The sequence below is a fragment of the Dreissena polymorpha genome, chromosome 4, assembly GCF_020536995.1.
Source record: "Dreissena polymorpha isolate Duluth1 chromosome 4, UMN_Dpol_1.0, whole genome shotgun sequence".
Classification (NCBI taxonomy): Eukaryota; Metazoa; Mollusca; class Bivalvia; order Myida; family Dreissenidae; genus Dreissena; species Dreissena polymorpha.
In genome coordinates, this window is record NC_068358.1 from 46,280,213 (window position 1) to 46,352,301 (window position 72,089).

General features: G+C 36.0%; 2 protein-coding genes across 3 annotated transcripts in view; one reads left to right on the forward strand and one right to left on the reverse strand.

The window, feature by feature from the left end:
* The first annotated feature begins 14,136 nt into the window (after positions 1-14,136).
* LOC127879813 (glycine receptor subunit alpha-1-like) lies at positions 14,137-32,767 on the forward strand. The gene is made up of 9 exons (XM_052426869.1): positions 14,137-14,550; positions 15,662-15,726; positions 17,320-17,387; positions 18,372-18,607; positions 20,297-20,379; positions 24,582-24,728; positions 29,596-29,832; positions 30,823-30,974; positions 31,665-32,767. The coding sequence occupies exons 1-9, from the start codon at positions 14,480-14,482 to the stop codon at positions 31,836-31,838; spliced, it is 1,233 nt and encodes a 410-aa protein (XP_052282829.1). The 5' UTR covers positions 14,137-14,479; the 3' UTR covers positions 31,839-32,767.
* A 3,219-nt stretch (positions 32,768-35,986) lies between these two features.
* LOC127879808 (enolase 4-like) overlaps positions 35,987-72,089 on the reverse strand; it is a 41,130-nt gene continuing 5,027 nt past the window's right edge. The window contains exons 3-14 of one of the 2 annotated variants that reach the window (XM_052426859.1): positions 65,128-65,321; positions 63,575-63,718; positions 58,848-59,022; positions 58,306-58,434; positions 56,733-56,795; positions 56,123-56,146; positions 53,632-53,712; positions 50,553-50,636; positions 44,926-45,051; positions 39,294-39,489; positions 38,307-38,374; positions 35,987-37,389 (exon numbers count right to left, since the gene is read on the reverse strand). In XM_052426859.1, coding sequence (XP_052282819.1) covers positions 37,159-37,389; positions 38,307-38,374; positions 39,294-39,489; positions 44,926-45,051; positions 50,553-50,636; positions 53,632-53,712; positions 56,123-56,146; positions 56,733-56,795; positions 58,306-58,434; positions 58,848-59,022; positions 63,575-63,718; positions 65,128-65,321 — 1,515 coding nt within the window. In that variant the 3' untranslated portion in view covers positions 35,987-37,158. The remainder of the gene's footprint in view (positions 37,390-38,306; positions 38,375-39,293; positions 39,490-44,925; positions 45,052-50,552; positions 50,637-53,631; positions 53,713-56,122; positions 56,147-56,732; positions 56,796-58,305; positions 58,435-58,847; positions 59,023-63,574; positions 63,719-65,127; positions 65,322-72,089) is intronic. The other variant, XM_052426860.1, reaches the window with a different exon arrangement.

A 72,089-nucleotide genomic window follows, 5' to 3' on the forward strand; every position in this document is an offset into this window, starting at 1 on the left:
TAAATTTAAAAGCGTAGTTATGCGAGTGAAACACAATACTGAATGCGCATGCGTGTTACGTCATCACGAGAGCATTGTTTTTAATGCAAGCAATATCATAAATATGATAGATGCCAGCAGACGCTCGATATGATGGAACCAAACGATATGTTTTCTAACAGGTTTAGCTCAATTTTTGAAAAAAAAGAATAACTTTAATAAGGATGAAAAATTTCAGAACGTGTCCTGTAAAATAAAGCGTGTATGTTATCGTTTGCGTAAGTAACGTGGTCGGTTAATTTAACAGCAGCAAAAACAACACAATACAAACAACGAAACGTACCTTACCGCTGAAATGAAAATGAAGCGATCGAAACAGTATAATGAGACGTATAAAGTTCATAGCTCGTAAAATTTCATACAACATTTATAATGTGTACATGTTCAAAGGGGATTGGAACTAAAGACAATATCTTAAAGTATTCTCCTCCCTCTGTATACATACGGTTGCATGTTGTTGGACGGAAATAATTGAAATGATAAGCTAAACCAATAAAAATATAATGACGAAATAAAACATCAAATTAAAAGTACAAGTAATTGGTTGATATTTTTGTAAAGTGTTTAAGATATAGTGGCAATTAAAATAGAAGCTTGGGATGATGTCAAAAGAAGCCTTTGAAAACATGTTTGAGTCAAAAGAAACAGCGTTAAAGAGTCGATCATATTTACGGTTTTTAGCATTGGTTAAGAAGTCACGAGTGTCGTCTCGCAATAGGATAGTTCCAACGCAGAGGACGAAACAGTTGGATATTGCGGAGTTCGCCGCGCATATTTACGTACTGACTTAATTCGATAAACGTCATGTATACTCGTTTCTTGAATGCCACTGTAACATGTTGCATTTGTCGGGGACATTATTATGCTGCGTCTGAAGAACTGTTAATTAATGAGCTACACTTTTCTCTTAGGCCACGACTTTTATATTTCTTGGTTTACAAAACCGCCGACCCTAATTTTTGGAAAATGGGAAAAAAATATAATCGGAAAATCGTCTTTTTTATATATATTTTATTCCCGACCGCACTGCAAAACGAGCGAAACGAGAAAAAAAACATCCAGTTTGAATACGGTTGCGAATAAAATCAAGTAAGTACTATCAACGATTGTTCACATATATTGCAGAGATCTGGATATTTTTCAATGTGACACATTATGTACATGTACCAATCCTTTTATGGGCACTTCTCAAAATTTATTTCGGGTAAAAATTACAGACAATAAGAAAATCAGCGTCAGTAAAATGTCGACCCCATCAAAATTTATTTCCGTGTCTGTGACGCAACTATATTGTTTAACATGTTAATTATATTTAACAAACCCAATATTATAGTAGATAAAAAAAGTATAACCTTGCAATTTGATAATTAGTATAAATAATCCAATAAAACACTGCCATTATTTACGATGTATGTGTTTAGGAATTTTGTAAACACGTCCGCCATAGTTAAATGGAACTGTACAGAAAGTTTGGAAATCGGAACAAATCGGTATATCTCGGAAAATCATTGATAAATGTATTTGATGCTTAGGGCCGAGTTATTTCTGCAAATCGGAACACAAGTTGCGTTAAACACTAGCTCAAATTAACCGTTAAACACTGCCTCCGTTCTCTGCAAAAGATTCGGTGGCGGAGCTATGCACGTGCTATTATTAAATTGGAGGATTGCAATTGAGAAACAAACACACGATTGGTTCGGCATGTTGATGGCTAGACAAAGGAAGCCAATTTTGTTGGCGCAAAATTTGTCGCTTTATTGCTTCAGACAGAAAGCGGCTTTCCTTTGATGACGTCAAACTGTCAATTCACACAGACTGCACATTTTCAGAAGCTTTTAACTGACTCCTTGTTTACAATTCCAGTAAAAAAGTACACTTGCTAACATTAAACTTTGGATTAAATTATTAAAATGAAGCAAAAGCGAAGTTGACAAATATGATTAAATTAATTCGCGTCAGTTAAAATAAGACGTTTTGCGTTGTAAATCAACGAGTTTTCATGACAACAACTTCAACAATCATTACCGCGATAACGCGTGGCTCGATCTACCTCGTTTTTTTTCATGGACGATCTCATAAGTCGAGTTAGAGCAAACACATAATTTGCATGTGAGTAGTTTATCTTATAATTTATAAGATTTATGCAACAGGCATCGCATTGCGTAATGGTGCGCATCGAAGTACGGAAATGAAGCGCAATCGTTTTAATGGGAGAAGAACGCATGTCATGTAATCAGTGATTTTTTTTGATTTGATAATTAGTATAAATAATCCAATAAAACACTGCCATTATTTACGATGTATGTGTTTAGGAATTTTGTAAACACGTCCGCCATAGTTAAATGGAACTGTACAGAAAGTTTGGAAATCGGAACAAATCGGTATATCTCGGAAAATCATTGATAAATGTATTTGATGCTTAGGGCCGAGTTATTTCTGCAAATCGGAACACAAGTTGCGTTAAACACTAGCTCAAATTAACCGTTAAACACTGCCTCCGTTCTCTGCAAAAGATTCGATGGCGGAGCTATGCACGTGCTATTATTAAATTGGAGGATTGCAATTGAGAAACAAACACACGATTGGTTCGGCATGTTGATGGCTAGACAAAGGAAGCCAATTTTGTTGGCGCAAAATTTGTCGCTTTATTGCTTCAGACAGAAAGCGGCTTTCCTTTGATGACGTCAAACTGTCAATTCACACAGACTGCACATTTTCAGAAGCTTTTAACTGACTCCTTGTTTACAATTCCAGTAAAAAAGTACACTTGCTAACATTAAACTTTGGATTAAATTATTAAAATGAAGCAAAAGCGAAGTTGACAAATATGATTAAATTAATTCGCGTCAGTTAAATTAAGACGTTTTGCGTTGTAAATCAACGAGTTTTCATGACAACAACTTCAACAAACATTACCGCGATGACGCGTGGATCGATCTACCTCGTTTTTTTTCATGGACGATCTCATAAGTCGAGTTAGAGCAAACACATAATTTGCATGTGAGTAGTTTATCTTATAATTTATAAGATTTATGCAACAGGCATCGCATTGCGTAATGGTGCGCATCGAAGTACGGAAATGAAGCGCAATCGTTTTAATGGGAGAAGAACGCATGTCATGTAATCAGTGATTTTTTTTGCTCAAATTTACAGCCGAATTTCGGCTGCTTCCCAATCGCAAAAATACACGTTTTTTCCCTAAATTCTGACAAAAATTTCCCCAAAAAAAGCCCAACTTCCAAAAAATAAAAATAAAAAAAAATAAAAAAATATTATTTTTTTTTTTTTTTTTTTTTTTTAGAAACAAGTCTCATATAACTTAATTATGATTTCTTAAATCTAGGTCTCAACTTTATTTTTTAAACATCTTACAAAATATATAACTTGAATTTAGTCATTTTTGTCCATAATTCATTCCCAAACTTGCCACTTTTATTGATTAAAAAAAACAACAATTTGACCAGACTACTTTTCTAGAAAACTCCCTGAACATGCACTTAAAAACAATATCAATTCTGTTACTTATAATCCTATTTATAATGCTTCATTTTTCCCAATTTCATGGTTTATCGCGCTATTTTTCCCAATTTCACGGTTAATCGCGCTAATTTTCCCAATTCAAAAGGCACAGGCTGTAACAAATTAAAGCAAAAAAAATCACTGGTAATGGAGTGTTTAAAATTGCCTGATGTTACAAAAGGTGCTTTTAGGACTCATCTCATTTGAAATTATAGATGTGTTTCATTGCATAATTTGATTTTTTGTCTCTGTGTTAAGGTTATAAAAGATATGTTGTCTTTGTTCTGATGTTATTAGTATTAACTTTTTTTCCAAAGATTTTTTTCGACCGCCCGATGGACCATTTTCAAAATAATTTTTGAAAACCAATAAAAAAAAGTCGTGGCCTTAAGCGCGCATGTTACATTTTAAAGCGTCATTTCTCATATGAAATAAAGCATTCGGAATCGGTCTTTGAGAACAAGCCTTTTGACGGAATGGATTGATTCTGCTTTTTTTTTTGCGCCACCTAGAAGATTTTATTCAGAAACAGCATACGTAAAAACAAATTTGAATAAAATGGCATTCGTCCTATAATTGATTGAAGATAATACGAAATTCTAAATATGAACCAAATGGCAAAAGGGAGTATAAGTAGTTTTTTATTTTGCAAAAGTTTATTATTATAAAGTAATAGTTATTTTTTATGCTTGCTCGTTGACTTATATATTCATATCCTATTGTTATTTGCGCGGCTACAGTTTGGATGTTTTCTAGTTCGTATTTTTCTGAATTTGTAAATTTTAGAAAATCAGCGTCGGGATGTACAAGCTTTAGTTTTGTTAACCGAAAATACAAATGTATATATAATTGAGATTATTCCTATCAAGCATAATTTTTTATCGAGACATGAACTGACCTCGCGTCAACCCCCTTTCCTTCATGAAAAATGCAATGTATATGTGCATCTATATATCATACGTTTACCTAAAATAAAGACTTGAAGGACACCGGCGAGAAAATTAACAGGAGTTGAATGCATTGCAGGTAAGATTACGTTTGTTTACGACTAGAAAGATAACTAGTCAAACAAAGATAATAGATTGCCCTCGAATGCCTGCGTGTTTAACAATGTGTCCGATACTTATCAAAAGCTTTACTTTTATAAAAATAAATACGACTTTGACATCAAAGCCTTTGATTAGGGTTCTTAAAGATGTAATATTAACAGTCCGAATATCAAGAAACACGCCACATTGAGACAGAGAAAAACATCAATCTGCACAAACATAAATATAACATTATTAAACGTTAATGTTGAATAACCCGTTTTGAAAATCGGGAACACATTTGCAATGTTCCTTTAAGGAGGCACTTGATTTGTATATAGAAACGAGTTAAACAACTTAAAACTTGACAGCTTAATTAATGCAATGCCTCTTTGAGGATTCAATAATCTATTCCGTCAGGAAGGATGCTTTTCCTACCTTGAGACATATTCTTGAGTCGATAACGTCCTTCTGTTTTAGATTAAAAGGCTAAAGACTGTTAGCGTTAGCATTGTGCATAGATGGAATAGCGTGATTGTTTCGTCAAGTATACAATATCTTCCAAATATATGTTTAGAATATCAACTGTAAACCTGTTTAGATTTTCAACTGTGCACGTGTATTCCACTACAAAAGTGTGTGTGTGTGTGTGTGTGTGCGTGCGTGCGTGCGTGCGTGCGTGCGTGCGTGTGTGTGTGTGTGTGATCATCATACATAGGTTTAATTTAGTTATTTGTGTAAATATGAATTAATGTTTAAAGTGTTCTCCACTAGTTTTTATCGAAAAGGTCAGACGACTTTATTTGAAATATTTTCAAAATATTTGTTGAAATACGTACAAGTAATACAATCGGATTATCGACATGACGACTATCTGAACAGTGAATTCCAATATTTAGGTCTTTAACTTTTTGTTATGTATGGAAGATCGTGAAAACGTATACGCACATTTCTGTGCATGTAAATGGTAATATTTTCGGCCTAAATTAAAAAAAATTCTCGCATTTAAGTACATCACAACGAGTATCTTTCGTCGAAGTTTTGAATAATCCCAAATGTTTTTAGGTCAGATATGTCTATAACACGTTGTGCATATTGGCTTTGTAAATGTTAGTGTAACCAAACAGATGTTCGCCTGTTCCCGAAATTATAAGTATTATTAAGTCAGTAATTTATCTTCGATTGTTCATTATAATCTGTTGGACCGTGAGTACGTTGCGTGGAGTCGAATTTCAGACATATTAATAAATTGTTCGATGCGACGTTTCGGCAAAAATATTCAAATAAAAATCAGTTGTAACAGTGAGATAATGCATTAGTGTTTCTCTTGCTGGCTCTATATAATTTTTTAGAGGAATGCATATATCAAATATACGCTCAGGTAGGCCTATAAACACCCCCCCGCCAAAAAAATAAAAAATAAATAGATTTATGTTTCCATACTACATGTTAATTACAGAGGCAATATAAAGAGAATATGTTTACTATATGATAAAAAAAACTCGCTGAGCATCGTTACATACTAGAAACTCTAACAATAATGCAAGAGGTGCGCAGCATAGAAACATATAGTATTTCGTTTTTATTGTACATTGTTTAGTAACAGAACATCAAAGTGTCTTTCTCTTCTCTGCATAGGAACTCTCCAAAAGTGTTGTTTTATTTCAAACAGAAAATACGAGCAATATTAAATTCCAAAATACTGTTAACAATACATATAACAGCTTACAATTAATTTTCAAATTAATCGGCAAGCACAAATAGTACCTTCGCTGAATTTGATTTACTGCTCAGCTACGAAGTACATTGTATTGTGTTTTCAAATTGGGTTCGGTGATCAACAAGGCGATCGGAATAACCAACAGTCATACAAACGTGTATACATTTTAAACTAAGTTGCGGATGTGTTGCACGTTGCGATCGATCAATGTTTTAATTTAAACATTGTATTCAAACAAATATCATGTTCACATTCATTTTCGCATTCTTATATAACAAACAAACATTAAAAGCACACTGTATGCACTTTTGACATCAACATGAAACAAACCAAATACTATTTAAACCATAACACGCATAAACTTATATTATTAAACAGTGTAGATAAATCATAAGATTTCAAATATATAATAATTATAAATAAGACGAAAGTTTGCAACAGCTGCATTATGCATACATCCACACTTAGCCAGTCACAACATACTGAAACATTAACGTAATCGTTTATAAATAAAGAAAATAAGATCCAACAAACATTCGATAAAACATTGAAGTGAATATCTTCAACCCTTTTCAAATAAATCATTTGTTTTTCATATGAACGGAACCAAGTCAAAAACTTGTACCGTATACATGTATGTGGCATAAAATGTCATAATAATTTAAAAACAACAAAAACAATAGAAACGAAGCAAAACATTCGTAAAACAGGGAGGAACAGTGAGTCATCTAGTTATGTTGTCAATACATCCTGTAGATGCATACAAACTTTTTGGCATACATGTTTGAAACGTTTATAAAACCATAAAAAAATGTTCTGCACACTCTTTTTTCTTTATTATATTAATTCATTTTTATGTTAATGTGGGACCTTTTTACGTTTTGGTAAATTGACAAAATTAACAAAAAGTTGTTTCAGATTCGCAAATTTTCGTTTTATTTAATTTTTGTGAGGAAACAGTAATACTGAACATTTACCGTGCCTACAAATAGCTATTATATGCATCTTTTGACGATTAAAAAAAACTGAAAATAATAAAGCGCTGCAACGCGAAACGAATGAATAATTTAACAAGGTCTGTTGTTGTCATTATATTTTTTTAAACTCCGATGATTGCGTATTTAAAGTATAAAATACACCACTCAATGTATGAGCACGGATGGCCGAGTGGCCTCAGTGGTAGACTTTTACTCCAGGACTCCAGGGGTCAGTGGTTTGAGCACAGTTGAGGATAACTCTTTTTCTTCTTTTTAAAATTTTATTCTTGATTTTGTTACTGGAGCTTTATAGATCCAATGTTTACATTTATCAACATAAAGCATTTAATGACACACTTCAATACATGCCAAAATCTTTGAAAAGGCCCCTTTAAAGACCCCGCCATACCTTGTCCACGTCAAATATACATCTTGCGGAATCAATCGATTTACCGCGAATATAAATATAAAGTGAAACGTTTAAATGTCATAACAAAACAAAAACGTGCATTTTTTCGAGCTCACCATTATAGGATTTTATCATACCTACGCATTGATATCTGCCTGATATAACGTTGCCTGATATACAGAGAATAACATGTTACTGCCTGATCGTTTTGTAATATATCAGGCGAGGCTTAGAATAAAATAACGGCGAGGCTTGCCGAGCCGTTATTTTATTCGTGCCGAGCCTGATATATTACAAAACGATCAGGCAGTAACCTGTTTTTCTGTTTATTATACCACTGACACCACTCACCCCGTTTTTCAAGAAATAATGAAAAATAATTGCTACGCCTTGGAGCCGCTGCATTCGTTTATCGCGTATGAATCTTTCTAAAAATAGCATTGTTCCTCAACACGAAAAGTAGCGTCATTTAATGTAATTTAATAACGCTGTTTCTTTCTCTTTCTTCTTTAATTCTGCAACAAAACTTTAAGCAGCAATACTTTATTACACAAAATGAAAGCATATATTATATATTTTAAAGGCAAAACTTGATAACCGTTGTAACATGTCAAGGCCAGTGCAGTCGCTCACGTCTTCGCAGTGTGTCAACACGTGTAAAGAATTGAATGATGTTTTTATTAGAATTTGGAATATATACTGCGCGTTTGGTTTACTGTGGTGGTTGTTCGTAGATATTGAGGTTCTGCACGTTAAGTACAGCTCCAAAAAACATGTCATGTATTGGATTTTGGCCAGGAAACTGTGCTTGTGAAACTGCCGGGTGGGTGGGGAGAGAAATGTTCATTTCGGAAGTGTAGCTAAAGAAACTTCAGCGTACAGTTTATATAGTATTGACATACCTGGGCGCTGAAGCCAACCCCGTATCGAAAGTCAACCAGAGTCGTAACATATTGATGTCACACTATAAATCAAAGAATGCTCATTTTCTTGGATACATTTATATATATATATTGGTGAATGAATATAAATTACTGCATCGAGGAATATGTTAAGGTTCAAATGTTTCAAATGCATCTTACACTAGAGGAAAATAACTCTCATCAGTCTGAAATTCCCAATTTTGACGCCATTGTCGCTTTGTCACGTGACGAGTTTTCATTTGAATACTTTCGGATCGACCTTGACATTTTATGCTGAAATGGTAAACATTACTTTCGTTTTCTAAATCTATTATTAGTGATAAAACAGTGATTAAAAATACATTTTCCTTGTGTGTTTTTTAATAGATTTTTCTGCTTTGCTTTCACGCAGTTACGTGTGAGGGAAAAACTGGACCACTGCTCCGGAAGATAGAGTATGGGTACTTTGCTCTTTGAAGTTTCCGTCAATGCTTCCCACGATGCTACGCAATGTGACAGGCTCGTATTCATCATCATCATTCTTGCGAATGGAGAGCAGATATGTGGCAAGATATTCATCTAGATGGTCGACTGATAAATTGTGGATTGCCTTCGTTTCGCCTTTCTTGGCAAGATATTTTTGAAATCGACTGACATCTGCCAGTGTTTTCCGGATAGAGTTTTTGTTATCTTCGGCTTCAATTAATTTTTGTACATCTTTGGTTGTTATTTCTATGGCGTCTGATATGTTTTCACTGTTCTCAGTTTTTGATTTTGTTTCAGTAAGGGATTCTAAATAACTTTTATTTAAATTGACATTTGCATTCGCGATTTCATCAAATGGTTTATTAAACACACTCGGATTTATTCCAAACTGATTGGCAAAGTCTTCCTCAGACATAACAACTTCCTCCATTAAACCGTCCCAAACAATGTCAAACTTACTTCCATCAACAAAGTCTTACATGGTAATGTATATTTAATATTTATATATGTTTTTATGTTTAAGTCCTTATTTTCAAAAGAAATTAGCTTATCAAACACAATTCATGTGGCAAAATTGGCAAACTGTAGAAGACGACAAATGTAACCTTAATAATAATTTATGATTTAAAATTATTTCATTATTTAATATATTTCCTCAGACATAACAACTTCCTCCATTAAACCGTCCCAAACAATGTCAAACTTACCTCCATCCACAAAGTCTGACATGGTAATGTTTTATTATTGTATTTATCAAACACAATTCATGTGGCAAAATTGGCAAACTGTAGAAGACGACAAATGTAACCTTAATAATAATTTATGATTTAAAATTATTTCATTATTTAATGCATATTACATTGGGTTTCATTGTGAAGTGTGTTACTATTTTATTTTTTACTATTTTTACTGCTTTTTATTGTTTGTTTTATTTGTTTGGTCTGTTTATATTAAGTGCTGAACTTTTGACATTACCTTTGACCTTTGATGTTTGCATATATATATATATATATATATATATATCGAACTATTAAGTATACACAAAACACTTTAATAACTTACTGTAATAATGGATCAACGGAATTAAAATTAAAATACATACTTTTTTAACTTTGCAGTCATAGTAGATATGTAAGCTCTCTTTCCAGATGTAGCCATATTTTCTTCCCTGGAGACTGCGTCATTCACTAAGCTGATGAAGTTCTGTTGTTTAACCTATTAATATATTCCAAACAATAGTTAAGAATAGGCAGAAATTAACATTTCTAAGGCATACACAATAATTCATCAACAGAAAACAATTGTTTTTCAAATAAGTTAATTAACAAGATAATAAAAGGTGAAAAAATGTCCGCTTACTAGTATCTATCCGAGTACAACTCAAGTTTTGGAAAAAAATTATATTAGCACCCATCTTATTTAATAAACAAGACAGTGAAGATTTCAGATAAGGGTTTCGAATTTTCACGAACACTACTTATGCATATATTCAAACGGATTTTAGTAAATATCTGTGATGAATAACATCAATGACATTGCAGACAAATTTCCTTGTGATGATGTTTGAAAAAAATGTTTTATTTATTAAAACCTTTAAGCATATCATGCTGTTATGATTCAAACAATAAATAAACATGTAAAATACTTACCAAATTAGATGTACATGGAAATGAAAACTGTGAAAATAACAAAAAAAGTTTGACATTGATGTCTGCTAATTTTAACTTGTGTGGAAAATTTTTATTTCAAAGGGGAGTAACTCAACACATGTTTAGTAACTAAAATCAACTAATTCTTTATATTATTATAGTTGCCATAGCTTTCAGAGTTTAAAGTTGACTCAGTTGATAAAAATGGTATATAATTTCATTAAAATGAATAACGTATTAGTGGTATAAAATTATTATTTAAGTTTTAGTCTATGAATTAACACACTGTATAAAATGAAAGTACAGTTACAATCACTCCATCAATTAAACTATTATTTAATGATATCGGGATTTATTCTTGACCATAAAAGTTTAATTTTTCGTTTGTTTTAAAGGATATTAATATACTTATTGATTGTACCTGATTTTAAATATATTTTAATCAAAAACTCGATAGTTATACATTAAGATATTAGACTTTGCCCCCAAAATTGGAGCATTTTTTGCTGATTTTCAGTAAAATATGCACAAAAATGCATTCCACTACATGGTAATAGGTCAGTAAAGCATTTAAGATGCACCACCCTTTCATTTAATGTTGATTAAGAAGGTAGATAGCAATTTTCCCCACATAAAATGGAAGTTGTAATGTATACCGTGAGTACGACCATTTTGGCGGCCATCTTGGACGCCATCTTGGATTTTGAAGCCCTCCAGCACTTTTCGGAAAAATGAAATCTCATACCATAATCTACAGACCCAGACGAACATTTGCATATATAAAACTCTTTGTGTATGATCAGTGGTCAGTTACTCCCCTAAATAAGCGACTTATGTGTGCCTGTTTGCAGCACTATATGAAGGCGTGTCAAAAAAAAGAGTCCGTTTGTTACATGACGTCATCAGCATGTACTTATTCATTCTTAATATTTGTAAAATACCTTTTTCTGTTTTTGTTGTTGTTGGTGAATTAAATGTAATACATATTGGTATCAAATTGTTTGTTTTGATAAATCTAATTCAGTTTTACAATAAAACAAAACATTGTACTTAAGTCTTAGTAGCCTCCACACATGACTGATATATGAACTTCCTGTTGACCGTGGTATAAAAAAAAGATATCAGGCAACAGGATATCAAGCAGATATCAATGTGGTGGTATGATAAAATAATTTATTATGTCGGACGCTTTGCAATATTATGTATGCAATTTTGCTCTGCGGTTTGTTTATAGTTAGCTTACCCTTAAAAAAATGTACATTTTGTTCATCAATATTTGCTTCAAAGTTTTAACCTATTGTTTCAAATAAAAATATTCCCATTTCTAGTCTTACAAGCGATTCATTTCTTTTTATGTCGACAGTACATATTGTTGGGCCCCCAAAAAAGTGTTACTGTATGTGTTTGTGTATGCCTAGTCAGCGTGATAGACCATTTACTCAATTCTCCATTTCTTATGCAATTTAAGATATAGATTTATGTGCATTACGTTTGTACAAAAAGTGAATTTCATCAACGTCATGGTTGTATCAGCGTGAATGCCTTCTTATGTACTTCCCTGATTAATGTGTGCTATGTAATATGTTTTACAAACACGCGCATTTTAGAGGTGTATCGGTATATGGTATGTGCGACCTCGTCGCTTGTTTACTATACAATTATCTATTTTATGAGCAGTTTAGACATATCATACAGAAAAATGTCCTAAAACATGTTAATTATTTGTAATCTAACACTATATTATTGTTTAAAATCAAATGCAGAGGAAATGCATAGCTTATTAAATGTATTAGTATAAACCATATTTAAGCGCGTTTCGCATAATTGTTTACTATACGCATACAGTTATTGAGCTTTACGCGGCCCTTAATCTACCAGATAAACACGTTTGTTCAGGTTTTTACATATGGTATATTTATTTTAATTGTTTGCAAATATGAAATTTGAAATAAATAGAATATGCAAAAAATATATGGTCGTTGTGATTATATGCATTTATGCTGTGTATGTTCGGTTTGATTATCATGCGTGTTTGCGTTTGTTGCAATTTTTAGAACAAAATGCATTAACATCCGTACACTTATACATGTATTAAGTTTCACACGTAAACTCAAACTCAAGTCTTGCTCAACTCTGTAACATGTATACGCTCATTTGCCTTTATTGCGTACATTTAAAAACAAGAAATATGCTTTTTAAAGTAAGTTCGCTTACAGTTAACGTATAGTTAAGATGTATGTTGAATATACATCAGAACTACATTGAAATACGTTTTTTGCAGCCCCCCCCCCCTCAATGTCGTTCTAATGGTTACTGTTAGCTGCTGTTAAATGAGCGTGTGCGCGCTTGCGCGTGTGTGTTCGTATTTCGAAAGTGATGAGGTCATTTCGCGCATGAGGGTGAATTTCGTGAGGACCGGTAGTATTTTCCAGCTTTTTTACCTAATAAACTTGACTACAGCTACGCAAGTTATGATTAACTTTTAACTACAGCTGCAATTTCCAGCTATTTAGTTTTACTGGAAGATATTCAATGTTGCTGTGGAGGGGGGAAACCGAACCTGTTCGTTATGGCGACACCTTACCAGGCTCGAAAGCACGGGATCGGGCATTAAATCGGTTTGCCTGAGTGGGAAGCGCGTTTATCAACCACTGTGCTAACAGTTTGCTTTTTAATGATTACGTTATAAACTGTACACATGTAGCTACATGGGTCATTATATATTTAATCATGGCTCATCTATGCTCATCGATCTTCGGACGTTTTGGTGCTAAATACTTTGAGATAAACAAGGGATGTTTGTAAAACATGCATGCCCCCCATATGGGCTGTCAGTTGTAGTGGCAGCAATTGTGTGAATACGTTTTTTGTCACTGTGACCTTGACCTTTGACCTAGTGACCTGAAAATCAATAGGGGTAATCTGCCAGTCATGATCTATGTACCTATAAAGTTTCATGATCATAGGCGTAAGCATTCTTGAATTATCATCCAGAAACCATTTTAGTGTTTCAAGTCACTGTGACCTTGACCTTTGACCTAGTGACCTGAAAATCAATAGGGATCATCTGCCAGTTGTTATCAATGTACCTATGAAGTTTCGTGATCCTAGGCGTAAGCATTCTTGAGATATCATTCCGAAACCATTTTACTGTTTCGAGTCACTGGGACCTTGACCTTTAACCTAGTGACCTGAAAATCAATAGGGATCATCTGCCAGTCACGATCAATGTTCATGTGAAGTTTCATGATCTTAGGCCTAAGCGTTCTTGAGCTACATCCGGAAACCATCTGGTGGGCGGACCGACCGACGGACGGACCGAAATGTGCAAAACAATATACCCCCTCTTCTTCGAAGGGGGACATAATAATTGTATCGTTATTACTTAAGTTTCATCTATCTAGTCATTCATTTCTCTGCAACGGACTTGTTTTAAAGTAAGGCCAGGCAAATGTTTGGATGGTAAATACATTCGAATCTATGGATCAGTTACCGACACACACCGAAATGTAGATAAAGACACATTACAATCGATAACATCATTTCATATTCTCAGATAACCTGTGTTTTCACTCAATCTGCCAGCTAATATCATGTTCAATATTCCGCAGTTAGTTCGGGAGAAAAATTCGGCGCTTTTTAGCGCTACAGCAAACAACGATTTACCGGAATGTTGAACGCTTTCTCAGCAGACATTTTAGGCGTTGGCCAGCAGACGATTCACTGAATGGAAAATCACGTCTAGTGAAAATGCAGACGTTCGTGGTGTTTTATTGTTTAACTGGAATGGCTATTGAGGTTTTCGGACAAGACAAGAGCAGGTCAGTCTCACTAAAAGTATATACGAATTTTTTTTATTTTCATTACGTGGTGCGAAATTTCGTAGAAAACATATATTAGAAATGGCCGCTGCAGTACAATCTGTAACTATTTTATGTGCTAATAGATTCAACACATGAAATTTTATAGCGAAGAAAAGCGCTTTGATTTTAAAAGAATGGTATTTCTAGACTTTCAACGAGAAGTATGGTGCTTATATTCCGCCCCCAGCAATGTGGTAAAAGATGCAATTAACGGATTCTCTACATTGGTTTGCTGAATTAAAAGTCGTTTCGTCTGCGATGTATCAAAACTATTTTTCTATCCACTTTGATTACGCCTAGGTTACTAGTTAAATGGAAATGATTCACATAGAACATGGCATTACACAAACCAGTTAACGACCAAGCAAATCCGAGTGCTATGATTGCTATATAGAGTCGCGTTCTGAGAAAACTGGGCATAATACATGTGCATAAAGTGTCGTCCCAGATTAGCCTGTGCAGTCCGCAAATGCTAACCTGTGCAGTCCGCACATGCTAACCAGGGACGACACTTTCCGCCTTAACTTGATTTTTGGTAAGGAGGGACGTTCTTGAAACTAAAAATAAAATAAAAGCGGAAAGTGTCGTCCTTGATATATATATATATATATATATATATATATATATATATATATATATATATATATATATGCAGCTTTATATCAGGCAGATATCAATGTAGCGGTATGATAAAACAATTTCTTGATGACGTCATATTAAAACATATGAGGCAGCGTTATATTAGCCAGATATCAATGTAGTGGTATGATAAGATCTGATAACATTTTTTTAAATACGGCACCCTTATTAAAAGAGATCACCTATGTGTCATATCGTTCCTGTAGAGAATGTATGATATTTTGATTTACTGTTTTAGCACTTGATGATAAACTCAGTAAAAAAAAGTCAAAACTTCAGACAAGTTTTGTGTTTCTTTTGATACATCAGTACTGCCGTCAACGTGGTAAAAAGGGGCCCAGTTAAGTAACACACTGTCGGTTAGTCTAAATTATATTATTTACAACGATTATGCTTGCAATAAACGGTATATCCGTTGACATGATTACAGGACGGACTTCCTGCAGCTCCTAAACGACATTCCGCCCGTACGGACCCCTCCAAACTACGACATGGGTAAGTAAAGTCGCAAAAGAAACTGATATGTATAGTCACCATAGCAACCAATATGTAAGCAGGAACAGTTTAACCCTTTTATACCCCCCCCCCCCCAAATTTATATATATATTTATATATATAAGTACTAGTATGTCAACTGGAATACCGCGTGAAGAGAGGATAAACTTGTAATTTTCCCTTAAAGTCGTGATAACAACTGATAGATTTATGTGCGAAAGCTGCTACTAAATATGAACTCCGTCAACCAAGACCAACATTTATAACACCAGTACAACAATGCATATACCCGTTGCCATATGATATTTTAAGTCAATATTTTAAAACTGTTATATATAAGTTTATTAGGTGATTTAATTTCTAAAAAATGTGAAAAGTGTGCACACTTTAAGTGCATAAATAACTTGCTGTTGGTTCAGCGAGAACTCCAACAGAAATGTGTATGATCATGTTTGCGAGTTTGCGAAAAATCTGACATAATCAGGTTTTGTAGGAATCGAGTTATCGACTTGTCGGCTGTTGATGTAGGATTCATATATCATTCCCGGTCCACATTCACGCACGTACGCATTCGAAATCATTTTATATTTCCAATAGTCCGCTGATAAATATGGCGTTCGAATCAATTTGTAGAATTTGTAGAATGCTTGCTATATGATTTGTCTGCCAGATTTATACCGTGTATGCCGTTGCTTTTTGGTGAAAAGGCCCCTTTAAGTAAACCGTTACTCTGATTGCATCATTGCATGATGTATCATTTACCACAGTACGTAAGAAGATAACATTTGTTAAATAAATGCAACACATTATATACATATATTTATGCCCCCCTTCGAAGAAGAGGACGTATATTGTTTTGCACATGTCGGTCGGTCGGTCTGTCGGTCCGTCGGTCCGTCCACCAGATGGTTTCCGGATGATTACTCAAGAACGCTTATGCCTAGGATCATGAAACTTCATAGGTACATTGATCATAACTGGCAGATGACCCCTATTGATTTTCAGGTCACTAGGTCAAAGGTCAAGGTCACAGTGACTCGAAATAGTAAAATGTTGTCCGGATGATAACTCAAGAATGCTTATGCCTAGGATCATGAAACTTCATAGGTACATTGATAATGACTGGCAGATGACCCCTATTGATTTTCAGGTCACTAGGTCAAAGGTCAAGGTCACAGTGACTCGAAATAGTAAAATGGTTTCCGGATGATAACTCAAGAATGCTTACACCTAGGATCATGAAACTCCATAGGTACATTGATCATGACTGGCAGATGACCTGTATTAATTTTCAGGTCACTAGGTCAAAGGTCAATGTCACAGTGACTCAAAACAGTGGTTTCCTGATGATAACTCAAGAATAATGAGGCCTATGATCATGAAACTTCATAGGTACATTGATCATGACTGGCAGATGACCCCTATTGATTTTTAGGTCACTATGTCAAAGGTCAAGGTCACAGTGACAAAAAACGCATTCACACAATGGCTGCCACTACAACTGACAGCCCATATGGGGGGCATGCATGTTTTACAAACAGCCCTTGTTAAAACACATATCATGCTGCGTATCCGATTGTAATTCATTTACAGATGTGCCAACCGAAATTGAATGCAACTTACACATCAACAACGTGGACACGATCCGGGAAGCGGACATGGTAAGTAGGAAAACTGAGGCCGGTATTTCGAGGTCATCTTCGTATTATGCCAGTTTTTTTTTAATGTACCTGCAGCCAAACACAGGCTACCAATCCCCACAAATGTTCTTGAAATGTGCGCAGCGTTCTCTCAAAATGAAACACACACCTGGAAATCTCGGTATGGGTAACAGCACACGAAATGACCACCAACTTCGGTTTTACTCGCTATTTTCAGACAATATTTGAGGGCTAGGCCCTCTTCCTTCGAGCGACGGTAATACTATGCTCCTTAATTTAAAATTTTCGAATTGATGTATAGTTAAACTTAAATATACTTATAAAATATCATTCCAGGATGTCAGCCGCGACCACTGCTTTACTTGTCACATTCTGTTCTATGCCTAGTAGTTCACAAATGAAAATCCGCGTCCGGTCAAGGGGTTTAAAGTCTCAATAATATATCTTTTGAATATTCCTTCGATTGTCTTATTTCCGAATTTTGTGTTCCAAATACGTCTCTAACGACTGCACACTTTGTTCATCTTGGAGTTCTTTTATTTCTCTTTTTCTATGCGTAGACATTTTAACATACGTTTTAAATCATTTTGATTGCACATTGTACTTATGATTTCAATCACGTGCCCATTGTATTATCTTCTTCACATAAGACCGTCCTCCTTTAAAATACCACGGATTACTGTTAATTCATATATTTTTAATTTAAGATGTTTTAACATACCCCACGTGTTTAGCGTCTAGAAAAAAAAGGCCTTGGCAAACAGCGTAGATCCAGATGAGACGCCGCATGATGCTGTGTCTCATTAGGGTCTGCGCTGTTTGCTTAAAGGAATTTCTGTAAGAAATATTCTAAACATAGAAATAGATCTACTAGACATCCCTAATTTTGGAAATAAATTGATCCAATTTAGAAGGATGGGAGAGTCCACTAGGCATAAATGGGTTAACCACGTGTTTAGCCGCTGGTTTGTAACACGCATATAGGAGTTCACGATGGACATTGTCCTCCATCTGTCGTGGAAGAATGTGGAGATCATCGCTAAGCTGCAGAGTCTCAAGGTCGCTTTCGAGTACCTGGACTTCGACTCCCAGAATATGGACAAGGTCTGGGTACCGGACATCTACTTCCCCAACGAGAAGAAAGCCGCCATTCACAACATCATGATGGACAACAGGATGTTACGTCTGTACAGGGACGGCACCATTAAATACATGGTCAGGTAGGTGGGAATGAGTTGCTGGGGTTCAAGAAAAGCGTGGCTGTATGAAACGCATGTAGAAGGACAGCGCCCGCGACATATATACTGAGATAAGGCGTGATAGGATTCGCATTTGCAAGGGGACCCAAATGGGCCATAGGGTATACGTATTTATTGTTATAGTAGTAGTTGCTGTTTTTGTGTGTTTTTTATCCGGTGAAAACAGCATCAGGAAATGCGATGTATGATAGATCAGAGTAAGTGTGAGTTTGGTACATGTGGCTGTTATGATGTATTGTTAAGACGTGAACTGTGAAAAAACATGGTAAGGGCATTCGTGGGTGTGAGTTCGTTCCAAGTAATATGGGAGGTTGTGGGTATTTCTGTTATTTCACGGAATGCATTCAAAATGCACCGCTAAGTATAATGTCAGCTCCATGATTCATGATAGAGTGTCAAACTCTGATTCTAATAATGGACATGTTTACAGAAATGTTATAACAGCAAATCAATAAACACGAAAACTGTCTTTTATTTGCCTCGCTTAACTTTAAAGATAATCACAATTCACGTTCCGACACTGAACCCGTGTGTATAGCTGACGCGAATGTAATGACACAATCAGCGACATTGTCGGCTGTTGTCGTCCGTACACTAAACGAATATGCTTTAGGCTGACTATCCTGGGGCAAATATAACAGTAAAACGACGTATACGGCGTATACGAATAAACTCGCTGATTCTTTCTGGCAATCCACATGTATTTATGGATTCAAGCAAAACGTTTTTATTAAGTAGACTCATAACTGGTCGATTTAGAAATGATAACGAACGAATTTCTGAACTAGTATTTCCATTTAGATGCAGAGAGGGAGGTGGTAGCCACATGAGCTGCGTTCTGAGAAAACTGGTCATAATGCATGTGCGTAAAGTGTCGTCCCAGATTAGCCTGTGCAGTCCGCACAGGCTAATCATGGACGACACTTTCCGCCTAAATTGGATTTTTGCTAAGAAGATACTTCATTTAAACGAAAAATGTCATAAAAGCGGAAAGTGTCGTCCCTGATTAGCCTGTGCGGACTGCACAGGCTAATCTGGGACGACACTTTACGCACATGCATTATGCCCAGTTTTCTCAGAACACGACTCAGATATTCAATAGTGGTGCAGTGAATAATTGAACCATGTTAATTGAATGTCTTTTGTTCATGTGTATTTTGTTTATACATTGTTGGAATGTTTTCATCATGGAATCAAATTACATTAGACCTAATCTTGCAAAACAATTGTAGAATGTACGTAATTTTTGGCATTATTTTGACGAATATACGTGCTCAATATGTATTTTGTTAAACTATGTTTCATTTACATTACTTTGACAAATTTTTGAGTTTCTATACAACACATGGTTCTATAAGACTTTGTGCTCGCCAATTGAGTCGCGTTCTGAGAAAACCGGGCATAATGCATGTGCGTAAAGTGTCGTCCCAGATTAGCCTGTGCAGTCCACACATGCTAATCAAAGACGACACTTTCCGCCTAATTTGGGTTTTTGCTAAGACGAGACTTCATTTAAACGAAAAATGTCATAAAAACGGAAATTGTCGTCCATGATTAGCCTGTGCGGACTGCACAGGCTAATTTGGGACGACACTTTACGCACATGCATTATGCCCAGTTTTCTCAGAACGCGACTCAATTCTAATCCAGGGTATCAGTGACGTTGAGCTGTAGAATGGACCTCAGGAAATACCCCTTCGACAAGCAGATATGCTCCATCATGATAGAGAGCTGTAAGTGAATTGTTCACTAGTATCTTATGAACACCATTGTCACTCTTAAACCCATACAGATTATGTAGAAAATCGCGAACCCGAGCAAAATATAATTTACATTTGTATCATTTTAAGTGAAAAATATTCTGTCAAATGTAAGAATAGAAGCTAATTTCGCATTTCACCTTTTTATTGCCCTTTCAAAACAAGACTCCAACATGTTTCACGGTGCCTATATCACTTCACTTTTTCGGATCTGTGTTGGGAGAATAAAGCGCCACCCAGTTAACATTTTTTAGGATCTATTATGAAATATTTCAACATCTTTAATGGGATAAAGTTGAGAGCCCGCTATTCGTAAGAGTTGTCTATAGGTATCATGATCTTTTTAAACAAATAAGTATTTTTTATGTAAAGTGCAACTGCGCGTTTGAACGGTTGGAAAAATGTCGGATCAGTGTGGGGACTTCATATTACAAACGCGCGGTTGCACTTTACTGAAAAAATACTTATTAGTTTAAAAATATCATGATACCTATAGAAAACTCTCACGAATGAGCGGGCTGTCCACTTTATCCCATTAACAATGATGAAATATTCAAAATGATATCATTCAAAATGTTAACTGGGTCGCGCTTTATTCTCCCAACACAGATCTTAAAAAGTCACGTGGTATAGGCACCGTGATGTTTGTAGATTGGTCAATAAAAATCGGGCGTCTTGCATCTGCGTAAAGTGTCTTCCCAGATTTGAATGTGTAGTCAGCACAGGCTTATCAGGGATGACACTTTCCGCCTTAACTGAATGGTCCTTAATAAGAGATTTCCTTTCAACAAAAGTTTCATAGTATGGGATATTTTTGTCCCTGATTAGCCTGTGCGGGCTGCACATGATAATCTGCAACGTTACTTTACGCACGTTCTCAGAGCCCGGTTTGCCCAGAGCACGAGTCATATGTATCACGTATTATGTGAGAGACGTGGGAGTAATACACGCGGTATTGTATTATAGAGGTGAATGAAAAATGGTAAATACATTCCTTAAATGAATAGTCACTTGATGAAAGACGAACCCTCAAACGTAAAGCCTAACATATATACATACAAAACGTGAAAAGATAGAGAAAACTAGGTTTGAATAACAACGGTTTCATATATATAGACTATATGTTGAAGGAATTCGGTCAAATAAAGCAGTTCAATGTTAGGAATAAATCATTCAGGTATACTGGCGGTAACATTCTTCAGCGTACGATTGCCTGCCTATTGTGTAAAATAGCTACACCGAAAAAAACACTGCCAGTTGTTTGTTGAGAAGCAGTTTCAACGCGTTATCTTTGAAATCTTACTTATAACGTCAGTGTTTGCGGTTAATCGATAGGTGTGGTAATCAAGTAGAGAAGCGGGGAACGGCCCGGCCTCTACTGAATCATTACAATGAGCCTCGCGTAGGGGAAACCGGCGTAATTATTTCGCGCGACACACCGTCCAATGATGGTGAACAAATGTGCCAAATGATTTTAAAATCTGACAATGAACGACATAGTTATGGCTCGGACAAGCTCATTTATGGCCATTTTTGACCTTTGAACTCAAAGTGTGACCTTGACCTTGGAGATATCGACGTAATTATTTCGGGCGACACACCGTCCAATGATGGTGAACAAATGTGCCAAATGATTTTAAAATCTGACAATGAACGACATAGTTATGGCCCGGACAAGCTTGTTCCGCCAGCCCGCCAGCCAGCCAGCCAGCCCGCCAGCCAGCCAGCCAGCCAGCCCGCCCGCATTCGCCAATCTAATAACCAGTTTTTTCCTTCGGAAAACCTGGTTAATAAAAACTCAGATCAATAATGGCAACTTTATGTACTAATGACGGGTGGGCCTCGGACGATGGTCACTCCGGTGTTGTCCATATGGCCACTCGTCTGGGCCCGGCTCGAACTTATATACTATTATTAATTAATTTGGTTCTAAAACTGTACCGTAAAACAATCCATGATATATGTAATTTTAAAGATTCCAATTAATAATGCCTATCTTATGTACTTATGACCAGAGGAAAATTGCATCAATAAATAAATAGATATAGAAACACTGCATGTAATGTGCACGCCGAGAACCTATATTTGTATTTGGGGTCCAAATGTACTTTGGATTGGTAGTACATTACAATGCAGTGTCCAATAACACCTTGTTGACGTCAATACATAAATAAACAATACTATAAACAAGGCAAAGATGAGGGAGCTGTCTATAACGAACGTTCGCGGTTTCCTCGTCTGCGCTTGATGATATATAGGAAAATTACACCAATAAATAAATAGATAAAGACTAATAATACTAAAACGACGGAAGGGTACGTCCCCCCCCCCCCCAATACATATGTCACTTGGCCCCTTTCGACCACTATGGATAAGCTCTAAGCCTTCTTTTACAACCAAATAGCGCTCTAGGTAACAAAACCCAGGGTTCCGCGAGACCCTCGCTTTCCTTCTCTTAAGCTGTAATCAGCAACAACGACGAAGGTACGGGAAAAGCACACAGACAACATACTTCCACGCAGGATCGGAAGACGCAGTAAGTGCGCACGTGGGCAAATTTACCCTCAGTGCAACCCCTATAGGTGTAAATATTGTTGTAATTAAATGTGATTAGTTAACATTTTTCCCATATGTACAAGACTTAAACATGTTGAGTAGAGCGTGTCAGCTGGGCCAGAGGGCGCGCCTGAAGAGATATCTCTCGCCCGTGCACTCTGGCTCCGTTGACATGACATCCGTGCACTCTGGCCCCGTTGACATGACATACCCAACATGACAAAAATAAAAATAAAAAGAGAATGGTGACGGTGTTTGTTGTTGTTGTTTCCCCTACTGTAGCGTAGGTGATGTTTTCTTGTAGAGTAGTGTAAGTTTTTTCCTTGCATGCCTGTGCCTTGTTACGTTTGACGTTGAATTGCAAACCTTGTATTGCTAACCTGCACGTATTACCCTTGTCACTATGAGGATCAGATCGAATTAGAGGGATGGTCAGCATTAACATCCCAGATCAATTCCCTCCTGAACAAAATGCACTAATACATATAATTACCATCTGTGTAACCACTAGCAATATAAACAGGAAGAAGAACGTGCGCTCTCTCTCTCTCTCTCTCTCTCTCTCTCTCTCTCTCTCTCTCTCTCTCTCTCTCTCTCTCTCTCTCTCTCAAAAACAAATAAAGGCGCGTGAAAATTGTCTCCCAAAGAACGAAAGTGTAGAACCAGATATTGTCCTCCCTGTACCACCAACAACCAACCAGTCATCTCGGTCCAACCACACAAACGCAGCCCCTTTTCTACTATATTAAACTTCAAAACTATTCTGACCCTTGCAACACCATTAAACACCTGACAATATCCACCAGCACAACAGAGAGCGCCCATGTGAATTTACACCAAGACACAGGGCAATAGAGTAATATCTGTACTAATCTATGTTTATGTACTAACAAGTCCTCCGCGAGGGACGTTAAACGGGGGTGCAGTGTATCGGTGCTGTACACCGGGCACTTAAAAGAACCAGGGGCGCCTCTGGAATCGGGGCGCCCTCTGTATCCCGCTCGAACCCCCACTAACACCTCTTGGGGCGGAGAGCACAAAAACCACACACAAACTATAAGGAATTAACATTAATGCCAATAAGGATAATGATAATCTAGAGATAATAGGAATACTGCAAAAACCACTTTGATAAAAGGCAAACCACTACATAATCCATTAAAAAAAAAAAAAAAAAAAAAAAAAAAAAAGCATCTAGTCACATTAAGGTCTCATTGGCCATCGTGCTATGATGTATAATATGACCTTATTTTCTCCCCTGAAGGGTCACAGGGGCAGGTCGATACATCTGTAGTCGAGAAGACGCTGGACGACCTGTAAATAAATCTCAAATAAACAAAAAAAGGGGGAAACCGGACATAATACATGTGCGTCAAGTGTTGTTTCCAGATTAGACTTACATTCAGCACATGCTACTCAGGGAAGACATTTTCCTTCGTGTGGTATTTTTTGCGTTTATATACAGTCTCTTCGTAGCGAAAATCTCGTTACGCGGAAAGAGTCGTCCCTTATTTGCCTGTGCGGACTGCCAGGCTAATTTCGGACGACACTTTACGCACATGCAGTAGGAACCGTTTTCCCAGAAAGCGATTCAATATATTTTTTCCACCGGTTTCCAGTCGGCTACACGGCAGACAAGCTGGTACTCCACTGGAACGAGGCCGGGGAGTTTCCGGCCGTGAAGACGGACAACGTGAAGGAGCTACGCCAGTTCCGCATGGTGCACACAGACTGGACCAATTTTACGCGCACGCACAACATCACAGGTGCGTATCGTGCGTGTGTAGGTCGGTTATCATACGGATCTATTCACATATAATACTCCGTTTGATAAGAGAAAACAAGAATTTCAGAGATTAATTGTTTGGTTGTATGCTTCTACTTTTTTAATACAACAGGGATGACGAGTATAACAGGAATGTTAGTTTTTGTTTAAACCTATTTATTTTTGCAATGCTCTCGAGTCCGTTTCCTGTGTCTAGAACCAGTACTTGGTGTCTATATGGGAGATCGAAAGAACGCTCCCACAGCGGGGATCGAACCCGTGACCTCCCGGTCGCTAGGCGGACACCATATCCATTACACCACGGCGACCTTTAACAGGAATGTTACAAGTGTTCATCTGCAACTTAAGCAAGTTTTCTGAATGTACTATATCAGTATACACACAGTTATAATCTGATTAATGCGAAAATATGAAATCGAAAAAGGAATTTTTAAATACAGGACTTATTTCGTTAAAAAAAGGTCGCATTAATAGGCGTGTCCTTCATTATTCGCATCTAAATATGTTAAAGTGGTGATATACGAAATCTTGCATTCATAAAAGTGTTTTACTATTTTTCGTAGTCCCAAAAGCTACTTGTGCGATCGAGGCACACTGATATGGTTACCCTACTTGTGCGATCGAAGTACACTGATATGTTTAACGTGTCACGATTTCTTATGGAGTAAACGTCTTCAGTACCCGAACCGATCACGATTCAACTTATTAATAGAAAACATATGACATTGAATCATTTAGACCACGCCTGATATACTGACCACATTGAAATAAATATCGTGAGTGAATTATATAGGTCGTACTTCCGTACCATATAAGTATTGGTTTAACATTTAAATATTAACGACGTGTATTCAACGACCTTTTGAGCTCGTATAACTTGGTCAAAATCGTGCTGACATTAATAATATCGCGTGTTTATATAGGTGTTCGCATTATTTGCGAAGACACCTGCTGAAAGCTAATGTAGTATTTATCGGGAATGTCGGGTTATGTTATCATAAGTGTTAATAACCATTAGTCCATTTTTAAAACTAATTTAAAGTGCAAACGATTGTTATAGAGGCCGGGAATGGAAAGAGATTTTGATTACCCAAGTTAATAACAGAGTTGGGATGGGATATTCGCTTAACAAAAGTGTCGTTGTAAAATACTAAATGATTAACCATGAAAAAAAAAGTATATACATCGTATAAAAACATAACTTTGGTTTATTTATCTATAAACACACCGTTCTCGTTTCGACGATTGCCTTTAGAAGTAGTTTTAATATATTGAATTTACTTTATGATTTTAAAGGTAATAAAAAAACTGACCCGCATCAGAACGCACGTAACTGTAATATAGTTTTCATTAATACTGAACATGTTGAACAAATCACGTTTTTATAACACCCTTCTTCGCATCCGAACTCAAAATACGTTGTTATATTTTTGTATATTAAAATCTTATCTGAACAAATAAATTGATCTGGGAATAAAACGGCGTGCAATGCCTTCTCAATCTCCAAGCAGAGTTGTCGTTCCATGCTCTCACATAAAATCTCTGCCATCACAAGAAAATCCTACCAGATTTGGAAGGATTATATTATATTTTATTAACGTAGGTCTTATGAACAGAGGTATCATTTTGTTTTATATATTGAAAATAGTGAAAAGGTTGAGGTTCATAATTGAAAAATAAACAACTTAAATTAAAAAATAAATAATAAAAAAACAACGGGAAAATAAGTGTACCACGTGGCTTAACTATCGTCACGTGGTTGTTTATGACGGCAGCGATTTAATCCAGCTATGCTACTTCCGGTCAAATATCTGCGCGGAGGTTGATGCCCTCTTAGAGCTTGATTAACTTCTTTCCAAATGCTCCAGTTACTGATTACCTCCCTTGTTCTTCGTGTACAGTGATTGACTCGTTGATCCGCTTCGGATCACTGGTTACCTAAAAAAATATTCTTTTGTATGAAACATTGTATTGTGTTTTTAAAATATATAAAACGACTTGGTCCCGCGCTGCAATCGTTCTCGGTCTCAAACTTCGTCCCAACTCAAAATATATACAAATACGGTGGCATAAAGGGGACATAAGCAATATTTTATTTAACAGTCTCTATGGCGTGCGCACATCATAGAGTGGCATAAAGGGGGAATGGGCAATATTTTATTTAACAGTCTCTATGACGTGCGCACGCGATTGCTATGACGTATGCACGTCATAACTATGGCGTAAGCACGTCATAGCTATCGCGTGCGCACGTCATAGCTATGACGTGCGCACGTCATAACTGAATTTCCCAGTTTATCAAACCCTTTTCAAACAAATCATATAGTATTTTTTTATAACCAATGGCTGATCTGATGCGTATTATCATTGTTCAGATATGACGTGCGCACGCGATAGATATGACGTGCGTACGCGATAGCTATGATGTGCGCACGCGATAGCTATGACGTGCGCACGCCATATTTATTCCGTGCCCACGCCATAGTTATGACGTGCGCACGTCATAGAAATAGTTAAATAAAATATTTCCTATGTCCCCTTTATGCCGCCGTAACTTTGGGACGCTTATTTCAATTGTCTAAAGATATTCGATAAGTCGACTGTAACAATAATGATTGTTTAAAGTCGTGTGACCAGCGTTTTCTATTGGCTTAATAGTCTTAAACCCCTATAAACGAGGCTCTACGTTCGTTGTACAAATGATTTCATTAAATAAGCGTAATGTCATTGGGTACAAGTCAACAACGATATAAATTTGATTTTTTTTAATATCTATACGTGCTCCATTATTCGAAACTTAATGTACGGCAAGGTACGGCATGAAGTAAAATACGACAATACGTGTTTATATAAGTTTTTAAATACCATTTCAATCGGAAACTAAATCCTTAAAACGCTTTAACTTGGCCGTCGTTTTTAATTTAGAAACGTTATGCAGAATGAATTCTATGCAAACAAGTGCTGTTTACAAATATCTACAGTTGCATATACCAAATACCTTAACAGAATATGTCATTGTTTACAATCCATTTCATTGCCATTGTTATTGAACCGTCTCACCCGTTTCTTTACTCTTACCTCGTGATCATCGCCTCTTCAAATATTCATGTAGCTATGCACGAAAGCGCTTCCGTTATTTCCAGATGCCTAAGGTTTGCCGGAGAACGATTAAAATAAGAACCAACGTTCGTATCAATATTTAACATTTGCTGTTAATATTACGTTGATGATACGTTGACCACTTTTGCTTTTGACACAATAGCAGAAGTATCTCTATAATGCGCATTGATTCCTTCGACAAAAATTCCGTAGATACCAACACATGCATTGCACATTTTGCTGACCATTAAAGGTCTAAACGTTGTCTTCTTTACATTGGGAAAATAATTGCTCTTCAGCCTCTGGACCGATTGGAACACATATGTGTCTTGTTCTGAGAAAACTGAGCATAATGCATGTGCGTAAAGTGTCGTCCCAGACTAGCCTGTGCGGACTGCAGTCCACACAGGCTAATCAGGGACGACACTTTCCGCTTTAACTAGATTTTCGGTAAAAAGGGAATTCCTTAAAACGAAAAATAACATTAAAGCGGAAATTGTCGTCCCTGATTAGCCTGTGTGGACTGCACAGGCTAATCTGGGACGACACTTTACGCATATGCATTAACCCAGTTTCCTCCTCAGAATGCGGTTCATATCTCTTCCATCTTCTTATTTCTTTCATCTTCGATAGTCGGGATAATTTGACTCGATAGATTGACTCCATGTTATTTTACCCTTTTACTTTGGTTTGAATGGGAGGCATTATTAAAAATCATAACTATAATAAATCACTTAAAAACGAGTATGTTCAGCAATTATTTTTTAAGATGATTTTGTGCCTTATATGTGTAAGGATACTGTTAGTTATAATACACTTCGTCAACAGTGTGTCTCAAAGGGACAACCGTACGAATGCGTGACCAACATTATCATAAAGCCACATGTAAATGCACGTCAAACACATCATTCACAGACACACGTCCGTCGTTTTGAAAATCACGATTCAATGCGCGTCAACCGTTATGTGCCTGTTGGTGCTCCTCTTTGTTTCATCAAATACGTGTACGATTGTCTTGCGTTGTCGAAATCGGGCGTCTAAACTGAATAGGGCGTTCATGAGAATAGCACAAGCTGCAGCTTTATGTGGATAGAACAGTACAGCGGCTTTATGGATATTGCCTAAACACGATGCCTATACCACTTGACTTTTTCGGATCTGTGTTGGGAGAATAAAGCGCGACCCAGATAACATTTTCAATGATGCCATTTTAAATATTTAACCATTTTTAATGGGATAAAGTGGAGAGCCCGCTCATTCGTAAGAGTTTTATATAGGTATCATGATCTTTTTAACAAATAAGTATTTATCAGCAAAGTGCAACCGCGCGTTTGTAATATGAAGTCCCCACCCTGATCCGACATTTTTCTAAACCGTTAAAACGCGCGGTTGCACTTTACTGAAAAATACATATTTGTTTAAAAAGATCATGATATCTAATGAAAACTCTTTCGGATGAGCGGGCTCTCAACTTTATCCCATTAAAAATGGTGATTTTTTTTTAAAGATCCTTAAAAATGTTAACTGAGCCGCTCTTTATTCTCTCAACACAGATCCGAAAATGTCACGCGGTATAGGCACCGTGCTAAAGTTCGGCTTAAACTATTATATGGACTTGATGATTAAACAAGTATAATAGAGTGGTTTTAAGGGATTTTAAAAACTGGAGCCCTATAATTTGTTTTTATTATATTCAACCGCGACTGAACTAGATTATAATGACCGAAAATCTCCTCGTCTCGCTGCAGGTAACCACAGCTGCCTACAGGCAGACTTCCACCTGGTGCGCAACATCGGCTACTACGTGATCCAGATGTACATGCCCAGTCTGCTAATCGTCATGTTGTCCTGGCTCTCATTCTGGCTCAACGTGAACTCGATCCCGGGCCGCGTGACGCTTGGCGTCCTCTCCGTGCTCACCATCTCCACGCAGAGCACAGGCGTCAACGCCTCGCTACCCCGGGTCAGCTACACCAAGGCTATAGGTAACTGCTACTCGATTTGTCCTTGTCGGCTCAGTAGTAACCCGGGCACTCTTAAGAATACTACAAAGTATCAGGGGTACGAAAAATATACTAAAAAGTCCCTGGAATGTGCCCGTGTACCTTTGAGCGTATTTTCCGTACCCTGTGTAAATTGTAAAATACTTAAGAATACCCGGGGTACTTTTAATTCGTACCTGAGCCGACAACAACCAATTGAGCGTAACTGAACAATCATATACTGTTTTAAACTACACCATGGTCATAGGTAACTGCACATTCGAAGACTGTCTTCAACTACACTAAGGCCATACGCAATTACCCATCTATAGACTGTCCTAGGCCTCAATAAGCCTATAGGTAACTACCTTTGATAGACTGCATTAAACTACACCAATGCAATAGGCGACTACTCATTCGTAAAATGCCTCAGACTACAACAAAGTCATAAGTAATTTCCCATTTGTAGACTGTCTTTACTACACCACGACCAATGGTAATTTCCCATTCCCAGACTGTCTTTACTACACCAAGACAAACGGTAGGTTCTCATTCGCAGACTGTCTTAGACTACACCGAGGCCTTAGGTAATTATCCATTCTGAGACGGTCTTATAGCACTCCAAGACCATTGTACTTGTTTCGTCTTGACAACATATACAGGTACATGTTACCGTAGATCCCACGTTCATCAAGCCATGCTCACGCTCGTGAATAAAGAATACACCAAGGCAATAATGATTACCCATTCCGAATGGTTTTTTAGACTAGAGTATGGCAAAGTCTTTAACCATTCTTCACCAATGTAAACCTATACTTGATTAATGAAATATGTTACTACAGAGACCGCATTAACATACCCACTCATAAAACACCTACACAGCCCGTAGATTTGAACTGGTACTGCATTCACACATCCAAATACAAGCTCCATTGAAGGGACAAATTAAGTTGTTCCAAACGAAATTACAAGCGTTCATCGTGCCTGTTACAGACGTGTGGATGATCACGTGCCTGGTGTTTGTGTTCGCGGCGCTCATAGAGTTCGCGGTGGTGAACGTTCTCAGCCAGAAAGTTCCCGGCCGCCGCTTTTCCCTCGCCACGCTGTTCCTCGTGCAGAAGGAGGGGCCGCCGGAAGAAAAAGAGGTACATCCGGCGACGATATTGTTAAATTAATGTTTCCTTCTAGATATTGGTTTAACACAGTAACTGATCTGACTATTAACCGTATAATTATCTTGGATTTGATTTTTATAACAACAAAATTTCAAGATCTAAATAGAGTTGCAGTATTTTTAATTGTATTGCACAAATAATAAAACCAATGCACGTGTGTATTGTCTTTTCGACGTAAAAGGATTACCTAATTGGCATGCATCTGAATGTTACTTATTAAGTTCTTACATAGCTTAGTAATAATTTTATTTCCCGCTAATTTGTTTGAGCCAAACAAAAACATTTATACCAATACTACATGAGCGAAACGTCGAACGAGTTTCGGACTGTTCCTGGCGGCAGTGGGGCATTTGATAGGCCTTGAATGTTACATTCAATATACATATATTCGCATTTATAGCTTAATGATATTGTTAACTTACGCTCAATTGGTCGCTGTCGGTCCCGGGACTTCTTAAAAGTACTGGGTACGGAAAATGCGCTCAAAGGTACCTTGCAATAATCCAGGGTACTTTTAGTAAAATTTCCGCACCCCGGGTACTTATTAACATACTTAATAGTAAATGAGTATATTTATGTAGTATACGAGTCTACAATGAACAATCGAGCTAAGCGCACTTGAAAAATGAAACCAGTTCTTTTGAGCTGCACGTGTTTCAGACGTCGGTTGACCAGGAGGGGAATGTTAAGGTGGAGCCGCGACAGCCGGAGCACAGTCGCGTGCTACTCTGCTCCACTTATCTCGACATCGCCTCTCGGGTGCTCTTTCCAGTCGCATTCGGCATCTTCAACATGATCTACTGGATTTACTTCCTCAACGTCACCGAATACTAGCGTCTATATGAGGACGTCACTACGACAATGATGGCGTCACGAACGGATTTCATTTTAGACCTTTATTGGTTACGTCAATGTGGGCCAACACCAGTCGTTTACTAGTAGATCATAATGACAGTCTTGATATACGTGAAGAGGGTAGTTTAAGAGTGAAAGACAAATCTATTGAAATCATCTCATGTTGTGACGCTTGTCTACTGAAATAACATATTGACAAACAATTAAGCGTGCACGGTAAAAAGTTTGTTTCAATGAGATCGTTACAATCACAGAAAACACAAGGAAACGTGAGAGGATAAACGACTGTTAAGTGAGGCTGGTTTAGTGTAACTGGTTTCACAGACTATGTAGTGGTAGTACAAACATCATGAGGTTAGGTCTTCACACCGTATGAATTCTTTCAAAACGGGCATAACTTAAAGATATGTTCATTACTTATTAATGCTTAAAGATAAAAAGAAATAAGCGTGTCCAACGTTATTTTTAAAGTATTCGAAAATTGCATATCTTTACCATTATAATACAATAAACAATAGACTGGCCAATGTCGTCTTACAAGCTGGTATATACACTCACTGCAGAAGTAGGGCAGAAGCATTTGTCGTCTGCAGTACAGACGGGGCGATAATCGCTCATAGCATAGTGAGTTGCGGTTTTTACCATAGCTATGGCTTCTAAGCACATACTGATTTGCAAAATATGCTCTGTAAATTTAGTCGGCCGCTCACGCCACCAACTATAAACGGATATACTTATCAATCGAAAACGGGTTACAAGCGTGTGTCATCTATTGACATGTATGGGGATGTCCGGTTAGCACAGTGGTTGGTAAGCGACCAACCTAAGCGACCGGATTCAATCCGCTTTACCGACACATGTGAGTTTGGTATGTGGTCATCATACCGGACAGGGAGAGGGGGGGGGGGGGGGAGGGGGGGGGGGTCCTTCACAGCAGAAGACCACGCTAAAATTGAATACCTTTCAGTAAAAACTGAATAGCTGGAAAGTACAGCCATAATTATAAATTCGTCCCAACGTTCTTGAGTCTCGCAAAGAAAAATGGGTAGGAGTTGATAGGACAGACGCTGGGTCTTCACACACGTCTGCGTCAGGCGCGGTACGACTCAATAATCTTTGAAATACCCCCAACCCCACCTACGAACACACACGCGTGCTCTCGCTATGTATTGACGAAGTGACATTAGAACAGAAAATTTCTAAATCTGAGTATTTTAATTTTTACTCAGAAATTTTGTATAGGTAAATGATATTTAAACTGTTAACAATCTCTATTATTCTACAGGCTGACATCATGATTATATAAATCACTTAGTCATACTTAGATGTTTTGTATATATAACAATTCACTTGTAACAGTTCAATAAACATTGTAATGTAAAATTAACTCGAGTTTGTTTGCCAGTTGAAGTTAAGAACAAAGCACATAACAAGGCTTGTGTTAAATGCACCTATGAATTGCTTCCTAATTCGTCATCTCGGAAATTACCAAAATGTAAACGACAAAAAGGGGCGACAATGGTCATAATTGAAGCGTCGACTCGCCGTTCTGGCGGGTATATTTGTCGTTCTATTGTGTTGGTGGGTTTGAACGTCGTCAACACGCCGGAACGACAAATATCCTCCCAGAACTGTCGACAAATGCCATAATAGCCGTATTGCCACACCTTTTCGTCGTTCTGGCTGGTGTATAGTCGTTCTTTCTTGTTGGCGACCTTCTTTTAGTCAGCCAATAACATCGCACGCGATGAAATAATATTTCCATCAGCGTGTCTGTAATTCTTAGCCAATTATTAAGTTATGTTGATTTAACTTTATTAATTAATACAACTGTGTGTTTTATACGCACTTAACGATTGGAAGTCGTAAATGGACCACTATTTGCATGAAGAAGAGGGGGTATATTGTTTTGCTGAATGTCGGTGGGTCTGTCTGTCGGTAGACCAGTTCGTTTCAGATCAATAACTCGTCAAAGAAATTGACCGATTGGCTTGATACTTCACATGTACATTGGCCTTGGGCAGTAGATGACTCCTATTGAAATTGGGGTCACTACATCAAAAGTCAAGGTAACTGTCACAATAAGGGTGAACATAGGTTCCGATCAATAACTCATCAACGAATAGACCGATTGATTTCATACTTCACATGTGTATGCGCCTTAGACCGTAGATGACCCATAATGAATATGGGATCACTTTGTCAAAGGTCAAGGTCACTGTCACAATAAGTGTTTAAATCGTTTTCGATTAATAACTCATCAACAAATTGACCGATTGGCTTGATACTTCACATTGTGCATTGACCTTGGGCAGTAAATGACCTTATTCAAATTGGGGTCACTAGGTCAAGGTCACTGTCACAATGTGTGAAAATCGTTTTCGATCAATAACTCGTTAGCAAAGCGACCGATTGGCTCGATGCTTTCTTTGTGTATTGCATTTGTACAGAAGATGACCCCTATTCAAATTGGAATCACGATCGAGGTCAAAGGTTATGATGAATGTCACAATAAGTTGGAAAATCGTTTCTACTCTATAACTCGTCAACGAAACGATCGATTGAGTTTATACTTCCCATGTGTATTGGTCTTGGACAGTAGGTGACCCTTATTGACATTGTGGTCAATAGGTCAAGGTCACTGTCAAGATAAGTGTGAATATTGTTTCCGATCAATAACTCGTCAACGAATAGACCGATTGGCTTGATACTTCACATGTGCATTGGCCTTGTACAGTAAATGACCCCTATTAAAATTGGTGTCTTTAGTTCAAAGCCCTGTTTGGGGGGCATATGTCTCCGACGGCGGAACTCTTTTTCATATTTTATACAACTGTGTGCGAGTTTTAAGTTATTGAGACATAATTAACTGACTATTAAATATAACATAGGAAATAATTTGTCATTACAGAATAATTTCACATAATAATAACCTAATAGAGAAAAGTGCATCATCACATAAGGAAGTTTGCGTCATTGAATAATGAATAGTTCGAACGTTACATTGCGAATAGTTTGATCATTATCACAAAAGGAATAGTTCGATCGTCACATGTGGATTGTTCAATCCTCATCACACAGGGAATAGTTCGTAATTATGTAGATAATAGTTTGTCATCACATAGGCAATAGGGCCCACATGACAATCGCCACATACGATTAGGCCGTCATCGCATAAGGAATAGTTCGTCATTTCATTGGGATAAGTTCGTCATCACATAAGGAATAGTTCGTAATTACATTGGGATTAGTTCGTCATCACAAAAGAATCAGTTTGTTTTCATTTAAGTAATAGTTCGACATAAGATTGGGATAAGGTCGTCATCGCATTGTGAATAGTTCTTCATCACAAATAATAGTTCGTCATCACATAGGGAGTAGTTCGTCATCATGAACATATGAAATAAGTCGTCATCACATCGATAATAGTGCGAAATTACATACAGAACCGTTTACCGGTATCATCACACATGGGAATAGTTTGTGATCACATAGAGAACAGCTAGTGTGTCATCACATAGGGAATAGTTTAAGATCACATAGGGAAAAGTTGTTTTCCTAACGTTTTCATCTTACGACTTATGCCTACAAAACAAAAAGTGCCAAGTTGTCTGTTAATAATTAACTGACACAGGGAGTCAACTATTACAGTGTCTTGTTTTTGCCATGTTAAATAAAAAGTTGTCTTATAAATGCTCTGGGCAAAACAGAATTTGTTGCAGTAAATCTTCGATAATAACAATTCCTAATAAGGTTTCAATGAACCTCAGACATGCAATTAAAAAGGTCAATGGCAATCAGGAACACAGAAAATAATCACATCAACCAAGATGATTTCACAAATGAATAATTAGTATAGACATCAACGTTTTCGTGTGATTTGACTGTTATACCAGGGGCATAGCAGTGACCTTAACTTGTTTCTGTCCAAAAAAACTAACAAAACATGCAAGAAACAAGAAGAGTGTCTGATGCGTTTCTTTTCAATATAGAGGTTGTTTTGTTTCAAATTTACACGGATGTTTTAAAGAATATAATTATCAATATGAATATCGAAGCATGATGACCTCTAAGGTCACACCATTTCATATGCATTGAATTGCTAAATAATTGACCAATAGCAGATGCAACTGTTTGATAATCCATTTATTTTTAAGTTCGGAAACTCGCTATAATTACCAAAAACTTAATGACAGCACAAGGGATAGAATGAATAGACACCCAATACGTACTTTATAAACAACAATAAATTAATGTTAATTTGTTGTCAATGACAACCCCCCCCCCCCTCAAAAAAAAAAAATATAAAAATTGTCCAACACTTTTATCATGCCCAAGCCTTACCAATGTAACATAGCACCTAAGTCGATGAAAATATTACAAAGCATCATCATTAAAACATATTTTAATGAGAAAAAACTATGTATCACAGATAAATCACACATTCTCAAATATATATCATTATATTTACAGACATTAGTTCAAACATCACATAAAAATATATCTAAATCATCTGTTCATATGTTTCATACTGACTTCAGATTTAATAACATGACTATATGTATGACATTAGTTCAAACATCTCAAAAAATGTATCTAAATCATCCATAGATCTCTGTCATCCTTTTAGACGTAAAAGAAAGCCCAAATACTTCTCTGTTACAAGGCTGTACAGTTGTTACAGTAATGTTAAATGCCATGCTTGAATGATAATAATATTTTTGTTTCATGACAAACAGTATATTAGCAAAAATTGTGTTGTTCATTTGTTATACTATTGTCATAGAATTTATACAGGAAATTCCATTCTAGTAAACATTTTTTGCCTCCATGCACATATTTAAGTTGAATTTTACACTTTGGTGTTATAATATTATTAAACCATTAATTTATCATTTTCACATTCCGTTTTCAACATTTGAAAGGTGCTTTAAAAATCTGTTAAGCAGAAATTGATCTATGAAACATGTAATTTACTAGCTTGATAAGTATTCTTACACCATTGAGTTACAATAGCAGTTTATATTTTTATATTTTCATGAATACACCAGTAAGACAATTACCGGTATTTGTAGTGCTTTTTTATTGATTTATTCTATATTAAAGAACTCTTTCAATGGTCCTTAATTTGATGTTTTATCCATTTATATACCTATGTGTTACTTGTTATTCCTGATCTTACACAAGCATTTGAATCTTCCAACAAAATTAGCAATACTAAATTATATCACTTGTGGTGTCCGAAGTATCTTTTTTTCACAATTGTTCCATCATTCTCTGCATTATCACAACATCTGCGCTACTTCTTTTTGGGCGTCTCTTTGGGTGTGGGAACCTCTTCCGGCTCGGCGTTATCCGTCTCTGGCGGGGGCGGGATCTTGATTGCAGGGAAGACAAACTCAGACTGCAGTGAAACCTGGCCTCCATCCTGCAGGGTCTGCTCGATGGCCAGCAGTCGGTTGAGTTTGGAGACACGTTCACCGCGACATGGGGCTCCAAGCTTGAGGAAGTGTGCGCTCATCCCTACTGCCTGCATGCACAGAATTGAAATTCTTATGTGAGCTGCATTATAGGAAAACTGGGCTTAATGCATGTGCGTAAAGTGGTGTAACAGATTAGCAACTTTTATGGTATTTTTGGTTTAAAAGAAGTCCCTTCTTAGCGAAAAATCCTGTTTAGGCGGAAATTCACAGGTAAATCTGGTATGACACTACGCACATGAATTGAGCCCAGTTTTATCACAACACTAGGCTCATATGATACATGTTTAACTGACAAAACACAACAACATTATTGATGTTGACCTGTTGGAAAGACATGACAAAATATTCAAATGTTTACCATTGATGTTGACCTGTTGGAAAGACGTGACAAAATATTTAAATGTTTACTTCATGGTAGTTTTTGAAACATGTTGTTGTCATTTGAATGTCAAAAACATGGTCATATCATGCTTGATTGAAACTGTTTCCCATTAATAACCAATAGACAGATGTTTGTCAATATGAAGGATGGTTGTAATTAAATCACTGGGTCTCACCCGTGACAGCATTATTCCTATGCATACATTCTAAATATCTGTATAACAAAATAATTTGGATTTAAATGATTCATATAATACATTCACAAACACTATTAAACAATATAATTTGATCCTCTTCATATATAAGAATCAAAACCATATTTGTAGAATGTTTACTCTCACTAGTGAATCTTTAATTAACCCTTTCAGTGCGGGAACCGAATTTTAAAGGCCTTTGCAAACAGTTTGGATCCAGATGAGACGCCACAGAACGTGGCGTCTCATCTGGATCCAAACTGTTTGCTATTCTGATAGTATTCTTTGAAAAAAAATGAAGAAAATGCTTATTTTAGAAATTCAGCAGACAACATTTTAGCAGACGACAAATTTCCCAGCATGCAAAGGGTTAACGTGGATATGATTACCATATCTGCAAGAAAAGTGTCAGATGTTTCCCCAATATTTGTAGACAATACTGTTATGTTGTTTTCTCCTGTAATTAGAGAAACAGTCAATATTTGACAGAATATCAGTTTGCATATCATAATCAATCTTCCAGGATTACTTCAAGCATAATAAAACAGGCTGTCAGACAAACTGAAACGAAACCCAACTCATCCTGAAGATTTTGAAAGACAACACCCACTTCATAAATTTTCAATCAGGACAGGAAACAAACTTCTCACCTTGATAGAAAAGTAAATATTTGGTAAGTCTCAACACATGTGCACACAAAGAATGATTATAGAGTAATCTCAATAATTTTCACCTGACAAAATTAATATCTCTGTATATTTGTTTATGTTAAACCAGACTTGTTTTCAAACTGGTTTTAAAAACAGAATCATACTCGTTAATATATCATTTATTATAATATATGTCATACATTTTAGTACAAAAACATAATGGTTAATCTATCAGCCAGCAAAGTATTTAGAAACAAAATCAGAATATCTGTCTCAAGTTTTACTTCGCAATGCACTCTCCAAAAAAATATAGAGCACAGAAAAAAAACTCAATTAAGTTTCATCATAATTTTTTATCACAGTTACACTTTAGGAATTACCCAGGACACACAAATCTGACAAACAGAAGGGAAATCTATCAGCCTTATTTTTGGCTTAATGCATGTGTTTAAAGTGCAATCCCTGACTAGCCTGTGCAGTCCACTAAGGCTTATCTGGGGCAACACATTTTGCCTAGACTGGATTTTGGTTTAGAAGAGACTTATTTAAACAAAAAATCTGTATATGCCAAAAGTAAAGTCCCTGATTAACCTTTGCGGGATGCACAGGCTAATATGTGACGCTACTTTACGCACATGCATTAAGCCTAGATTTCCCAGAAGGAGGCATATATGACCCTGTTTCCCAGACCTTCCTTTCAATTTACGCCAGTCTAAATTGCCAGACCTTCCATGAGCTGCGCACACTGAAGAATGTCAGTGACTGTGTTCATCTGCTCCAGCCTGTACACGGTCCCCGAGCTCTTGAAGGTGTCCTTTGGCTCCTCATCTTTCAGCAGCCCAGGCCGATGCCAGACCCGGTCACCGAGGATGTAGCATTTCTCTGAGAGTCTCTCACACAGCAGCATCCATTGACGGTCTTCCTGTATTGTGAATGTGAATACGTTTCTTTAAGTCATAATCAAGGTTCTTCAATCTAATCAAGGATGGCACTTTTTTATTGATGGTCTTTTTTCATTTAAAGTATGTGTTTACTGGTACTAAGAGGAAATCCAGTTTAGGCGGAAAGTGTCATCCCTGATTAGCCTGTGTGGACTGCACAGGCTAATCTGGGATGACACTTTACACACATGCATTAGGAACTGTTATCTCAAAGCGAAGCTCATATTTATTTGTAACAACAACCATTTTCTGAAGAAGTATTTGATAAAACAAGGGCCATGACTCCAAAGAACCTTGGGCCGTATGGCTTACTGGTATTACCAGGCTTGGCAAATGATTATAAATAAAGACGTTTCATCAGGTTTGTAGAAAGAATGTGAAAATGTTATTTATTCACTTAGACTGACACAAGGACCAATCAAATGACATGTAGGAAAAGTAATGAACTTCATGCATGGCATACAAAATATATGGACAAATACACTGAGATCCTTTTATCAAATATGCAGGCTGTCAAGTGACCTTTTTTCAAAAAGTAGGAAAAAATAGGAACTACTTTAGCAAGAAAAGTAGAAAAAAAGTAGGAAAAAGTAGGAACTTTTCCCTCAAAAGTAGGAATACATAATACTTATTTTTTAAACACAGGTCCAGGAAAGATAGCTTGAAACAGAGCAGGAGTGCCATCACATGTTCTGTTTGGGTACCCACTTGAAGCAACCTTAAGGGCCCAGAAGATTTCAGCCTTTTGCATCTGTTCCTTGTGTGATGGATGTACTTGCATACAGATAGATTTATCAACACCACCCTGAGAGCTGCTTGGCTTTGGGGCACTTCCAAACAAACGCTTTTGTGAATTTTCATGCATGTATTTCATGTTTTCCTTGTGTTTTTGTCCATCTGCATGACTTATCAGTTGATTAGCCCCAGAATTACTACAAGATGGACTTCATCCAGACAGAACAATATCTTGCAAACTCATTGCCGGTATCCCTCTTGCACCATGATCCAAGTGTTTTTCCACTGTTGTCCAACTTCTCCATCCATGAAGGGTTAAACTTTGTTTACCCACTAGGCATTTTAGCACTTATAGTGTATCTATGATACTTAAGTTTCAAGCAAAGCTACCCTGATAAAGAAGTATAATTAGATGCTGTTCATTTTGGTGTATCATCAAATAAGTGGTTAGAGGTCTTTTGTGTATGATATAAAAATGGTAATATATTGTGCATGTTATATCCTTAAGCAGAAGACCAAATTTATTTAGTGATTCACCAACTTGTTGTACAAGATTAATACTAGTATATAAAGCAGTGTCAATGCTGTGCTACAGCTACATTGTGAAACCTTTAAATTGACAATAGGGTGCAGTTATAATGACTTAAGTTACATTAAAAATGACTGGTCATTGCAGAGCAGATTATGCAACTGGAGATAGGACCTTATCACCTGACATCTTTTATGACATCATTGATTGGGCTATGAAACAGTTGCACTACATTGATTATTCCAGTTTCAAATAATGGTTTTTACATTATTGATGACTTCGCGGGAGTGTAATAATGCCCTTTAATAATTTAAATACTACGCTGTAACATCTTAAAGTTACCTCACTAGCTATGGTATCATTAGACAAGTATTGTGTTTGTCAGAAACACAATGCCCACTATTGCGCCGCTTTGAAATAAAATTTCAATATATCATTTGGCAGGTTTAGAAATTATCTCCCTTTTAAAGCTTATTACTTCCCCTGGATTGTATTTTTTTACTTTTGACCTTGAAGGATGACCTTCACCTTTCACCACTCAAAATGTGCAGCTTCATGAGATACACATGCATGCCAAATATCAAGTTGCTTTCTTCAATATTGCAAAAGTTATGGCCCATATTAAAGTTTTCGGACGGACACACAGCAGACAGCAGACAGACAGACAGACAGACAGACAGACAGACAGACAAACGGACTGACAGCACAACTGCTATATGCCACCCTACCTGGAGCATAAAAATGTATCAGGGCATTTAGGCTCTGTGCATTTATCTTTAATTACTACACATGATGTACCTATGAAACTAATAGAACATCATATCCGTTGTCATGTAAAACAGAATTTATAACATTATATTTGTAAATGATGAAAACTCGGCAAAGCATCAGTTTTATCGTTTTCCAATAACTTGTGTAATAAATTCCATATTACATAACCACTCATACAATACATGTACCTCTTTATCTCAATATTCCAAACAGCAATATCATGTAAACATGCATAAGGTTTGGTCAAATTGTTGTCAATGGAAACAAAATAAAACTGGAATAAACAATGGGTTTTTTCAGCTCTTGCATCACTGGGAACTGTGTAAGGCCACTATTCCATCTGTCCGCATCTGTATCCGCATCCGTATCCGCAAAATCATAATACGGACGCTATATTCCATTTATCCGCATACGTCGAACGTATCTTTCTTTTTTGGAAAAACTTCTGAACTGAAAACATGTATGCAGAAGAAGAGTTTTTCCATTTTTTTAAAATTGGTGCTGCTGTTGCTTATGCAAAGAAGTGTAAACGTAAACAAAGCACAGGTGGTGGGCACGTGCAATAGTAAGAAATCGCCAAACATTTAGAACTTACAACCATTTAGTTAAAGAACTTGAACTTGATGATGAGGAGTTTAAAGGTTACTTTAGACTAAAAAAAACAACAATTTGGATACGTTCTCTCTCTAGTTGAAGAGTTTATTTCAAAGAAATTGGTTACAAGACAGACCATTGGAGCCAAACAACGCCTAGCTATTTGCTTGCAGTAACTATAAATATTTAGTTTGAGTCAATAATTTGAATTTTATATACGTTTATTCAACTTTAATGTACTTACATATTGGCAACGTAAACTTAATCAACAACCATAAGCATAAAACAATATCAAATGATGCATATAATGTATTTAGAAATAAAATGTTCTCGAAAAGACCTGTGTTTCACTGTACTTGAGACATTAAACGAACAAGGAAAATATGTCACTTTAATTTGTCACAAAATTAAAGTCCTGTTTGTTGTCCGCCGGTCTTATTGTCCTGTGCCTGTGCCACAGGGTAGGCCACATAACCAGCTGTGGACATATGCTGGAAACCATGCTCTTGGTTAACAGATGACAATAACGATTGTTGTAATCTATGCTCAAGCACGGGCTGGCTTTAATTGTTTAGACCTGTAGTATATGTAGGCGGTGACAAATAGCGTTCGACTCCACGTTATACAAGTCCGTAGAAATCTGTAACTAGAGCCATGATTGCCTTTCTTTGGACAACTGTTTGGCATGAAGTGCACACTTTTCATTATATGTATAATTTCTGAAAATTATAATTGAGACAATTGTTATGAAGGACAAGCGTGAATTTAAGTAGATATAAGGTACAAATCATCATTCTGTCTGTAAAAGAATACAAATGGTAAATACCTGAAACATCTTCTTCTAGTGCCTTGGCTATACTTTTCCAAACATTTGAGGTAAAATCTGAGTCACAATATGAAGAACTGCGTTGATTGTATAGATCCGGGTAATTTTTCACCAATTCTTTAAGTTTTTCGGTTAATTTTTGAGATGACAGCTTTCCCCTCATCGTGCTAAATGCCGTCCGTATCTCGTCCGCATCCGCATTAGAACGCTCACTTGAGCATGCGGATGCGGATACGGATGAATGGAATAAGCGCAGTGCATTTCAACTGTTTTTTTTTTTTGCGGATGCGTATACGGACAGATGGAATAGCAGCCTTAGGTAGTGAAGTCTGCAGTGTACAAATGCTAAGGAAGTAAACAAGGCACTATTGTTACTTAAAAAAAAAACTTGTTAATAATTTCAAAAGTTACATAAGAAATAAATATTTATGCTTCCTGAAGAGGTGCTAGCAGACAGTCAGCACGGGTTGTTAGGTCTCATTAATGCACATTAACAGGGATACAGTCATGACATAGATTCATTCATCCTGCAAAAGTACTAAATAAACTCTTAAAAAAAATTAATTCTCCATTGAAAATGAAAAAGTAGGAATAGTAGGAAGATTTGGTAATTGGAAAAAGTAGGATCCTGATGAAAAAGTAGGAAATAGTAGGAAAAAGTATGACCGCTTGACAGCCTGCATATGACAAATTTAGAAAAATACATCTGCAGAAATTATCTTTCAGGATGAGAATTTGCACTCAGCCACGCTAAACTAGGACTACACATTAAGAGGAGGCATATATCACAGAGATGTCCTTGCAATAGATATGAGGTATAATAGAACATGAAAGCAAAAAAATTCATCCCAGATTAACCTGTGCACACTGCATATATTAGGCCAATCTGGGACACACATATAAACACTTGCAATTATTTTAATTTTTTTCACGACATTTCTCACCTTACTAAAGAGATTCGATTTGAGGAAAACAGAGCTTAATGCATGAGTACAATCTACACTGGCAAATCAGGGACAACACTTTCAGCTTTTATGGAATTGTTCGCTTAAAGGAAATCTTGTGTAAACAAAACTCCAATTTAGCACATGCATTTGGCCAAGTTTTCTTAGAGAGGAGCTCAACAGCTGACAAGAGGATTCAATCAAATTCCAGTGTAAAAACAGAGAGTCTTTCTTATGGGAATATTCCACTACGACCCGAATCCCCACGATTTGTCCAGATTTCTAATATTCGGGGACATTCGTAGCTCAATCCGCGAAGGTCCTAACTCATTCGTAGCTTGTTGTGGGCCGGTCGTAAATATTTCCTGCAACTCGTGAGCTCCCGAAAAATCCTGGCCAGATTTTAAACGTGTTTAAAATTTTGCCAGGACCTCCAAGACTGAATTTAATCACAGTTGACTCGTAACAGCCTCGTAGTGCGTTCTTAGGCGTCGTTATGGAATCGTAGGTAATTCTTGACTCAATGGGGATGATCACGTGATCTGTCTACAACTTTGTAAAGACTCACACAAGTTCACCCCGAGTGAGTTGCGAGTCCGCTAAGATTCTCGCGATTTAGTTATGGATGTCCCTGACCTCAAAATATTGGAAATCGGGACAAATCGTTGGAATAGGGTCGTAGTGGAATACCCCCATAATTAATGGGTGCGTGTGGGAGGTCCTAGCTTAGTTGTGACCGATCTGCATCGTTTGTAGCACAGTTGCAGTAGATTCTTACACATTGTAGTAAAGTCGCGACCCTATTTGCACGACTTCAACCGAACCCCATGATTCGTCGTAAATCAATCATACCAGTGTCGTAACTGTATCGTAGACTGTCACGAGTCTTCCTGATTCAATAAATGTGATAAATCGTAGCGAATTGTTTTCGTAGTGGAATAGAGCCATTACCTGTTTACTGATAGGAGGAGGTAAAATAACAACTCTGTATAAAGGCAACACTCTATATTTGCCTCACCTGTTTCCTCATGGGGTCTATGATGGCAATGATGGCTGGATACCTGGTGAGGATGTCTGCCCAGTACTCCACCAAGTCCTCTGCCACCTTCTGCTGTCCAGTCACAACCTCATACTTTCCCTTTTCCTACACACACACACACAAGTAATAATTATATGAATGCTACAAGCAGAGCTTACGATATTGAAGATTGGTCGTAAAACTACTGTATCTCATGCAGAAATCTTAATCAGAAAAAAATCTATTTTGCACTCATGCCTTAATATTTCATACATGTTTTAATATAGAATATGGACGATTGTTGGATAGAAAGGTTGGGTAGAAAGATTTCATGCCTAATATTCTATTTATCCCATACAGGGGTTTCATGAGACAAAGGAAGTTGATTACTCATCCTTCTATTTTGGTCTAAACAACACCCAAAAACTAAAATGAACTTTTATTTTTATCTGACTTTTTGAAATCATTCAATCCTCGACTATAAGTCATTATCTGATCTATTCGCTTTTAGTAGATCATGAAATGTATACTACATATATTGCACAAAAGAAATTATGATTCTATGCTCAGCATGTTAGTTTAGTTCAAACCATTTTTTATTTAAGCTTGATTGCATGAAAAGCTTTAAGCTTTATATTGAAATACTCTCAAGTGAAAGTGTTGTTTAAAATAGAGGATTAGATTTTTTTTCTTTTTAAAAAGTGGTGATGCGGATTACTCCCATACATACCCTGCATCCATAGGACCTCTGTTATCAAAGATCTTATGAGATGATTATGCTATGACTGCATTGTGCAGATTATAAAAACAACAACATGTTTTACGATCAATATGTTCCTTAAATAAAGGACATAAGAACAGTCACATGAAAGACATGAGTGAAAGATGCCAAGAAATATGAATAAAATTACTTAACTAACTGATCAAAGATGTTGGCTTTAAATAATTGATGCTTCTTCCAAGCAATGTTTCATTAAGTCAATTTGTATTATGATGCTAAGCCAAACAGGCTCCATTAAGTTGTTCATTGACTAGATAACAAATTGTTTAAAAAAAAGCAAATAAAAGCAAACAGTGTCAAAAATGTTTTTTTATGTACATGTTTATAATGAGAGACGCGTTATTTGAAAATTTGTCTTATGACATATGCCGCCAGAGTAGCTCCAGGCCAGCCTGCGCACTCGAACAGTCTGTTGAGGACCTACCCAGTCCACTGTAAAGTGATGCAAGTGTGCTTCACAAATGTGTGTTTATTGAACCTTAGAGTAAAGTACAACCCAATACAAACTGTGCTACCATGTTCCAGTACTGAAAATCTAACTCTACTCACCCTGTTTGGAATCTAACAAAATAGACAGAAGCAGAACCGTATTGAAAGTAATGGAAAATCTTGGAATGCCATGAAGTTCCAAATAAGACTAGTAACATTATTAATGGTTGTTTTTTTGCACCACACATGTTATGAATCCTCCCAGTCCCCCCCACTGTTGCAAAAGATAATTAGCTAGCTCTCTTATAAAATACTAGTAATATTGTGATGTTTCTATAAATATTATTGATGAATCATCTTTAAACATTGTTCTTAATGGCCTTTTTTAAAATTCAATTTTTACAAAGTCATTGTTAAAAAATATATTCAAAGTATAAGGAAAGAGTTATTAAATTATAACTCTGTATTTTACTCTTTTAAAGTACATTTTATAACAGCACCTGAAAAATGTAGAACCAGCACACCCCAGACAACTAAAATTGACTGGCAGGAAAGTGAATGTACAGTGCCTTATCACATGTTGATGTTTTTTTTCCTGAATTAAAGCAAAATTAAAGAAAAGTCCTACTTATCAAATAATATTTTTACATGAAAAGAAACTATGTATGATATATTTTAACTCAAGGTCTATATACAAAGACACTTTTGTTGTAATTGTTTGCTATTCCAGGATTGATAAAATTGTGTTACTCCATTTTGTTATACAGTTAATTTTTTTTAACAATTTACAGTGAAACAGCCTAAATTATTCATGCTTTGACAATGCGGAAAAAAAAATGATAATGCAATTTCATTTTCTTTCCCAAAAATCAACTACAATTCTAAATGCAGGTGATGCATGTCTACAATCTACTGCCTGCAGGTGATCTCTATTACTTGACAGTTGTCTGCTGGACACTGTGACTAGAGACAAATATATAACATTTATATGGCAATAAAACACAAGCTCAACAAGAACTTCTGGTAAAAAAGGTATGCTGCTTGAATGTTCAGAAAGCAATTTTAACCTTTTCCCACTCAGAAGCAAAGTCAAAATGGCTCTGTGCAAACATCAGAAAACCAGAATAGCCTGCGAGTAACTTGCAGTCTGTTCAGGTTTTATGCTATTTGCTGCTCATCAGTATCTAAGGGTTGGAAATGAAGCCTTTAAAACTTGAATCTAGTAAGAAAGGTCTATAATTCAATTTAACTTTGTTAGGGACTACAAATGCGTCAAAATACATTTCTAAGTTGTAAAGTGTTAAGTGCTAGTATGACAATATAAAATGAATCAAGTTTCTTGGCAATGTGCCCGTTTTCCCTTGACATATGAATATATGATTCAATAGTAAATAATGATCTACTTTTAGTCATAACTAGATCACTTAGTAGATTTAAATCATGTAAGTCTACCAACCTACTTGGGACATAAAAAATGAAACTCGCAAAGCAAGTTATCCCTGCTTTTCAAAAGGTATGAGGTATAATAAAGCATGTACGTGTAAAAAAACTGTCAAACCACATACGAAAAAAAACAGCAACATGTATACATGATTGTTAGTAAATCTTTATGACATTACCACAATAACGATAACAATAATGTTTCAAAAACTAAGAAATTCACAAAAACATTGAAAAGCTTACTGGAAAACATTTGCCCAACTACAGGACTACATCCTACTGCCTTTATCTAATAATTTTCATAACAAACAAGTTTACAAAAACAAAACATTATAATGCATACTTTGTACTATGTCAAAAACATGAGCTGTTAAACTTTTTGTAAGGGTATATTATATGTAATTGTTTTTAGCTCACCTTAGCACAAAGTGATCATTAGGTGAACTATAATAATCAACCTTTGTCCAGCTTCAGTTGTGGTCCACTCTAGCGGACTCAACAATGATGAAACTAATGATAAAATTTGGTAAGAATGTTTATCAAGACAATATCTAGAGTAAGTTTTAATGTTGATCTTGTTTGTCCAAAAGTAAAGAAAACAGGTAAAATCTTAGAAAACCCATATTACCAAACTAGAAGAACCATGTATGACTTAATTCACAGCTATCATGGCACAAATAATATAAAACCACACATGCATTAAACAAATTGGCTATCCCGTTGATGAAAAGATCTGCATGGTTTCAACAATCAAGGAAATGCAAAGATGAACAAATTACACTAATAACAGTACATGTCTTTAATTTAAATTCAGTTAGCAAGCACAGGATGATTAAAAGATACAGTTCCATTTTCTGTGATTGTTTTTCTACATGATTTAAGTTTTGGGCCTACACTTAGGGACAAACACAACTATATCCACTCTACAGAAGAACAAGTTACAGGTATATAACATACACTCTAGCACCCACATACTGGTATACATACTTTCAGCATTTTGTCTGCTAAGGGAAAACTGTGAGATACTTTCTCTTTTCCGCTTGGAATGTCCTTCAGATTTACATAATAATAAATGGTAAATGGCTATTTTATTTTAAATGGAGTACAATTAGCATGTACTAAACATACAAATTCCAACAGGGCAATTAATCTGTAAATCCTGACCATAGTAATGGTTCTTGTACAATGCACTTGACTGTAAGGCCTTCTATCATTAAATTCATTTTGTGTAGTTTAATTTTGATCCCTTTATTTATTACTAAGTTGTGAACCATACAAGAAATGGAGTAGGCACACACAAAAACTAGTGACAATACCTATAAAAAATACTGACAAAAGATTTGCGGTTCTTGCACTCAGCAACTCCTCTCAACGTGCTTTTTCAATGAACCAAGTTTCATTTAATCCATTTAAGCCTAGTGGACTCTCCCATCCTTCTAAATTGGATCAATTTATTTCCAAAATTAGGGATGTCAAGTATACATATTTCTATATTTAGAATATTTCTAACAGAAATTCCTTAAAGCAAACAGTGCAGACCCTGATGAGACGCTGCATGATGCGGCGTCTCATCAGGGTCTGCGCTTATTGCCAAGGCCTGTTTTCTAGACACTAGGCATAAATGGGTTAAATACCTTCAATACAATGAGAGTAATGCTGCCCACAAGAGAATTAACTAAAGGACAAAAAATCTGTAAATACTGATGAGAGAGCTATTGTTCTTAGAATCTTTAAACTTACAAGGAATTCTGATTTCACTATGTAAGCAACTTGTACTTGTTAAGTGTTTTAGCAATGGGATCATGTTGAAACATAGGAAAAGTCTATTGCAATAATCAACAAGTATATCTAACATGCTGAAGCAAAATGTAAATGATAACAAAAAACTTTTAAAATGAACTAGAAATGTGTCTCAGACAATGATGCCCCCACGACGCATGCTTGGGCATTCCACTATAAATTCAACACTTCACAAAAACACAAATAGCCATAATTCTAATAAAACTCAAGGCAGCCATAATTCCTTTTTATAATTTCACCAAAAACATTCAGCTCAATCAAGTGTGAAAGTTCGACATGGACATGCAGTTAAAGAGGAGTTGAAAACCTTAAAAATGTTGGCCTTATAAAGTGGATTTTTTTTCTTTCTTAACAATCATCTACACATTAAGGTAATTCAAGTGTGAGAGATTTCCACCCAGCAGTTAAATTAGAGTTGAAAACACAATATTTTGGGACTATTTATTCCATGGGGGATAAAACAGACAAATCGCCATAACTCTGCCAAACCATGTAAAAGCTAAAATTCCTTTCTTTTCAACCACCTATACACACTAATGTCATTCAACTGTGAAATTGAACACAATCCACCTAGTAGCTAAAGAAGAGTTTTAAAAACATGCTTTTGGTCTTACGTACATATGGATAAACTGACAACTGTGCAATACTTTAACCTTTTGGGGGCATAAAAATATTACATGGACCTGAGACCTTAAATATATACTAACCATTCTATGAAGTATTATTGTTTAGTTTGCAAGAAAAGCAAATAAATCATGCATACAAAACCTAAAATACTAATAACATCCATGCAAACTATTTCTAAAGTAACATCATTCTCTGCATAAACATTTACAAGACAAAAGCAGGGGTCTAAAAATAGTATGGCTAATTTTGCAAACGTGTGTAACTTTACAATAGTAAAGGTTGATGTTTCTAGTCTTGTTGTCCAAGTACAATCTCAGTAAGTGAAAATGATCGTAAAGTAAGAAGTTAATCATCATATTGTAATAAACTTCAGAATAAATTTGAATGACAATTTGTTGTTTCAGTTGTATAATGAAAAAAACTTGGACAATAGAATAATTCTCGTGGACATGAAGATATTTTCAATTGAGGCGGTAAAAGTTTTGATATTGTCACACTCTTGAAACTAAGTTTGAAAAAAAACCTGCACAAATGAAACTGTCCTACTTACATAATCAAAGTACTCGTGCCCAGCCAGGTTGAGTGCCAAGTAGAGGTCCTCACCAGGTGTGAAACCCAGTCTGCCCATAGACTCCTGAGGTCACAGAAACAAATACAATAAAATGAGGCCCATTCTTAAAATCTTGGCTTAATGCATGTGCATAAAATGTCGTCCCAGATTAGCCTTTGCAGTCAGCACATGCTAATCTTGGACAAAACTTTCCGCTTTTAGGGTATTTTTTGTAGAAAGGAAGTCTCTTCTATGTGAAAATCTAGTTCAGGCAGAAAGTGTTGTCCCTGTAATACCTGTGTGCACTGCAAAGGTTCATCTGAGATGGCAATTTGTGTCTCGTTCTGAGAAAATTGGGCTTAATAAATGTGCGTAAAGTGTCGTCCCAGATAAGCCTGTGCAGTCCGCTTAAACTAGATTTTCGGTAAAAAGGGACTTCCTTAAAACTAAAAATACCATTAAAGCGGAAAGTGTCGCCCCTGATAAGCCTGTGCGAACTGCACAGGCTAATCTGGGACGACACTTTACACACATGCATTATGCCCAATTTTCACAGAACAAGACACATTTATGCACATGCAGTAAGTACATTTTTCTAATAACTTGGCTCAACTATTATACTATACACAAGTTTGCCTTTTGTTTTCTAATAGTTTTATGCCAAAGTAGACTTTTGATCTGTTAGTGTGACCTTGACCTTTGGGGTTACATTGTTTTGATGGTCTAAAATTGTGCCAAGTTATTTAAAATCCATCGATAGTTTGCAAAATTATAGCAAAGACCAGAATTTTCAATCTGTTTTACAGCCAAAATTGACTTTCACCATCTATGTGTGATATTTACCTTTGAGGTAGGGAGACAGACAACATGGCCTCTTATAATGATATACATTAAATTTTGTGTCAAGTTATTTTAAAATCCATTAATATTTTGCAAAAATATTGCTGGTACAGGAACTTTTGACACAAGTATAAATATACTAACATAGAGATGGACAGTGCAACTGTTATATGCCATTGTATTTAAATCTTGGCATAAAAATGGGCACTATATTAAAGAAATAACATTGATCACACACTTCCAACACATGACAGTTTTGTTTGAGGTCACCAAAAAAAGACAGGTGTGGTTTCAAATAGGTATTCAAGTTTTCCCCCACAGCACAAGACCTCGCCATAATGATCGAATTCAAACAGTAAAAACTAAACAGATGGAAAGTGTAAAAAAAATCCAAATGTGTTCAAACTTTCTTGCGTCAGGTAAAGTATTGTATTAGTAGAGCTGGGACACACTCTGGGTTCATACTGACATACATAATGCAGCTCAGGTCTTCAAGGACCTCATAAACTTTAACCCATTTATGCCTAGTAAACTCTCCCATCCTTTTGAATTGGATCAATTTATTTCCAAAATATGGGATGTCTAGTATTTCTATTAGGGATGAGAGAGGTTAAAAAAATCATTAATCGGTTAACCTTTTTCCATAACCGGTTATGAACAGGTTAACCGAAACGCATTAAGCAATTAAAAGGATTTAGAGTACGTAAAAATGTCATACCGCTCGAACCGCTCCGTAGAAACAAAAAAAAATTCAAAAATTAAACTCGCTTGCGTTGATAATATGCCATTTTTGTAATAAAATGTATTATACAATTTATTTTAACAATTTTGTAAATGTATGCTATATATATTTTTATTTTTCCTGCGTAAATGCATAGGAGTAAAAAATTAAAGAACTACGCAATGTTCATTTTCACGTGTTAGCTCTATTAACTAATTTTTGGTTGGGCTGCTTATATTACGTTCGCTTCATATCGCTCACAAAACTTTGTTTATTCCGTTTTAATTTTTGAAACTCAAATTGGCTTAATATAGAACTGTTGTTTTCCCTTTCAATACGATGTAAAGTGGGTCATCGGTGTTCAAGGAATCTGCATCTCTTCTTATTCAATACTTACATATTTCGTTGTTTGAATTTTAGCGTTTGTAGCCGAAGTAGCATCGTTTGATTTTCATTATACAATTAAAAAATGAGGGTAAAATAAAGGACATAAATGCATATTAAATTAATTTTGAACGAAATGTAAGTTGAATATTTAACATAATTAGTACATTTTTTTAATAGCGAAGTAACTAAGTATTATGATCTTAGATACTTAAAGTTACGTATGTTTGTTAACGTACCATAGCGGGCAAATTTTAAGAAATTACACAAATACTAAATTTAACGGTTTTATTTTAAAAATATTTTCAATTGATGTTTAATTATCTAATTAGTTAACAGTTTCTTAAATAAACCTTGCATCAGACAGTAATGGTGGAATCGTGGGACATAAATTATCATAATGATATTAATTTTTGATAAACAAAAACGACGCTAACTCGTCAAGATTCTAACTACGAATTCTTGATAAATTTGTTAAATATAAACACGGTATTTTCACGAGAAACGGTGTTGGATATTGGTTAACAAAACATGAAAATAAGCCGTCCAATGTCACAACTGTTTTTTATCGCGAGTTCAATAAACCTGTCAATTACGTCTTCCCTAATAGCTCCCACTCACCCCATTTCGCTAGTTAAATTTTAGCGAGTAAAAAAAACCAAGAGTGTTAGTTATTAAAACGTACCCCTTATTTGTTATCACAAAGGTATTGATTAATTGCTTTATTAGTTTGATTGTTGACACGTTATTTATAACCGTCGATGGAGTGGCATGTTGTTCTTACTTAGTTAGAACAACATGCCGCTCCAACTGAGTCACCAGCGCAAGTTGGCAGTGTGTCACGCGAAAAAGTAAAATCGTACGAATTATTTCATTAAAAAAAAAATCAATTATTTTTTCAGGTTAATCTTTTCCCTTAAATGTAACTGGTTCGTTTCGATAGGTTAACCAGTTAACCTCTTGCATCCATAATTTCTATATTTATAATATTTTTTACAGAAATTCCTTTAAGCAAACAGCACAGACCCTGATGAGATGCCGCATCATGTGGCGTCTCATCTGGGTCTACGCTGTTTGCCCAGGCCTTTTTTCTAGAAGCTCGGCATAAATGGGTTAAAATACCCCCCCACACACCAGGATCATGTCCAACCCCTGCTCTGGTCTGTCGAACGGCATCATCAGCGCTCCAATGTCCGTCACATTCTTGATCTGTATCTGTTGACAGTGAAAGTAGTGAGTTAGAGCACTTAGTTGAGTCTATATATCCGTAGAAATAATTGTTCATGAGAATTAGATTGTAAAACAAGCAGCACAAGAGAAGACGTATAAAGAATTGTGAAGAGTCTGTAGCAATAAATTTAGGTCACAAGTATTGAGTAAAGAGAATACTGCTGTCTCTCTTTCAATCGTTTTTTAAATACCAGGCATTAAAACAAGCAGCAAAAAAGGAGAATGATAAAGAATTGTGATGATCCTGTAGCAATATCAGTTGGTCACCAGATCTTATTTAAAAACAAGATGTGTTTGAGAAACACTATGCGCCCCCCCCCCATGTATTTGACCTTTGACCTTGAAGGATGACCTTGACCTTTCACCACTCAAAATGTGCAGCTCCATGAGATACACATGCTTGTCAAATATCAAGTTGCTATCTTCAATATTGCAAAAGTTATGGCCGATGTTAAAGTTTGATGCAAACAAACCATCAAACAAACCAACAAACAGACAGGGCAAAACAATATGTCCCCCAGTAGAGACTGGGGGACATAAAAATAGGTCATTATTGTTTTAAAAAATGTGTTTGTTTTCTGCTTCCTTTTTGATTCAATGAGCTCAAAATGAACTCTTGTCTGTATTGCTTTTTTTAATTTGACTAAAATTGTACTGGTTTGACCAAATAAATTGGTTCATGTACAAAGCATGTGCACATTATGTCACCTCTGCAAAATTTGATACCAGGTAAAAATGTTATACTTGTTGGTAAAATGTCCTATTTGTATTTAAAATCAATTTTCCAAAATATAATACAACTGCAATGCATTCATAAAGTATTAACTCTTTCAGTGCTGGAACCGAATTTTGAAGGCCTTTGCAAATAGTTTGGATCCAGATGAGACGCCACAAAACGTGGCGTCTCATCAGGATCCAAACTGTTTGCTATTCTGATAGTATTTTTTGAAAAAAATCGAAAAAAATGCTAATTTAAGAAATTCAGCAGATGACATTTTAGCAGACGACAAATTTCCCAGCATGCAAAGGGTTAAAAGTCAACTTCAGATGGCAATATACAAATGCAAGTATCTTTAGTGAAACTGCAAAACTAAATGGGAAGTAATCTCCCTGTGTTGCTTCCAAAAGTCCAAATGTATCAAGTTATCCATATTGGTTATTATCAGATTAACAGACATCCAACATTCACTTCCATGATTTATTCATGTTACTTTAAGAAAGCTGTTGTATCAAATAGGTTTTCTTAACACTTGAAACTTTTCAATCAAATAAAATCTATTAATAACTTGGTGTTTCAGATTGAAACAATTACTACTAAATCTGAAAAAAACTTAAACTGTGACCATGACAAAAAAGGGATAAAAAATAAACACCCACTGGGATTTTAAGCACAACAAAGAAAATGTATAGCAATATAGCAATAACATTTTGGTCCATAAAGACATTCTGTCAAGTTCATCATTTAAGGTCATCAAAAGCTGACTGTATAAAAATATCAGTAAAGGTGAACAAGCATGTAACGGCTTCTACAAGAAGTGATAAGTTCTGACTTGTAACAACAATTATAATTTGCATGGGCCGTGAGGAAGTGACTAGCTACACCAAAACAGCATCACAAAATTCTGGAGCAGATGATTCTAAATGGTCAAATATTAAAATATATATGCCAAAGTATTATATATAAGCTTAACTTTGGGAAAACAGGGCCTAATGCATATGCATACAGTTTCATTCTACATCACACAGGCTAATCAGGGATGATATTTCCAGCTTTTATGTGCTTTTTTCAGTTAAAGGAGTCTCTTCCTCACAAAAATCCAGTTTATCCAAAAGTATCATCCTTGATTAGCCTGAGCCAACTGCACAGGCTAATCTGGGACAACTTTTTATGCACATGCATTTAACCCTGTTTTCCCAGAGCGCAGCTCTTGTTATATTATACACTAAAGTACCAAATGTAGCAAAAACAAATATATAACACAACCCCTGAGAGCTATGCAGAAATTGATTTGATCAAATGAAAAAATTGAATTGCATAAAAATGGAGCTTATAAACATTAAAATTATGATTTTCTTGCTACAAAATACACTATTTAATTACAATGATTACGAATTAAACAAATAAATCAAATCATTTAATATCAAAATACCATTTAAATGGAATCTTTAAAAAAACTGTAGTTTCAATATAATGTTTGCATATTGTACTGAAACTTATACACAAAGTAACAATACCTTTTGCATACCTTAATTGAACATTTTATAAAAAAAATAGAAGTCAAAAGCATGGTGTTCAATGATTCAAAATTGTCATTTGAAGAATGGCCAATGACATAACATGGCAAGCTGTGATAGGGCCCTAAGTAGTGTCAGATAAAAAACACAAAATGCATACCATCTCCTCAACTACATCCTGTGCCTTGAGTAGAAAAAATACAGAAAATACTGAGAAAATGTGCAAGACATACCTTCTCATTTTTGTTTTTAGCCACATTCTAAAATTATAGGGATGCTTAATAACAAAGATGCTCAGTTATATAAGTGGCTTGATATAAGCTTCACTCATTGAAATTTTTCGAGAACAACTTCAAATAGAAACTTAATAAAGTGAAAGAGAGCAGAAAATAGTCTATCACAAAACAAATATGTTTTATTTTACATGTCAGGCCTTATTTTTAAATTTCATGGTTTTATAAATAAAAAATGTGTGTTACAAGATATGTGATCATATATTAAATAATTTTTAACGCAAATAATAGCAATTTATGTCTGATAGTGACAGATATATGAGAACCCTGCAGAGTTGATTATAAACCCCCCAAAACAGAAATTTAAGTAGTAATATGCTTAATAAAATATCCGAACATCCAATAACCTATTAAATGAACAATGGTTTTATGAAAATGTATATTTCATTGAGGATCAATATGTTGAGTACAAACAATCTAAAAAAAGAATGACTGTATGCATTTGTTGTATGCACAAAAAAATGGGAAAACAGTTACCCCATTTTTGCCCATGATGGCTTTGATGATATCGTTGTAGACAGCCACTATCTTTGGAATGCTCTAAAATCAAATGTTATACACTGTAATTATTAAAGTGCATATCACAGTAGCATGATTATTGAGTTTACAATTTACAATAAATTTACCATCTTATAAGTAATTATAAAACAATATTAATATCATTAAAAACTGCTCTTTGCAAAACAAGCCATCTAAAGCTCCAAACTATCCTTGTACAAACTTGCATGCAGGATGAGCAATACAATATAGCATTTTCCATTTTTAACAATTTGAGCTGAGATCTAGTAGCCAAACAATCAATAGGAATAATTGTAATCATACTTGGCCTATAATCAAGTACTAGGCATGCATGGGGATTTAACTATTGTCCATTTTGACCTTGACCTTAAGACCAAAGGGCTAAATCATACATAAAGATCCTTTACCATATAATCAAGAAAAACCGAACTATTAAATCTGATGAAATGGGGCCAAAGAGCTGCAAAGTAATTGCCAAACATACTCTTTTAGTTTGTTTTATACAGTTTTGGTGTTTACATTTGACCCGAAACGTACATATTTCCTCTTAAAGTCACAAAAGTCTAGCTCTATGACTTTCTACTTATTATGCTATTGCTCCAACAAGGTTGATATTATTATTGGGTGTTGTCATCATAGTTTTGTGAGTTTGACCTTGACTTTTGACCCAACGATAACAAAATAACTAACATTCCAATACCATGGACAATGAGCTTACAAGACAAGTTTCAAAACTCAAGACTCAAAGGATGCAACAATATTTCCTAGCCAAGCTTTTGCATCTCCATGTCAATCATGTGAAATCTGTTTGTAAATTTGACTGCAACCTTTGAGCGACATTAAAAAGGACTCCTCCGTTAATCATTACCAACTTTTCAGCCAATTTTAAAGAACCCATAAATGTGTTAATGCTGCTTGGTAAATGTTTGATCAACTGAGAGACCCAAAATCCAGATTTACAGCCCTGCTCTCAACCAAACCTAGCATACCTGGCAAGGATTAAGCCTAAGAATGAATCTGTAAATATTGACATTTAATGGGATGTTAGTGACAGGGTCTAGACCCATGGGTGTACTTTTTTGTTATGTGCCACACAAATCCAACTGACTAATGGAAGGACTGAAAGACCTACTTTCTCAACAATGGATACTCAAGAGATCACTTCGTTGCTAACTATAATGTCATTTTAAGAGAAGATGTTGTTTAAAACAAGAGATGTGTTTGTGAAACACAATGCCTCCTACTGCGCAGCTTTAAAGCCATATATTTGACCTTTGACCTTCAAGGATGACCTTGACCTTTCACCACTCAAAATGTGCAGCTCCATGAGATACACATGCATGCTAAATATCAAGTTGCTATCTTCAATATTGCAAAAGTTATGACCCAGGTTAAAGTTTTGGGACAGAATGACAGACAGACAGAATGACGGACAGACAGGCCAAAAACAATATACCCCCGATCATTAGATCCAGGGGCATAAAAAATGCATAACAAATGTTTTGTGTTCACAGGCCAGGGGCAGTACTACCTCACTGAGTGGTTTGCCAGGGGCTGGGACCACCATGTACTCCTTGATAGCGTTGGCCTTGCCAGGGGCTGAACGGCCGCTCTGGAAGATAGTTACCATCGGCAACGGCATCCTGTACTGCTTTGGAGCCTGCAGTTGAACATTGAAATACAAATTGGTCATGTCTTCAGGAAATTTCAATAAATCAATACATGCATTGCAAAATATCAGAACTTAATATGTTTTAAGGCTCACCATTAACGGTAGTGTGATTGTTTGCTTCAAGCAAAATAAGATCTAAGACACTGTCCACTTTTAGTGAAATTTTTGGCTAAAGGAAGTCTCTTTCACACGGGAATCGAGTTTTAGCAGAAAGTGTCACCCCAGATTATCCTGTGTATACTACACAGGCTAATCTGGGACAACACTTAACATACATGCATCAAGCGAAGTTTTAACAGAACAAGGCCCAAATATTCTGATCAAAAAGCCCACACTACACCCCTGAACTGCCTCTGATATTCATATTATATTCCACACAGCAAGCATTGATGCGAGCAAACCTGGCCAAATCTAAGCTGCGCGATGTACTCATACAGCTCTGTTCCCATGGCGCAGGCTCCTGCCACACACAAGGCCTGGCTGACCGCGCTGACGCATGCACTTCCCTCCACCAGCTTCTCTTTGGGTTCATCAGGAACTATGACCACCGGTGGTCCTCCCTTCCCACCTTTTCCTCTAGAAAACATGAAATGATTAACTCTTTCAGTGCTGGAAACGCATTTTGAAGGCCTTTGCAAACAGTTTGGATCCAGATGAGCTGCCACAGAACATGGTGTCTCATATGGATCCAAACTGTTTGCTATTCTGATAGTATTCTTTGAAAAAAATCGAAGAAAATGCTAATTTTAGAAATTCAGCAGACGAAATTTTAGCAGATGACAAATTTCCCAGCATGCAAAGGGTTAACCCTTTACAACTCAGATACCAATTGTGTTCTTTTTGTAGTCCCTTTGAAAATCATATTAATTTAAAATAGATTCAAGCTTTAAAAGCTTCATCTCCATCCCTGATACAGCAATGAGCAGCAAACAACATAAATCCTAAACAGCCTGGAAGTTACTTGCAGGCTGTACTGGTTTTATGTTGATTGCAGTCAAAGCCATTTTCAAATTGCTTCTGCCAGGAAAAGGATTAAGATAAGCACTTTGTGATGTAATCAAAATGATGTTATACATTGCTGTTCATTCATCACACTGCAAGTTTCTGAGAATGTCATATTGTGGTACTTGAGTAAGATATGCATATTTATACAGATAACATCACTGTGTAATGATTATGCTCCCATTTTTTTAAGACACAAAAAGTGTGTTTATTCAGATACAAACTTATTTTGAAGCGGAAAATCTATGCAACAAGTGAAGTATTCATTCAACTTAAAATTCATGATTGGCAATAGTCTGTCAGAAAAAAACTACTTCAGTATTATGTATTATGTTAGTATAATGGTTTCATGAATCACTACCATACATGTGAAATAAGTTGAAGCTCAAAATATTTTTTTTAAGCATTATTAAAAAAGAATAGAGCACAGCAAAATGTGAACATGCAATCTATAAAGGCACATAAGCAAGACGGATCCATCTGCTGATATTTGGTTATAATGAACCAACACTGAAAGCAGATTTGCAATGGCAAAAGGGAGTCAATCATTGTTTGGGGTTAGTTGAAAAATTATGTTAACAAGAGCTGAAGCCTTAAATGCGCTCCACGCAAGGAATAATCTTCAAACAACCCCCTTACTTTTTGGAGTCTCTAGCACTCGCCTGAGACCTTCAACAACATACAATTGGGTTTTTACATTATGATATCAATGATTTTTACATTATATTAACATATCACCAGAAACCAGGGGCGTAGGTAATTGGGAGGCAGGGAAGGCGGCCGCCTCCCCAACATTTCTGCTAGTTGTCGTTATATAAATAAAACATTAAATCTCCAAGAATTGCCGGCCCAAAACCAGCATTTTTGTAATCATGCGCCGTAAGTGCAGAAGCCATGTGTCCTCTCTCCGTCTGCTCCAAGGTTGCCAATAGTGATGTGTCAATATCCCTTGTTAGGTGTCATAAACCAGGGGCCCGGGAAAATGTCATTGCGTAAATTGTTGTTTTGTTCTTTTCCGTGATTGCACTGTCTGTGTTTTGATTAAGGACAGGCTATTCTTTTATTTTAATTGATCGCTTTAATCCAAAGGTCACTGCCACTTAAAACAATTTTGAGTAAATATACGCGTGAAAAACATTAATTTGATTGAAAATATTTTTGTTCTCTTAGTATAACATTTATTATTTGATTAGAAATCATTGAAACAAAATCATATATGTAATTGTTTAATGTTCAAAATGAGCATTCCTAATCAGTTCTAGGGACATAAACAAGAGCTGTCAGAGGACAGCGCGCTCGCCTATTCGAGTGCTTGACAGTATAACGTAAGCCATCATGGGGAAATTGTTCATATTCAATGATATTTCAAAAATAAAAAAAGGAAATAAATAAAAAATAAAAATGTGGGGGTGGGGGGGGGGGGGGTTGAGAGGGGAATATAATGTGGGGTGTGGTCATTTATTACACGATCTTTCAAAAAAAAAAAAAAAATGATAATAAAAAAAATTGGGTGGGGGGGGGGGTGAGGGGGGTATAATGTGGGGTGTGGTAATTTATAAGATGATGTTTAAACAAAAAATGGGGGGAGGGAGGTTGGGGGGGGGGAGGGATTCTGGGTAGGGGCATGGGGTATTGTTTGGGTGGAATCCATTGTGGTATTCAGGTAAGTGTTGTTTGTCAAAGAAATAAAAAAATGTGATCATAAATAAAGAAGTTATGGCAATTTAAGCAAATTGTTCAATTATCTAAGTGTAAAAGGGGCCATAATTATGTCAAAATGATTGATACAGTGGTCTGCTCTTGTTTATAGGTTGGGGTCATGTTGGTAAACAAGTATACAACATATAAAAGCAATATGTCAAAGGATATAGGAAATATTTGGGGTAGTACGCAAACTTTAACATAGATTTATCAATAATATGCATATTCTAAGTATAAAAGGGGCATTAATTATAACAAAATGCTTGATAGAGTTGTCTGCTCTTGTTTATAGGTTGGAGTGATGTTGGTAAACAAGTATGCAAAATATGAAAGCAATATGTCAAGGGACAAAGAAAACAAGTCTATTGTCAAGCAATATGGTCCCTTACCGGCTCCACCATTGTCAGAAATTCCACCATTTTTAGATTTTTTTGGGGGGGTTACCATAGCAACAACAACTTTTGACGTAGGAACAAAATGAAATGATGTGCATAATGTCCATTTGCCATATATCCATGTTGCAATTTTCATGAAAAAATATTAAGAACTTTTAAAATTATCACAGGATTCAGAAAACCACCATTTTCAGCAGTATTTCTAGTCTTTGTTGCCATAGCAAGCAGAATTTTTGACGTAGGAACAAAATGAAATGACGTACATAATGTCCATATTGCCATCTATCCATGTGTCAAGTTTCATGAAAAAATATGAAGAACTTTTAAAGTTATCGCAGGTTCCAGAAAAGTGTGACAGACTCACAGACTCACAGAGTGCAAACCATAGGTCCCCTCCGGTGAAACCGGTAGGGGACAATAAATGGGGTAGCACGAAAACTTTAACATTTGCTGCATATTCTAAGTGTAAAAGGGGCCATAATTATAACAAAATGCTTGATAGAGTTGTCTGCTCTTGTTTATAGGTTGGCGTCATGTTGGTAAACAAGTATGCAAAATATGAAGGCAATATGTCAAGGGACAAAGAAAATATTTGGGGTAGTACGAAAACTTTAACATTTGCTTGCTAACGCTAACGCAAACGCTAATGCCGACGCCGGGATGAGTAGGACAGCTTCACTATATATATTTTATATATAATAGTCGAGCTAAAAATGAGTTATGCCTAAATTTTTGTTTATTTAACTTAATTTAATAATATTTATTCATCCTGGTTCAGTATTTTAATAGTGCTTAAAATGTGGATATATTCTTTACTAATCATGTCATATTGTATTGGTTGTTGTGTATTTTCATGTGGTTATTTATTACAGTCTTCCCATTTCAGGTGTTAAACATGTTCATCAGTAATACAATATTAGTGTTGTGAATGTAATGTTAATGTAATTATTCCTCATATCATTGTTAAACTCTGTCATTAAAATACATTAACATTTACTTTATTTTATGTTTGAAATAGCACGAGTGTTTGGAAAGACAATATAACTGATGAGATTTCTGGGTCGTCGTCGGCGGCATTGGACAAACTGATTTCATAACAAACTGAGAGTGAGACAAAAATCGAGCACCATATTAATTGTAAATGTAATTTTTTTCGGAACCACAGGAGAAGACAACCCTCTCAAACGAATCCCTTTATGTTCCCAGTACAGAAACTGGACCGCCTCCCCAATGTTTGGAGGTTATCTACGCCCCTGGAAACCAAAATCGAGAACATTGTTTGTCACCACATATTGAATGAATGAGTACTTTTGAAGGTTGCTAATAAGTTTTTAAATGTCAGCACGAATTTCAAAACAGTTGCTACATCATCGCACCTACTTTCCTGGCATACTTGCAAAAATCATTTTTACGCTTGGACAATGGATACACAAGCAATATAATGCTTCACCTTAATTTTCTTAAATTGCTATATCTAAATTTGATACCAGTAAAAACAAGCAAATTCATTGAATTGATATCCCCCGCCAATATGCTTCTGGAAACAAAAGTGTTATGTTTGACACTCAAGAAAGCATTTTTTCAAGATACAAAGGGCGATAACTCCGTTATTAAGAGATGGTGTACAATGCTATTTGGCGTGCATCATCCTCTTATCCATATATATACTTATACCAAGTTTCAATGTCATCCGCCAAAGCACTTCCAAGATATGGCTCTGAACACAAAAGTGCCGGACGGACGGAAAGACGGACGGATGGACGGACAACGCCTAAACAATATCCCTCCGCCTATGGCGGGGATAATAAGGTAAGTAATATGAAGACAAAATTTTAAAAGTGAACTATGTAAGAAAATATTTTGAAACATTCATCACAAAAAAAAATATTGTTTATAAATCATAATGACATATAGTGATTGTCAATGAATCCCATAAAAAACTGGGGAGGCAAAGCCTTACTTGTTTATAGTTCAACTGTGAAACTCAATCAATTCCATAGCACTACATTTAATTTATAAGATAAGCTTACTTTCCAGACTTTGGTTTCTCCGACTTGGCAGCACCGCTTCCGGGAGTTTTTCCATCAGGGTCGACAGCCTCTCCAGCGGCATTGTCCTCTGCCTCCCGAGCTAGCCTCTCTTCCTCTGCTTCCTTCAGCTCCTCTATGTAACCACTGAAAACATTTACATATGGGCTGTGCTTTGTGAAAAGGGGGTTTAATGCATGTGCATAAAGTGTCATCCCAGATTAGCCTGTGCACAGGCTAATCAGGGACAACACTTTCCGCTTTTATTATACTTTTCGTTTAAATTTAGTCTCATCTTTGCCAAAATCTAGTTTTGGCAGAAAGTGTCGTCCCTGATTAGCATACCCAGCTCATATGTAATATACTGCCAAAGGAATACAACTGTTGGATTTTGCCAACATCAACCTCCGACAGGAGTGACAATATATTCTCTGAATTTCCAGGAATTCTATATTTGCATTTACTTGTGAATTGTTGTTAAAGTTTCAATTGTCTGTTCATGCTCTGAGAAATCACAGACAAAACATTAGTAAATTTTGTCACAGATAAGCAGAAATCCCCTTACGTGTTAATTTTATTGGAGTAAGAACAAGACATGCATTAGTTTAAGTAATTTAGTTTAATTACTACAAGTTATGGCAGACTGCAGATTGCTGTATTCATTAATATCTGAAACGATGTATCATGTAACTAACATTTTGGTCTAACAAAAAAACTTACATAATGTGGAAGCTCACAATATGGTCCTTTATACTCATACAAAGTTGCATCAACCTAAAGCTTAAGAACTTTTGTAAATTTGTCATAAGATCCAGATTTTAGTAATCATTTATTCCTGTAACCATAGCAACCACAATTTTTGCCAGACACATTTTTTTCCCATGTGGCCCTTTATCTAGCTACCGAGTTTTATCAAACTGGCTTAAATACTTTTTATATTATTGCATGATCTAGATTTGGAAGAACACATGGACGCCCAGACATAGACTGACATGAACGAATCTAGGATAAACCCTAGGGTATCCCCCTCTGTTTACACCCTTTAGGAGACGACAAAATTAGACCATTGATTTTGTTTTCTCTCAGACTCCAATATGATCACATCAAGGAAAAGAAAGGCTGACTTGCTCGTAATATGTTTCTTTGTTAATTTCGAATTAAATAATCTCGAGTTATGTATGTTTAATTTTTAGTTTATTTGGTATGTTGACAAACAAGGTATCTATCCTCTTTAAGGTGACATTTCCTTGAGTCACATAAGTAGATGACTCTATTTTTTATGAAAATCCAGTCGGGTTATGAGATTAGCTTATGCTTGTGTGTGTTGGATTCATGTGTGCACTGCAATAACGATTAATGAAATGTCATACAGCGACTTAAAACAACAGACGAAAGTATCAAACTATTTGGATTGATTGAAGGACGGAAGGACAGACAGAAGGACAGATGGAACAAGAGATGATAAAGGGACAATCTATACCACCCTCTTTAAGTGTAAGCAAAACAACACACAAAAATGTCAATGATTGTTAAAATCTCTCAATTATTGTATATACCATACGATTTTATCAAGTTCCTCCTGGTTATTTGGTTCCCTGTCTTTCAATCTTGCACACAATTCAGAGTTTATGATCTGCAAGGCAGCCTGCACATTTTTCTCGCGTTCATTTGCCTCCTCTTCCATCTCCTCTGGCTTGGTAGTTTCAGGGAGGCTGGGATTCACTGAAGAGCTCACAGTGGAGCTCATCATCTGCAATAACATTCAATTTTTTTTAGAATTTTAAGAATAATATAAAATAGAACTGAAACAAGAGCTGTCACCATAGGATGACTTATGCCCCCTATAACACTTGATAGGAGTTATGAGCTTTTTTCGAAACCTAAACGCAGATTTCAAAACCTAAACGTGGACCCTTAGTTCTAGGTCAAGTTTACAGGGGTCAAAATTTGTGTGCGTATGGTAGGCCTTGTCCATATACACATGCATACCAGATATGAAGGTTATATCTCAAGGGACATAGAAATTATGAGCATTTTTCGAAACCTAAACGCAGATTTCGAAACCTAAACGCGGACCCTAAGTTCAAGGTCAAGGTCACAGGGGTAAAAAAATTTGTGGGTATGAAAAGGCCTTGTTCATATACACATGCATACCAAATATGAAGGTTATATCTCAAGGGACATAGAAGCTATGAGCATTTTTGAAACCTAAACGCCAAAGTGTGACGAAAAGATGGACGGACAGACAGACAGACGGACAGACAGACAGACAGTCTGATCACTATATGCCCCCTTTTCTTCAAAAGGGGGCATAAAAAAACAATTATTTATAATGTAAATGGCGAAATAAACCATTTTGATTCCATGTTTTGGACACTTTTGAAAATTGAATTTTTTTTTTTTTTTCAGATTGGCAATAAATTCACCAATCAAACATACAGGCAGGACACACAACCTCACTTAACCTCCACTAATGCTCAATTGGTTATTGTCGGCTCGGGTACTACTTGCATGTACCCCGGTTACTCTTAAGTACATGTGCCCCGGTGCGGTAAATAAACTAACACATACCCAGCCAATTTATACTGTACCCAAGATTTATTCCCGCCTAAAATCCCATGTCGTAAAACGCGAAATGGAATACGAAACAAAATTCTTTTTGAATTTTTTTTTTCTCACCTCAAAACACATTTGAGCAGGAGTTTTGATAATATAGAGGCCATAGAGACCATATTACATAATATTGATGTATAAATATGAATATAATTCATTTGATAAACAAGAGCTGTCAGAAGACTATTCGAGTGCTTGACAGTATAACGTAAGCCATCATGGGGAAATTGTTCATATTCAATAATTTATTAGACGATCTTTCAAAAATAAAAAAAGGAAAAATTTATATTTTTTTGGGGGGGGGGGGGGTAGGGGGGGGGGTAGCCCGGGTGTACTCTGTCCAGGGTTTTCCATGGAAATCCATGGAAAATATGAGGCTGGAGTATTCGGACTAAGTTTCCAGCCTTTTCCAGCGTCAATATTTAAAAAAAAAGGGTGGAAAATTGTCCATGGTATGTGGAAATAGCCTGGAATAGTTTCCATGGTTTTCCAGGCTCCCTGGAATAATTACCATGGAACAATTTCCAGGGTTTTCCAGCCAGCATGGAATAAATACCGTCCGAATACTCCATGTAATCTGGAAAACCATGGATTCATTTCCAGGGTTTTCCAGATTACATGGAGTATTCGGACGGTATTTTTTCCATGCTGGCTGGAAAACCCTGGAAAATGTTCCAGGGTTTTTCCATGTTTAATATTCCATGGATGCCTGGTATAACATGGAAAAATGTCCAGCGTTTACCATGGTCACTGAATAAAAAAAGAAATTTCTGGTCTAAAAACAATATTCATGTATTAAATGAATACAATACTCACAGCTTAAGTAAATCATAATTTAAGGTTAGATTAAAACAAAACAAAAAATCAACATAATGCCTTAGTTTCTTCGATGTATTATTTTGTTCACAATTCATCAAAATATAACATCAGATTATAAATTGTGTTACATTTATTTAACAAATTATTCAGATCAAACAAGTGTTGTTTAATACATGCTTACAAAGCCTCTAGGTCCATTATCATAAATCAGGCCCTTACATAACAGAACAGACGCTACTTTAAAAGTTTAAAAGTATAATGCAACCTTCACAACATGTATTCAAAGTAACAAAATACAAGCAAGTCAAGTAATATACAGTAACAATTCACGAACCCTGTACAAACGATATACAAGAAACAAAATGAAAAATTTAAGTTATTTTAGCTGCTTCATGTATGTCACAATATATGTAGCTGCCCATGAGCACAAGGATACTATTTTTATGTCCCCCACTATAGTAGTGGGGGACATATTGTTTTTGCCCTGTCTGTTGGTTGGTCTGTTGGTTGGTTGGTCTGTTGGTTGGTTGGTTGGTTTGCGCCAACTTTTAACATTTTGCAATAACTTTTGCTATATTGAATATAGCAACTTGATATTTGGCATGCATGTGTATCTCATGGAGCTGCACATTTTGAGTGGTGAAAGGTCAGGGTCATCCTTCAAGGTCAGAGGTCAAATATATGTGGCCCAAATCGCTTATTTTATGAATACTTTTGCAATATTGAAGAAAGCAACTTGATATTTGGCATGCATGTGTATCTCATGGAGCTGCACATTTTGAGTGGTGAAAGGTCAAGGTCAAGGATATCCTTCAAGGTCAGAGGTCAAATATATGTGGCCCAAATCGCTTATTTTATGAATACTTTTGCAATATTGAAGATAGCAACTTGATATTTGGCATGCATGTGTAACTTATGGAGCTGCACATTTTGAGTGGTGAAAGGTCAAGGTCAACCTTCAAGGTCAGAGGTCAAATATATGTGGCCCAAATCGCTTATTTTATGAAAACTTTTGCAATATTGAAGATAGCAACTTGATATTTGGCATGCATGTGTAACTTATGGAGCTGCACATTTTGAGTGGTGAAAGGTCAAGGTCAAGGTCATCTTTCTAGGTCAAATATATGGGTCAAAATTGCTCATGTAATGTAACTTCTGCAATATTGAAGCTAGCAATTTTATATTTGACATGCATGTGTACCTTATGGAGCTGCACATTTTGAGTGGTGAAGGGTCAAGGTCAAGGTCATCCTTCAAGGTCAAACGTCATATTGGGGGACATTGTGTTTTACAAACACATCTTGTTCTCAGCTACTTTCACTTTAATGCAATTTAGGTGCTTAATTTCATTAAAATACTTTTATATAATTTTATTGTTCAAAGAAATTCAGAACATAATGCATGTACATGTATTACTTTCCAAGTGACAATTTAAAATGTAATTGCAAGTCTAAAACTTGTGTAGGCAGCTTAGTAAATTATAAGTACCCAGGTGGGATAAAATTACAGTTTTTAACAACTTTTTTGTTAATTAGCTGGGCTTCAGTAGGTCGTGGATCTTTTATAGAACTTGTACTGCTGTTATACTGTACGGCTCCTGCATTATCTCTGAAAGAAAAACAAAGCAAACAATATTACAAGAAAGTCATAAGTTTTTTACATTCATCTGTAAAAGTAAATGTGCAGCAATCATATGATTGAATATCTATACTTCAATGCTCATTCATATTTTAATCTATTTTAGATATTTCATATGACTGCTCAATTCGGTACATCTGGCTTTTTTGTATTTGAGCGAACATTAACGATCCTAAGTAGTTAGCAATTATTTCTTTTCCATTTACCGAAATGTATTCTCTTAAAGTTTGCAAGCGGGCTTTAATCTACTTGCTAACAGGCAACCACACAGGAAAACTGAGACTTTCAAGTGAATAAATTGGTGATTTAACTTATATTTTTATATGACTCTCTTTTATTTTGAAATTTATATTGTTGTTTTCTTAAATGCCCCAAAACAGGGTACACTAGCATGTATCTGGAAACTCAAACATATATAGGAATTTTATATTCAGATATTGCTATATGAAAGTTATGCTAATTTGCTAATTCATATAAAAATAACCTGTAATTGAAACTAGACCAAAATACTGGATACCAAAAAGACAAAATACTTTCAGGTGGTTAACACTAAATTACTTATATGAGCCCGGGGCATAACAATATTTACCATGAATTTGTGGCCATGTTAGTCCTCTTGGTAAATGCGCCAAAAGAGCCGCTTTGTTGTCTTGGGTTATTTCCCTGCCAAACTCTGCAGTATCTTCCATCAACTGGTCTGAGCTACAGTTAAAGCACATAATGAAAATGTATATAGAAAATAATTCAAGTATTGTTTTAAATATTTAGTAAAATGGTCTTTAAATAATAACTTACAATGAAGTAAATACATCACAAAGCATAGCATAACAAAATTTGTTGGTATGATTAGTACAAATTTATTATTGCTATATTTGGATGATGTGTAATTCTATTGGTATGAAAAAGCAAAGTGAAACCTAAAAAACAATGCTATTGGTTTAATTAATTTATTTATAAACATTAACAGCATTAATGAGCATTGAGTTCTCGTCATGCACAGCACATAACTCCCTTAGCCTCAGTTCCCTAGCCATGCATTATAAACTTCCGATACTACATTCAAGCTTATTAATATCTCCACATAGGACTTCTTTTATCAAGCTGCAAACTGCACTTAGTGAAAATGTGTGTGACAGCTGCTTTTAAACTTCTATATTTGCCATACTTTTACCTAAAATGTCACATAAAAAAGGTCTACAATTATGACATAACAAGAATAAATTTAAAGGAATATTTAGAAATAATGAAAAGCACAAACCTTCAGTTGTTGTTCTATTCCTAGACAGACTTTTGAAACACTTGTATGCATCACTTTTTAACAACATTTCATGTCACTTTCCAAATGATATCCATACATTATTATTTTAAGAAATTCTTGTTAATGGAAAAACTCATTAACTCTACTGTTTGTGAAATTACATTAACTTCATTTTAACAACAAGTTTAACCTGCATATTTTCTCCAGAATTTCAATCTAACAGGTAAACTTTCTGTATTTGAACTCAGCCAATCAGAAAAGGCTGTGATATTTTATAACCAATAGATTAGCCCCAGACATATCTGACTCACACACAGGCATCTCAGATAGTTTGTTAATTGCAAACCTGGACTGTAGTTAAATATTGAGTGTGTATACACCTTGAACAGGGTTAAGGAATGTAGACATTGCTTTGAAAGTTACTACTATTACTTCTACTACTAATACTACTACTACTAGTACTACAACTACTACTACTACTTCTGCAAAACTACTACTACTATTACAACAGCCACAACAACAACAACAACAACAACAACTACTACTACTACTACTACTACTACTACTACTACTACTACTACTACTTCTACTTCTACTTCTACTACTACTACTACTACTTCTACTACTACTACTACTACTACTACTACTACTACTACTGCTGCTACTACTGCTACTACTACTACTACTACTGCTTCAACTACTACTACTGCTTCAACTACTACTTCTACTACTGCTACTGCTGCTACTACTCCTGCTGCTGCTGCTGCTACTACTACTACTGCTACTGCTACTGCTGCTGCTACTACTACTACAACTCCTGCTGCAGCGACTACTACTACTTCTGCTGCTGCTGTTACTACTACTACTTCTACCACTACTACTACTACTACTACTACTACTACTACTACTACTACTACTACTACTACTACTACTACTACTAGTACTTCAACTACTACTGCTACTACCACTGCTACTACTACTGCTACTGATGCTGCTGATGCTGCTACTGCTACTACTGCTACTACTGCTGCTGCTGCTACTTCTACTACTACTACTTCTACTACTACTACTGCTGCTGCTGCTAATGCTACTTCCTTAACTACTACTACTACTGCTGCTACTAGTATTGTTATTATTATTTATACTACTATTGCTACCATTACTGCTACTATTCCTGTAAATGCTAAAACAACAACACAATAATAACTGCTACTACTGCTACTGTCACTTAAATTTGCACCAAAAGTATAATTATCAGTAGTTTAACTGCTTGTACAACTTATACAACAACCACTTTTACTTCTACTCTTACAACATATTCTACTGCCAGCACCAGCATTACTACTTCTACTACTACTACTACTACTATTACTACTATAACTACTACTATTTCTTCCCAAACATTGTTTTATGTTGTATTCATATGTTGTGTAAATTGTTGAACTCTGATTTACTTTGAATAAAATGTGTTGCATTTTTATAAGTTATTTTCTCCTCTTATAAAGTCTAAGTATTTTCCAGGGTCAGCTGAAAATGTAAGAGTCTTTTCCATGCTTAAAAAATTCTATGTTCCACTTTCCATGCTATCTGAAAATATTTTCCATGGTTATCCAGCCTAAATCCAGCGTTTTCCATTCCTTTTCCATGCTTTTCCATCCAAGGCTGGAAAATGCTCGGAAAAAAAGTCCACGTTTCATGGACATTTCTAGAACAAAACCCTGGAAAACCCTGGAAACTGTTTCAAATTCCAGGGATTTCCATGGAATTCCATGTTATACCATGGATTTCCAGCCTAAGTTCCATGATTACCCTGGACAATGTACACCCGGGAGGGGGGGAAGGGGGGGGTAGGGGGGGTTGAGAGGGGGGGTATAATGTGGGGTGTGGTCATTTATTAGATGATCTTTCAAAAATAAAAAAAGGAAAACAATTTTATTTTTATTTTAAGGGGGGGGAGGAGGGGGGGGGGGGGGGCAGGGATTCTGGGTTGGGGTGTGGGGTATTGTTTGGGTGGAATCCATTGTGGTATTCAGGTAAGTGTTGTTTTGTCAAAGTATTAATAAAATCTGATCATAAATAAAGAAGTTATGGCAATGTAATTTAAGTAATATGCATAATATAATGGTAAAAGGGCCATAATTCTTACAAAATGCTTGATACAGTTGTCCGCTCTTGTTTATAGATTGGGGT

Excerpts from the sequence above, each read along its gene's own strand:
- LOC127879813 (XM_052426869.1), top strand. The coding sequence starts at position 14,480 with ATGCAGACGTTCGTGGTGTTTTATTGTTTAACTGGAATGGCTATTGAG. Across the intron at positions 17,388-18,371 it reads CGATCCGGGAAGCGGACATG|GAGTTCACGATGGACATTGT; the intron begins GTAAGTAGGAAA and ends ACACGCATATAG. Across the intron at positions 30,975-31,664 it reads GGCCGCCGGAAGAAAAAGAG|ACGTCGGTTGACCAGGAGGG; the intron begins GTACATCCGGCG and ends CACGTGTTTCAG.